Genomic DNA, 69096 nt, shown 5'->3' on the forward strand with positions numbered 1-69096 from the left:
GCCATTTCCCAGGCCAAATAGAACATTTCCACTACTACACAGGAAGTGGCTGCCAGAGACAGGTTTGTGATGAATGACCCAACATTAGCCTTTATCTTTTGTTTTGGCATGCAGCGCAAAGAGAAATTAGGAATGCTGATACACTCATATCTGTGGTTCACACGTTTATGACAAGCCTCAACTTGTTCACACAGCCGTTCTCCTATGGCCGAGAGGGGGAGAGTGAGAACGTTGCTGCAGAACAGAGGAAGAGTGGCAGAGAAGGAGACCAAATGAAAAGAGGATTTGGGACTAAGAGAACAGAGGTAGAAAGGGATTTGGGAGCTGAGGAAGGAGAGAAAGAGGGGGATTGTGGACAGACTAGAGGGAACGAGAGACAGGGGGCTTTCCCACACCAAATGAGGAGTGATAGGCCTAATTGAGGTCTTTGTGCCTCTGGAGGGAGGTTTAGGATGAGATGCTGGAATTTCCTAAATGCCTCCTTTGAAAAAGCACAGTTCAAAGTTTGTGTTTATTTTACCACACCAAAAGATTAAAAAGTGTCTATACATCATCTATGATCTTCATGAAGAAAGAGTTCAAAGTTGGGCTGCATTAAAGAAAATTGCAGCTTTTACTTACTTCCAGCATACAATAAAGGGGAATACCAAATATACAGGTATATGCATGTAGCCTATACATATCCTTGATAATAAATAATAGTTTTAAAATAAAATAATCCAAACTGCATAAACTACATAAAATATTGTCATACCCATCTTTCCCTTTGTGATCTTAATATAATCTTCAAAACATAGCTATTAAACGTATCTTTTCCTGGTTACAGCTCTAACACTACAACATTTACCAGTGGAATTTCTGAGGTCACTTCAGTAAAGGTTAATGCAACCATTGTGATTTATGCTATTGTTTATCTAACCAATTTAAAATGATTTGCGTGTTATTCTGTGCACAGTCTGATCTTTGATGGTATTTCAATAGGCTATAAGACCTTTATATGTACACTGATAATGGGAAATATATGCAGCAGCCAAGTCACATTGGGCAAATGTGACATGTTAACACGTTTGATCTTATCAATAGGAGGAAACCTACTGCTTTCATCTTCAGACATTTAACTAGGTAATTACAAAGGCACGATACCAGTGACCTTATTACATCACCATGAGAATTTGCCTAATACACAATGTCATAAATGCAAAATGTTAATGTAAGTGTAATGCCTGTATGATAATGGCCCACATCCACTCACTATAACCACGTGGCAGCTTGGCTGACTGCATAGAAAGGATTCTGCAAGTTCAGTATGAGTGCATGTGTGTGAGTAAGAGGGAGCAAAAGCAACCATGTGAGAAACCATCCTTTCATACTTTCCAAACTTTTTCTGATCAAAGTGTATCCATGATGCCAGCTGAGCTTCAATCATAAATGCTGTTTTCTTATTTTAATGTGATGCATTAATTGTGTTTCCTTTTCAGTATGCATTTCATAACCCTATCATCTTACATTGTGTTTGTCACCCCTGTCTATTGTAGAGGCTATGGAGGCCCTGGCTAGCCTGAAAGGCAAAACAACCCAGCAGTTCTACTTCAACCTCACTTCTATCCCTGATGAGGAGCTCATCACCTCTGCAGAGCTACGTATCTACAGGGATCAGGTCATGGGAGCTGCAGCTCTTAACACCAACTCCAAAAACAGCAGCACTAGTGATAGTGGTCCTGCTGGGGGTTTCCATCGTATCAACATTTTTGAGATATTCGGAGCTCCTGCCACTCATGGTGGAGAACCCCTGGTACGTCTGCTGGACACTCGGCTAGTGCAGGACTCTTTAAGCCGCTGGGAAAGCTTTGACGTTAGCCCTGCTGTATCTCAGTGGACTTCTGGCAAAGGCCACAATCATGGTTTCATGGTGGAGGTACTTCACCCAGAGGAAGGGGAGAAGAATGGGGAACATGCCCAGAGACGCAGTAGGCATGTCAGGGTGAGCCGGTCCCTGCACCAGGACCAGGACTCATGGCCTCAGGCCCGGCCCTTGCTGGTGACATACGGTCACGATGGCCGTGGGGACTCAGTACTGCACACGCGAGAAAAACGTCAGGCAGCACTCCGCAAACAGCGCAGAAAGCAACAACACAAGGCAAGCTGCAAGAGGCATGCCCTGTATGTGGACTTCAGTGATGTGGGGTGGAACGAGTGGATAGTGGCACCCCCAGGTTACCATGCCTTTTATTGCCATGGGGAATGTCCGTTCCCCCTTGCAGACCACCTCAATTCAACCAATCACGCCATTGTGCAGACGCTGGTCAATTCAGTCAACTCAAACATCCCAAGAGCCTGTTGTGTGCCCACTGACCTCAGCCCCATCTCCCTGCTCTACTTGGATGAATATGAGAAGGTCATCCTGAAAAACTACCAGGACATGGTGGTGGAAGGATGCGGCTGCCGGTGAACAGCTGACAGTAGTACGGCTAGAGGGAGAAAGACTGAAAGAGACATCGGAGTTATTATGGACACCCGGTTTCCCAATGAAGACGTTTATTTATATGAAAGAAAGACAAAGAGCTATTGCGGAAGAAGAAAAAAAAAAACTATATATGAATATATTTATGTCTACGTAAAGTTGGGAAAAATAAATATTTTAATCAGAGGAATATTCCTTTACTGGTTTTGAAAATGTATTTCTGATGTACATTTCGAAATGGGTGCAATACCACATGAAGTATAATGCTCAGATTTTTATTTTGTATTTATTTCTATTATAACCACTTTATTTGTAAATAAATAATGTGTATTTATCGTGAAAAAACATGGTCACTCCAATTTTCCGCTACAGTGAACCAGCCATCATGCGTGACTAACAGGAATAACAAAGTCTCAAATTCTGACAGAAATTAGCTGTAAAAATATCACACACGACAAAAAGCTCACACTACACTGATTGCAAACCAAGCATTGGACTCTTTTGGTAAATGTAACTGGAAACCAAAAACAATAGAAATGTGGAGAGGAAAGTGACAGGGCCAGGTCAGGGTGCCGCTTGTGTAATGAACCGTTGTAGGCTGTAGGGTCACAGGACGGGAGGGAGAAGTTACAAGCCCACAAATGTGATAGACTCCCATGGGAGGATTAGGAAAACACAAGGGCAATGTTTTCATGCAGTACATGTCACTTCAGAGCTCCATGAGAAGGCACTTCTGAAAGCTGCCTTGTTTTTTCTGTTCCTTACAAATATTACAGAAGGAAAAAGTGAATCTGCAGCACCTCTGTAGAGGGTCTGACAGGGCACAAGGTTTATTTATCATTTGGCGCTGAAAGATTACAAAGTATTGCAGACACGCAAGAGACTCTCAGCAAGAACAGAGACTACTGGCACTTTAATTATTAAAGACAAACAATCACACAGCTGCACCTGTCCACATACTGCACACGCTCAGACATATTCTGCCCTGGTTCGAGCTTGGCTACCATCCTTTGTCATCTCTGATTCATAAGGCTCTAGAATGTTTCAGCACTGAAGTAAAAAATCTAGGAGTGTTTTACAAAACGAGTTAGCAGCAACAGGCAACAAAACAATGCCATACACCAACACCAAAAACAGCTTAAGAGTAATTTTTTTATTCCCTAAGGCAGTCGGTATGGCTGGCTGGCAAAACAAAACATATCATATGTTACACTAAGACAGCTTGAAGTATGCACACCTGAGTCAATATCCTTAGTCTCTGATGTTTTCCGTGGAAACAATGTAATACGTAGACTAAACTGAATTGACTAAATCTGCTCCAGAAAGGCACAGAATGAAAATTTATAGTGTAGCCACAATAGCAGAACAGATAATGAGAGGGAAAAGAGAGACAGAGAGACAGAGTTCTGCAGAGTTTGACTGACTGCATTTTCTGCTGTGTTTGCATTAGAAAGGGCTTGGAGGGATCACAAGGCAGCTCAAAATGCTCTAAATAGAATGTTTTTTATGTGAGCGCACATTGGGACCATGGAATGTTGGTTTTCAATCTCAGACACATGCATACGCTTGCATGGAAAACCAACGTGCTTGTTTTTTCAATCATCTATTCAAGGGTTTCCTGGTGGGCTTTTTCTCTTCAAAAACAAATGTGCATCGAACAAAGATATGCTTGTTACTTATATAGGAAATGTAAATCAAAACATTCAGAAGGAGCCATGAAACTTTATTCATGGGCAGTAAAAACATTGAAATGTCAAATTTTTTTCATGGGCCTCAGATCATGTCTGTTTACCCATTCTTATCCTTCGAGGGTATACAGCACCCGTTTAATCAAGATGATGCAACTATACAATCTTTCATACCCTCCCAATATGCACACACAAGCACATGCACCTCCTCCTCTCCCACCGCAGTTCAGTTTCAATCTTTCTGCATGTGTTATTTTATTCTACCTTGTATCTGCACCCCTGTTGGTCCCATCTGGTGTCCATTTCTCCTCTGTGGATCCCACCATACCACAACCTTGCACATGGGTTGCACATACCTCTGTCAGTAGCAGCACCATTTTAATGGACCTCAGAAGGAAGTCACTTCACTGGCTGACTTAATGAACATTTGATAAAAATCAACAATAAAAAAAACACAACACCAAAACTCTCGGCCAAGACTGGACTGCGGATATGTCAGGAGTGGAATGGGGGAACATTTTGTGTTAAATAAGTGTGAGATTTAGTGGTTTTCCTTTATAGTTCCAGTCCATAAAACTTTCAATGGGTTGGGTGGAAATACTGCTCCCAGAGAGGGTGACACATGGGTAGCACTTCTGAAACTCCCCTTCTGTACCCCATCCCAGCTGAACTGGGTTCCATTTTTACTGTGAGTTGGCTGCTGCTCCTCAGTCTATTGGGTCTTCTTACTTTAGAGCCACATTATTATCAGATAGCTCCCCAGGGACCACTCCTAAACTTCTCACTAAGAACAGAGGTCAGGGGTCAAAGTAATAAGGGCCTATTATCTGCACCATTACTGACTGACTTCAGGGCTCATCATGTCATCACAGACCAGTAGCTTCAAGAGTGGTCAGCCACTGGTTGGAACTGAAAACGTGTTTGCATTTCAGAACCTATTGCACTGACCGAAAAAATTCTTTATTTCATTAGATGAAAGAGTTGACGAACTAAAAATTTAGTCTGTGTGTAGGACTGTGTACTCATGATTTAGTTATAAAAGCACAACTGTGAGATATGTGTTCTTGGCAAGAATTTCTTCACCTGCTACACAGACCTCTGCAAAGTCACTCTCTGAAAACAGATTTCCCCCTTCTTTCTCCATGAACATCTGTTAAATCAGTTAAAGGTGTCCTTTGCTGTCTTTGTTTATGGACAAACACACAATAGAGCAGCCACACAACTGATGAACATACACTGGAAGCCGGATCCTACTGGCGTGGCAAGGCACATTCATTTTTGTTTGGTGTGCAGCAAACCACACCAGATCTATGTGCAGCTCTAAACAACCCAAATCATAAGGGTTATAAAATCAGATTTCCAGATTTCTGGCTGGCCCAGGATTGGAAACTATGTGGCATGCCGTGTATCTTTGATGAAACTGAGGACTCAGTCGCTATGGGAGATCGTAACTGGCTCTGTGCCAAGGTGGGACACGAAAATGTAGAAAAGTGAACAAAGACAGCAGCCACTTTAGAGTCTTTTCTAACTTCGTATATTTTCTCCTTCATGTGCTGCACACACTAATTTTAGAGGTGGTGCACATGGTGTTTTTTCTGTATTCCGAGAACAGTCAGTGAGATGACGTCCAGCATTGCTAAGACTGTGGCATCTGTGCTGTAGCCCTGAACACATCAAACAGACGGGCGTCCACATTTTCAGGAGCAGAGCAAATACGGAAATTACTTTTCCAGAATAACTGCAAAGGTGATAGCATTCTTAGATAGAAGATATAGCTTTACTTTCTCCCACGTGCATATATCTACAGGTGCAATGTGCACAAATGCACTCCATTTGACATTTTGAATGATGATACAGTCTTATTACACAAGGCATGTAGGGAATGACAGCAACATCACTAAAACTATCACTATCTTACTTCTGAAATATGCTCTGCTACTACCATTGCTGTAAGAGGTAATCACCCGTGCAATCACAGTAAAGTTGGCTTGGAGTGACATGCTGAAATCATTACTTCTGGTTGGGAATCAGTGGAAGAGACCATTATATAGTCTTATATTTGTGGCAGAATAGTCTTGCTGTTAATCTGTAGAACAGAGTTAAAAGGTTGTCTGCCATTACAATGCTCTCCAGAATAAGGCGATGAAACCTAAGAGTATGGACATGAACTTAAGCAAAACACTTTTTATCGATGGCAGTGGGGGGCAGCAGCAGGGAAACGGCCTCATAACATCAGGACTGTTCATGTCTCACAGAGGGAATCAAACTTTCCTGGTGATATCGAGACACTGTGCAGTTCTCTCTATTTGGTTCTTTTTCTTTGATCACTGAGAATAATAATAAATAGAGCAAGAGAAAATTCAAGAGAATTTGGGTCAATTTTAGCTTAGATCATTAATTTTCAGTTTCTTTTAATTTTTAGTTGTTATTATGTGATCAACTAGGAATGGAGTTCAGGATGTGTACCTTGCACTTGGTAGAATAACATATTTCCACAGAGGATACAGGAAGGAGTTCCATGTGGACCGCATATGGGCTTCTAAAACAGGCTTGAGGATGGATTTGCCTCTAGACACTGATCTAAGGTCAGTGTCATGTTTACTCCTCTGATGGTTACAGTTAGGTTTTGGGGGAGGGGTGAGCCGGACTGATCCTGGAACCTTGCCTAAGGGCGTCTCCTACACCCTGAGCTTGAAAGGGGCTGTGTGGTTACAGAAGTGGCCTCCATCTTTGTAGCAGGAAGTAAAGAGATCAATCAAAGGGAGGTACATGACATCCCCCAGCATGCCTGTAAAATAAATGTCAATCTCTTAAACAGTAAATCTTATGCATTACCATGCATACAACTTCAAATCAGCATTCTCATTCATTGCTGGAATCATATGACATGAAGAAACGCTTTCTCTCTGGCAAAGATGAGCACACAGGATGATATAGAACTGGATCAATTATACTGATTACCTTGATTTGAAATCATAACTGCATATTTGAATGTAAAAGTTATAAGCTTGGCATACTTTTTTTTTTTATACATTATTACATTTGTTTTTCTACAAGTATAAAGATACTCATACTCATATGACCTTTTAGCCAGTAGATGGCAACAACTTATCTCCTACGCACTCTGAGTGACACTACAAAGTCCCCCAATACTGCTTGGCAGCAATGGAGATAACAAAAGTAAAGTCAATCTGACTCTTTCTGGTCATAGTATTTGTTTCCATGCTGTAAGATCACAGACTCATCACAATAATGTCATTGTTACACTTTGCAAAGTGTCAACTTGTCACCTTGAGATCTTCAAGGCCTGGAGTTCACTCCACCAAGCACTAGTTGATCCATAGATATAAAAGGAGACTTGTTATGGAGTTGGGGCCCTCACTTTGTGGTCTATGAGAACAAGCTGGTGTTGAACTTTTTATACTTGGAGCAGATTACCAGGCAGCTGCCTCCAGCTGCAATGCACAAGGGGGAACAGGGTCTCCTTCTCTGGGTGCTATGGGACAAATCCATTCCCCACACTTTTCTCATTAGCGTAATAAGCTTTGTATAAACCACTGGACTGCCAGTGTCAAAAAAATACACACCGGCTACTCCATCCATCTATACAGTACATCTGTCACACATTTCTGTGCTGGAGAAATTCAGCCTGGAAAATGTTGAAATGGACAACTATTTGAAAGTTGGCCAATCCATTAGAATACTCTCTTCGCCCAATGAAAGTGCTTTGTTGCTTTTTTTGGTGATTTGTATAATGTGCTGTGTCTGCATTAAGAAAGAATACAGAAAATGTATAAAAAAAAAAATAGGCAAATGAGCAATATTCTCAATTCTCAAATAAAACAATCTAATCACCTGCAGCATGCACAAATGTAATCTTTACAAGTAGTATTATAATGTTTTATAATATTATGTAGTGTCTTTGTGAGACTGATGGTATAATGGCATGTTAAAAAAACAAAAAAAACAATGCTGTACTTATTTTCAAAAGAGTCTTCAATGGCCTGATTGCAGAGGGAGATGTCAGAAGCTTGTTTATGTAAAGAGAAGGTCCACAACCTGAGGGCCCCAGCCAGTCCTGCTACGAAGTGTAACTCACACTCCTTCACCCCACTCTCCCACAGCCTGTCAGTGGCATGGCAAACTCTGCCTCACCAGGCTTCCTGTGACTCACTTCCTGTCCCAGCCCTGCACCTGCACTCCCCTGGGTGATGTCATGGCAGGTTTTCCTTTTAGAGTCGCACGACTGAGCACACTCCCCATCTGGCATAATGCATATATATGAATGCTAGTGTTTATGTGTGTACATCCATCAGCACAGCTGGCTCAGACATCAGTCAGTGGACCTACAGTGAATGCGGCCCTTTATAGCTTTAGTGATGACCTCTTCTGTGAGGCAAAGGCTATGTGGAGCAGAAAGGCACATCAAACAAACAGGAGAGAAAGACACTGGTGATAGATAGAACATGGATTCCTTCCCAATTCTAGCTCACTGGAATTCTTTCTTCTTTGCGTCCTCTTTTGTAAGACGCAAATATGTCCTTTTTTGGCCTCTTCGTCTCTGTGCATTCAATTACATGTAAGAATCCTTCTGTGAATCCTCATAGAGCTTCACGTAATGAAAAGTTGACCTCCATGAGAAAGTAGTAGTTCTGTTTTCCAGTCAGGAGAAACAACCTCTAGATGTCCTCAATATCTGTAAGAATAATTACAGTAGGCCTTTCTACCATTGGTGACCGCAGTGAAAATGATAGATTGAGGGGAACACACTACTTGGACAGGCCCATGAGTAAATGGAAATATTGTACAAGAATGAGTGCATACTTTTTTCCTTTATCCTGGGCCCTAAGAAGTGATGGTTTTTTTTTTTTTTAACCAAACCAAGCTTTTTCTTCTCTTTTCTCCCTCAGATTGAATGAGTATGCCCGTGAACCGGCAGGAAATGCCTTACAGGTCCAGTCACTAGAGGAGAAACCTGTTAAAGGTCAAGGGTTGCAAGCAGAAAGCAGCAGCCATATATCAATATTCATTTCCTTTTCTGGTACATTCGCACACATCTTACTAGTTTCACTCCTTTACAGAGTGTGTTATAAATCATTTGTCCTTGCTAGCTGCCTGTTGACAACATTAGCTGCTAATGGTTGTCTGTGGGGAAAATCAGAGCTATGTCCTCCTATTTGGTGTGTGTGCCACATCCATTTGGCACTGATACTAATAGGTACAAGAAGTCAGTGCAAGAGAAAAGGAAGACTCATCCCCAATCTGATTTTCTTTGTAGAAATTTCCTCATGGACTCATCTTAACTATACCTGTTGGCTACTTCGGACAAAGCAATCTTGGTGATGACACACTGTTAAATATCCACATTTCTGACTGTGAAATTGATAAAGTACACTCAGAAATGTATTTTCCTCATTATAATGGGCGGCATTTACAGAGCCACAGTTTACCAACATTCAGGGGTTGATATTGGACTGAATCTCTGTACTGTCACTGTGCAAACAGCGGGCGTTCTGTTGACTGGGACATAAAATAGTGCTGTTGGGTTTTGGGTTTCCAGAGTGGGATCAGGGCTGCAGTATATTGAGTCCATGTGGGGAGTGCGTTTTTAATCTGAGCCTTACCCACAGTCCTTCCTGTTTCTAATTTGGCGCTGCAGCGGTTTTGTCCCGAGGCCAAGAGCCTCTCTTCCATAGAGTGTCTATTTCCTCTGAAGTGAATAGTAGCAGGTGTGCTGGCCCAAGATTCCTTGGAGAAGTCTGCTTATGAATGGCCCACATCTCATTCTTTCTCACCTGTCCTTGTTTTCTTTTTTCTTCCTTTCATTCTTCTTTTTCATTCTCTCACATTCTTTCTCTCGTTTTCAAATACTTTCTTTCTTCATTTGCTGTTATGTCTTTCCCATTCTGCGGTTACTCCTTTGTCTCCCTCATCTGTTCTGCTTTTCTTTCATTCATTCCAATTGCTCCATTTGCTTCCAAGATCAAGGTGTTGTACTTGGAAGTCATAAAACAGCTTCTTATGTTGATGAAAACAATAAAACAACAGCAAGACCAAGGGCAGCGCCATCACATATCAACCCAACCAGACATTGAACACAACAAATCATATAAAACAGTGAAACTGTCAAAACATCCCAATTAGGTTTAGAACTTGGTTTATTGGAACTGCCTCTGTTCTGGCAGACTAATACCACAAATCCCTATTCAGTAAGATCCATCACTATTCTTTGTCAGCCTATGTACACTCACAGAGCAAATCACCGAAATAATGAACACAATATATATAGATATGCACACACAGGAAGAAGAGGAGCAAAAATGCCTGTTTTGAGTGAAGGACTTAATCTTCCACATGCTGTCATCAGGCCACTCTGATAGCTGAGAACTCATCCAATCTGTGACCAGAGGAGACATGCTGTCACGCTGTTTCAAGGAGGCACTGCGATTGGAATTAACCTATAGTGACCTCCTCTCCTCCCCCCTTCAAGACAAACTCACTCCCTAATGAGTTGGGCCTGAAGGGGTGCAGCTTTTGCTGTAAGGCAAATAAATCCTATGAGGGAAAAGTCATATTCTCACTTATCACTCAGTAAAACAAGGCAAACGATATCATGTTGGCTAATGATATGTGACTTAGCACAGGAGTGAAATGCTGCTGCAAAGCCATTAAGGAAATGAGAATCTAACAAAAGACTTGTTTCACTGGAACACATGAACTCTTAATGATGTTTGTGTTTTATTCAATTTAGCTTCAACATCACTTGCCAAAGTAGAATTTGGTGAAAAGGTTATGAGCAAAGCTTGCAGATTCTGTTCCCAGACATTGTGAGCTATTAAGCCTTACACTTCTTGGTGCTCTGGATGTATTTTATGTGACAAAATTACTAATTACTAATTACTAATTCAAGTTCAGCTGTACTTTGTTGGCTGTACTTATCTGTAAATTATAAAAATTACAGAAATTCTTTTAATTCATCTTACAATGTCATCCATAATCAACTGCACCAGATTTACAGTTCTCATTTGTCCACTGGATAAGTAGCCATTGACCCTCCAGTAACAATGAAAGTTCTCCATGCTCTGTTCAGGCCTCATTCCCCCTTCTGTTCTTCTGATTCTTTGCCAAAGTCAACCATGGGCATTTACATTTCCAGTCATGGCGTTTCCGGCATCTGCACACGCTTGTGTTTACACAGGATGTTCAAACTTGATGCAGATTAAACAAATCCAATTTAGAGGCTGAGTTCAATCACCTCCTTCATTTCAACATTAAGTAGATGAAACTGGGTCCAGATCACAACTACCATTTCCAAGAGGAATGGGTGGGGGGAACGATCTGTAAACCAATAAGACCAGAAAGTATTTTGAGAATATTTATATGCGGATAGATGTCATCCGCTAGTTCCCACAGGCTTGCATGTGGTTGGATTTGCTCAGTGTGGTGTAGGGTACTTTTTCAAAAATCTCCAGCGCTCCCTGGCAGACTGTTGTGGGCCTTCTTAGGGCCCATGGGTAGTTTGGCCATGGTTCTGTTCCCACACTTATGGTGTAAACGGAGGCTTGGCTTTGTGCTCACATGCCGAGACCAGGCACACATAGCACAATTCAATGTTATGAATGTTTCGTTTTGCCAGGCCTTTTTTCATCTTGCATCAGATAATCACTGATTACTTAAACTCAGGAAACACAGTATAGGTCAGACGCCAATCGTGCCAAGTTCACTTTCTCATATGGGGGAGTAGACAGCTTCCAAGTTTGGCTGAGGGAGGTTACAGGCTTGCTGGTCCAGTCCTCAGTTTGAGCCAGGCTTCAGCTCCAAGGGTTCAGGATTGGGATGAGAAATGCTACAGAACATTGGATGTTCTCTGACCTTTTCACAAGTACAAAAGGACCTTCTTGTGTCCAGAACAGCAGTCATTAGTTCAACAGGATTTTAATTGCTGCTCACTCCAGATAAAGGCCTGGGCTTGGCTGGTGCTTGTGTCCTCACCTGGGTCCTCTTTCATATTTGTGAGGGTTTTTGACCTTCCTTGGCACCTGTTTGGCTAGCGTCCGGCAGTCCATCTGCTCCTAGTTAATGCAGCCATCCTTTTATGGAGCAACTCTTTCAGGATAGCTAGCTGTCCACCTAATTGTATCACATTCTACAGGCTTTGTCATGGCATTCCCTTGCCAGCTAAAGGTTGCCGAAATCTCATCCGCCACATCAGAGAGGCCCTATTAACCCCTGACCCCTGGTTGGTGTGTATGGACAAGGTCGCTCCTCACACCCAACGTCGGGCCCATTAACACATTGCCCCACAGCAGAAAAACTATTTTGACGGGCTGTAATTGGTGCTAAGTGATGGTGGACAAAGGCCCCCTCTGTGCTGCCTGCTGGACTGAGCTGTACTGACCACTCTCAGAGCTTCACGCTTGACATTTCCTTTCTGAGTCCAATGTGAGAAGAGAGGAATTGGTGAAGGCCCTTCCTGCACCACCACCACCTCCATTTCTCCATCCCTTCGGCCTCTTCTGCTATTTGCCATTGCGCTCCTTTGAAAACGTGAGATAATGAGGTTCTAGTGGGGAGAGCTGGCTGGGGTAGAATTGCATGGTCCAGATCTGTGAAGGCTGATTAATCCAATGGCAGGCCATTCCTTTCAGAGCCAGCCTAATTAGTTTATGTTAGCTGCACAAGGTCAGGGGGCGTGTTTGACTCAGGCCTTTTCTTTAAGTGCCACAATGGTGGGATGATTGTTTGATGCAGGTGCAGCAATCAGCTACTTTTATGTTGGTTAGCTTTGGGTGTTGGTTCTGTACTTGCAAAATGGCAAAGACAATTAAATCTTCTGAATTTCATCATGTGGCATTTTCAAACCAACCTCCAGCCATCTAGTTAACTTTCCAAATTCATTAGTCATGAACTCAAATCTTATAATGCTCTTTAAATAACCAGGGAAAAACCCTTGGTATTGTATGTGGGATTGTGGTTAAAAACTGAAAAGATGGCAAGCCAGGACTTCCAAACTATTTAAGACTATAAAGAACAATTCAACTGGTAGTCTTGGCACTGCATTATTGTTTTGCTGACCCAGAGTCCACCCAGTGAATTAAAACCACTTAGAATGAGTCATTATGTTACTATATGGAAGTCACTCCTGCTTCAATCTTATCACCATTTACCTGTACTGAATTTATATTTATGGCAGATGTAAATCCTTTTAATGATTGACTGTGATCCCAAATTCCCCCCTTGCTATGTACAACTTGTTTCCTCAGCAACACTCCAAGGGAACCCAGCCAGGCTTCTCTCACACAAAGCTGTATACTTAAGACAGGTCTAACTCCCTTCCCCATAGGCTATGCCATGCTCTCATCCCCGTATTTAACAGCCTTACGTCAGACAGGAGCAGAGGAGGCAGCAGAGGAGACTTTAATACTAAATCTCTCCCCCTGTCATTACCGGTCTGTGTGACCGCCTATCAGAGGCCCTTGAGTGATGTGGGAAACCCTAGGCCCTGTCCTCCCAACCCCTGTAGGCCAGGCCGTCTGTTCTGTCCAAACCAAACTTAAAACTACAGGATAGGCACAGCTAGGGTTGACATCAATGAGGCGCCGGGCTCTTTATGCCCACTCTGTGGTCAGGAGGAGAGAAGCCTGGATATTAATCTCACTCGTCTTTACTCGCATGCTTTCTTCCTCTTTCCCCTTCTCACCACGCAAGCCGTATTTCTGGGCTTTCTATCCCATTAAGACTAAATCAAACAAAGGCAGAGACTATTCTTTTTGATAGCCGTTACAACTGCCGTTGTAGTTAAAGGAAGCATCCACTCAAACTCCAACACTATGTATGTTAGAAAATTATGTAAATAATATGGCCATGGGCCAATCCAGAGTGAAGGATTATACCAACAGCTCATGTTGAAGTCAAGGGTTTTTTGTTTTTTTTTAATCGCCCCCAGGTTGAATGAGCCAACCACACTTTCACTGACCGCCAAGACTACTAATGTAAATTACTTCTTTATTTACTGGTAACGACTTTATTTATTGGAGATATGCAGAAAAAAGTAAAAAAAAAATATTTTTAATATATTGTTAATCAATAATAATTCAACTGTTCTTACATAGCGAGCATACAATGCTTCATTATTGGAGTTAAAAAAAAAAAAACAACCCAAACCATGCCAGTTCACCAGCCCATGTGATGTGAGTCTTTATGAGCGAACACCTGCAGCACCCAGTGTCCCCAGTTGACTTTGTAAAAGCCTCTTAACCGGGTAGGGGGCAGAGGGGAGAGCTACAGGGCCAGAACCAGGTTTGGCCCTGAGGGCCTTAACTATCACTCCAGGCCATGGGTTGCCTTTGGCCTTGCTAACTGTTCCATGAAATGGGCCCCAGGAACAGTGCAACAGGCCACTCACTGTTAGCCAACAGTGCTCCCTTTGTGTGAAAATTGCCAAAGCTGGCCCTTTTCTTCGCTGGTCCTGTCTTTCTTTTGAGCCTCAGCTGTGAGCAAACAAAGCTGGCTTAAAGGTTTGCATGATGGTTAGCTCGCTAGCTGGCTAGCCACATTACTGTTTGTGTTTTCTGTGTTCTGCAGGTGGAGCTTCAATGGCTAATGAGAGAAGACCGAGTCAATGTTACAATAATAAGGCCATCGTAAAGTCCAATAACCCTATTTTTGCGAGTTGTGGAGAGTGCAGCTTAACGTGCAGTACTTTAAATTAGAATTAACTGAAATTTTTATGTTATTTCATTCATTTTCTCATATTCATCCGTTATGCAGTACTGTATTTACATTTGGCATAATTACCAAATATTAGAACACTGACTGTAGTTATATTTCATCAATATAATTAATATATTGTAGTAAATAATGTATATTATATTGTAGCAATTTACCTGCAACTTTGCAAGATTTTTCCAATATGGTATCAGGATTATATTACAACCACTAATTGAGATATATGCTAGGGACTCATCCTGGCTTTGATTTTAGATTATTTTTCTAGCTCAATCTATTGATCTCGTCCTAAGGTTGCAGAGATAGTTGACATTTGGCCATCGCATGAGGTGATAGATCAAACTTGAACACTGTTCATCAAGACAAGTACAACATTAACACAGCCATGTTTGAGGTAATGTATTATAGTAATGGGAGTTTAGATTATCTACTAATATGATGCACAATATGCATAAACATGCATAAAACATAACGTTTTATGATTTATTTGTCAGTTGCATAGATGCCCTGTGATAGTCCTCATTTATTGCTCGACAATAACTCAGAGAAGAAAATAAATAGTTTTAACAGATGGAAAAATCTTCCTTAGTTATAGGATAAGATGTGATTGTAGCAAATCTGTCTGATATTCATTGCATAATTGTGTTGGATGCTCTCAGGAAATGGGAAAAACATTCATTATTGGAGTTTTGCCTGTTTTTGACAATGTCCATCAAGTCACCAGGCCACATGTTACACCAAGAAGCTATACATCATGACAAAAATCAACTATCATCACAATGGCTGTGGAAAAAAGTAAATGCTAAAACATATTTACGAAAGGAGATAAACTTTAGTGAAGCACCTTTTTCCTTTTTTTCCTCTTCTGGATGGAAAGGCAAACCAGTAGCACTCGGTTTAACCGCGTTCACTTTGCATAATTGTTCCCAAGGTTGCTGTTTTTTATTTCTAGGATTTCTGTGCCAATATAATTCAATTTCTATGGCCAAGCCAAATATTTGCAGCATGGCTTGCGCTTCTAAACTGAGCTGTAGTTCGGGCAAAGGCAGTTTGTCTTGCCAGTCACATTGCACAGACAAGGGAATAAACAGATTCCCTGTTCATCAGCAGAAACTCTGCCTCCAAACATACTGTCATTCCCATTACTGGCTCTGTTGTGCTATACATTCTTGAGCAAGTGAAGAAATAAACATAGAATCATCTTTGGTATTAAAGTCTTACTCTGCCTCAGTCCACACCTTGCATCATACTGGGCAACGTGCAGCACGATTTGATGGTAAACCAGCTGTTTACTACTTCTTAGGAACAGATGACACAAACTGAAGGGAGTAAGAGTCATTTACAGTTAGTTAAATTCCCTGCTGAGAGGCTCAGCTAAATGCTTCTTCCACAGACCTTGCTGGGAAATATTTGCAATGGTTTCCATCCAGATCTGGGTCACTCAGTTCTACATTCACTGCACAGGTGAGCTGGAGCAGGTTTGTTTGGCATTGGTCACTGGCTGTCTTTTCCTTTCAACAGAGCTGGGAAAGGAGCACCACAAACAGCTTGCGACAACAAGAGATGTTTTTGTCCATAGCTTACCAAGGCCAAATGACACTGCTAGGCTGCCTGTTGGCAATGTTGTCCAGGTCTCCCAGGACAGTCCCCGGGGCCTGAAAGACCTGCTGCAAGCCAGTCAAATGGAGGCAGAAGGAGAGTGAGAGCTCTCAGGAGAATAGGTAACTCTGTCAGCCAGCCGTGCTGCTGCAGCATTCACATGAAAACAACCTCTTTCACATGGAGTGTGTTTTGGCTTCCAAGGCTGTAATCAGGGATGATTAGCCTAAGAACTCAATCCTGAGCAGGGACTATTCCTTATTCCTGTCACAGTGTCAGAAATTATATTTGCCTACCGCTTTTTATAACTGTCCCAAGATATAAAGGGAGACTTGGTTGATCAATGGAAAAGAGGCACCAGAGAGATATTGATTTAAATACTAAAAGGTAAAGTACACGTCATTTAGGGATGTGTTATGTCCAGGTAAAAATGGATAATCTCATGATAGTTGGTATAGGATTTGTTTAAAATGTAAAAAAGAAATATTTTAGAGCTGTATTGTAACTGCATTTATCAATACCATCACACAATTGTGTGCTTTTTTTTTAATTAGGTTTTTATACAGTTTCAAATGCTTGTTTCAGTTAATTCAGAAAGGTTTAGAAAGTAAAATACAAATAAAAAAAATTACATTCTTGATTCTTAGTCACATGAAGGTAGTTTATTGTGGCTTACGATGTTGCTGCTTTTTTTGATCAGATTAATTATCATTTTTGAGCACTTCAAGCACTCCCCATGAACAATGTTTGTTTCCTAAAATGGCAAACTACATGAAAGTAAACTGGAAACATATTCCGACATATATACAGAGAACCACTACTGGTTTGTAGTTAATGACTCAAGCAACGCGTCACTTTATAAGGACTGATGTCATTTGTGGTCTGATCATCACCCCACAACAGGTGCAGCCACCTCTCTTCCCTCCCCTCATCCTTCTTTTACTACAGTTTGTTTTCTTTCTACATGTGGAAAACATCTGCATAGGTGGTCCCATTTGCCCACGCCCTCTTTCCTCATTTACTACCACCCCTGTATCCACTGTATTATTCTCTCTATGTCTTTCTGTTATTATTCCGGAAAAGGGAAGCGCTGATTGTAAATATGTAGAGGTGTCAGTGCCAGAAGAAATGAACCGCATATTTCTGGATCCAAGCTACGAGGTTTACCGAAGCATATTTTTACCATGAAAAGCCAACATGGAATGGGACGGCCATGCGCAGCTGCTGGTCTAATTTGCTCTAAGCATGTACAAATAGGACGGCCCACACAGACCATAAAAGTGGAGTGGAGGTTTTGCTCAACGCGGCACTTTTGACTAACCAGAGGCACAAGGATGCCTTCCAAAGAACAAACCAATCACAAAAGAAAAGAGACGGGAAAACACACAGGCATACTCGATAGAATGATAGAATGAAACACAGTACTATAACGCAGAGGCGTACAGACTACTGCTGCTCTAGTGTTGTTCCACAAATAAACAGGATTTCAAGCACTGTGTACTAACACCAATTCCATTTCACATTGAATGTCTAAAATGATGTATTATAAAATCATTGTTGACTTTTCCAATTTTCCTCCTGGAAAAATATCACAATGTGCAATGTACTTTGTTTGACATTTGGCATAAAACAAAGTATTTGTCTTTTTTTATTTACAAAGTCAATGTCAGTAGCTCTGTGTGTTAGATATATAAAACCCTTGTGTATATATTTTCTCAGCAAATTCTCAAAGTTGTGTCCCACCTTCAAAGGAGCACCAATGTCCCTCCTGTTAGTTCTTCATACATTTTATTGCACCATGGAAAGTTTTATTTGCTCTGGAAACCCCCTGTAGACCTTGTGAGCACTGTACGTTTGTACTACATACATGTCTGTGCACAGATAAACAGTTACAGAGACTTTCACACGCACGTACACACACACTCTAGCATGCCTGAATGGGGTTCCCCTTAAGACACCGGATAAATAACTTCAAACAGTAAACTAGGTGCTAATGAACTGGATCCTGACAGGGTTTGCTTTCCGCAAGCAGAGACCCACCCCACAATGGATCCATTCACAGGATCTCAGCCATGGAAAGTGTTGGTAAAGTAATCCTGCTAGAGTTTATGCAACCTTTTCTAACTCTCAGTACGTCTTTCTCCCCTCAGGCCTTTAAGGCCCAGCCAAAAACAACACTGACCTGCATCAGCTGATACAGGCAGAGGCTACCCACATTTGCATGTTTTAAAATGGCACCCATTCACCACTAGTTGGCAAATTGATGTAGGGAGGAAAGGAACACAACGCCCTGCTTCCTCTTTCGCTGTACCTGTGAGATCAGTCACGGCAACTTCAAGGCCACTGTCAAGGGTTGTTTCTTCCATGTTGCTGTGGAGCATAGGACGTGGATGGAATCTAAACATTTTCATCCAAATGTGGCCAAATCATCCAACAACCTCCAGATGCAGGACCTGCAACAAAAGATGTCATTTTATCTTTAAGAGAATATGAGCAGTGTTCTCACTGTAAAGTGCTCTTAAATCAGCTATATCATTGCACACGGTTTTCAATATATTTCATATTCCCATAGAGCAAAAATGTCAGCTGCGCCAAACTATTGTGTACCTGCTAGAACTGAAAAAGAAAGAGACAGCTAAATGAGCGACAGCAGTAGTATCCTATATCCTATATTTTTCCCAACAAAAAGGTCAGTGAACTAATTGGTCTTGATATCTGAAAATAAATAAACAAATAAAAATTATCCGCATTTCTTTCATTGAATTTTGGATTGGAGTATATTCCTGAGGTAAAAGATCACAAACCATCCATATGGCTGTGTTCCTCTACATCTTTTATGGTTCTAGGCAGGAAAGGAATGAAATACTGCCTGTGACAGGTAAAGGGATACTCTGTAATGGAAGTTGTTTTACAGTAGCCACTTTTCAGAAAGAAGTGCAATATTCAACATGTGATATCCTGTTCCAAACCACAGCCCAGAGCCGCCTCTCCTCTTCATGTGAGGGGTCACACTGCACTGACAACCTGTATTTATTGGCTATCTGAACTGACAGCATGAAAAGTTTTATTTCTATCAGATGTTTCCATGCAAGAAGTGAACAGAAAGAATGAATATCAGTCTTGGCAGTGTTTTATGGAAAATTCAAATGTTATTGAAAATGCATGAACTTTTGGCAAGTTGTGGCTTCTTTTACACATAACAAACTTTTAGCATTTATAATTTTTATAGTGTTTGCAGTGGTTTGGTAACAGTTAATGAGCTTCAATGGAAACATCCACAAGCAAAGACGTAAGACACCATTTACTGAAGCACCTATGGCTCCACCCATATAAATAAACAATTCATTTTCAATATAAAAGAACCTTTATACTGGGCATTCATTGCAGTTCAAGGATTACACAGTCTATCTAAGGAGAGGTCAGTAATATTCAGGCAAATACAGACACTTCTATCAACACAGAGTCTATATTTAGTCAATCTCTCTGCTTTTACACATAGATACTCCCTTGACCATCACACCTGGGTCATCAAGACAGACTTTTACCTCATAGTGACATTTGCAAAACAAATAGTGTGCCAGGTGCAGGTCTTTTTTTTTTCGTGATTTTTTTCTTTTCTATTTAAATGAGTAGTGGTAAGGACAGGACAGCTAATGAGGTCAGTGGTTTTAAAATATAAAATTTACATCAAAAGAAGATTTCACATTTTGATAGCCTCAATGAGAGAAAATGAATAAGACCTGTAACACTGTGCAGGCCATGGGACTGTGTAGCCTTTATTTCAGAGCCCTATGCTGTCAAGAGAATCTCTTCCAGTGCTAGTTCTCAGGCCTTCTGACCCCTGCAGCCCTAGTCCCACAGGATAAGGGCCGTGGTTGTGTTGGGTTGAAGAAGTGGGAACGTCCAAGGGGATATAGGGGCTGAGGTGAGGGGGATGCGGAACACCAAGTCGAGCAGTGGTTGGGAAGCTTATGAAAACAACACCCTTGAACAGTGTTTACCTCTGAACCATGTATGAGGTCTCCAACAACACGTCAAAGGGGGTGGTGAGGTAACTTAGTTTCTTGTTGCATTCATTACTCCCTCCAGTCTATCCTTCCTCCCCAATACATCCCTAGAAGAAAAACCACCTCACCCCACCCCATCCCATCTCACCCCAAAAGCATGGGGCTCAGCAGCATGAATAGGGCATTGTGATGCGTCTCCGTCACGGCAGTGAATGTTTTCACTTCCATTTGATCCGTCGGCAAGGCTGCTAATTGGGTAAGCGTGTTCCCAGGTCACCGGGAGGTTTCTCTTTCCATAAATACAGAAAGCCGGCAAAGGCTTCTACAGATGTTATTTCCCACCCGCTTCCAAGTAGGTTCAGACCAGCTTCAGGCAGTAGATGTAATTTATTGTGCCTAAAACCACAGTCCAAAATTTCTCCTTCTCTCTCTCTCCTCATCACTCTAAAGATGACATTTTATCATATCCCAGGAACTGTAGGAAACTGATATTTGTCCTTTACTTCAGCCTGGCCTGAGTGTACTATGTTGCTATTTGCACCACAGGTGTCAGGATGGCATGAACATGTTGTTACTTCGCCTGTCCTCCATCCAGACCTAACCGATCCAAATGATGTTATTTTTCCATGTGTCTGTCCACCAGTGACAGTTTGTGAACCTCTGGGTTTATTTGTTTGTTTTTGTCATGGAACTTACATTTCCTCTCTTACACAAGGACTTAAGACAACCCTGTGTGCCAACACTAAACACTCAGCTGGAACAGAGAGCTTAGACAGTCTCACAACCATGCTTGCTACACTCAATCTGTTGGGTGTGGTCAGAATGGCCAAGTGGTCAACGAAACTGTCCTTCAACTGGAGTGCCCTTGCTTTAGGCCTTGTGCTTGTGAGCACCCACAATGCTGAAGTGCTCTTGTACACAATACTTAAAATTTTGGGGGTTGTTCTGCAGCAGATTCTGATATCTAACCCCCACCCCCCCACCGAAAAAAAATCTTTTAAATCACTTAACTAATAAAGTATTACACAATTCCATCAAAACGTTTCATGTTCTCTAGGATGGTTTGTGATGGCTTTACTTAAATAATAGAAAATACAAAGGAGCCAGCCAGTAGAACTCTTAAAATATTCCAACTGAACATAATTCAGGGATATTTTGTACCATGTTAGGAGTTATTCAACATAAAATGGACATTTAATATTGAGAAATGCAGAAAGAAACTAGCTGGACTCAGATCCAACAATACCCAATACCTTTGCAATCTTTCTTAGCTCTTTGTGCTTTTCCTCCTGCTTAGGCATAATCCAATGGCGCCACTATGTGGCAGCAAGTGGGGTCTTATAGTGTGTTTGGTGGGGCAGCCTTGGGTGAATTATTGACTAATTCTACACTTCCAACCAATGAATACATTCCTGTATAAGGAGTCATAAAATACTGTTAAAGGTTTTGTGAATATTAATGGGACACTAGAGAATGAACATCATTTAAGGTAGGAAAAAAAATCTGTGAGGAAGAGGTAGCAGCCAAACATCAGAATTTAATACAGCACAATTGTCAATTCATATTGTTGTTTTTTTTTCTCTCTCTCTTTTTAATTTATTTAGGTGTTAAATTGAATAATGTGTAAGGTATACTTCAATGATGTAGGAAGATGAAGTTGGTAAAAATAATGTTATTTTGTAATCTAGATATCAGTTTACTGCTCAAGCGTTTGATGCATGTTACAGATTACCCTGCCTGGTCTTCTTATGCATGCATCTGAGGACTAGACAAAAAGTTACTGTATGATATTACAACCAGACACCAGGGGGTGGCAGGCTTCACACATGGGCTAACCTCATGAACAATCCATTGGCTGAGAAGCTCATGTCACACATTATTTGATCAAGTAGCACACCTACATATTTAACGTTACAAAACTGGCCCTAACTCAGTTGTGGCTGGCTGGTTACCAGTTGAACACCATCTGTCCATTTAAAAACGAATGCTTGCTATCACTTTTATTGATGCATTATTGTTGTTTCATAAGATGGTAAAATCATTATGTGGATAAGACACACACTGGTGATTCATCTTGATTTACTCATTGGGCAGGATGTGGGCTTTCAGGAAGGTGGGATGATTCATCTGAGGTCAACCATTATTCACCATTTTGTGGGCCTGGCTTTTAAAATCCAGTTAAACTGGAGCAACCCTTCATACATATTTTTACATAACCTGAACATACTTTGACAATATGCAAACCCAACCACTTCATTATTTAAAGTCTGAATAAACAGGTCAGCATCTTGTGAAAATTTGACACATTCCAGTACTATAATTTAATTTTGAGAGCAACTTTATTTGTTGTAGGCAAGGTATTCGCTTTTTGTTTGCTACTTTCTTAAAGGTGTATTCTAACAAACGATCACTGCACAAAATTGCCTTGTACAAGTCGGACTGAGTAGCACTCCATGTCTAGTGCATATATCTTCAAGTACCACCAGTTTAGATGCTTACAAACAAACCTAAACTGTGCATTAATAGTCCAGACTGCTTTCAGTGCATTACTCTGTGGTAAGTCAATGAAAGGCCTGAACACAGTGAATACATCTCTCCAATAAAAGCTTATTTGCATTTCCCAGTTTCCATTGAAAGGTTACTTTTGCTCCTTTGCTAACCAACACCTACACCTGAGTCACCAAACACATAATTCGGGTGTAAAGAAAAGCTCTGGTACTAATTTAAGCTAATTTAAGCTAATTATTGCAATTATATTGTTGTCCCTCTGTTTATACTTTGCTTACTTTATGACATTTGTGTTTGTTTGTTTGTTTTCTCAGTTAAAATGAGCCTGCACCGTGGTCGTGTTATTGTGTTAGCTCATTTTAGCGCTGCTAGCTACAGGCACCACGCTGTGCAGGTCAAACTAGCGAGTCATGTTTATTCCTAAATCAAAATAACAATAATAATAAAACAGCGTGGGGAAAAACAAACTTGTCCCTGTTTGGGGTGTATTTACTTTGCTTCCACTTCACACTTTAATGCTAAAGTTTTCTGTGTATGAGTAATTGTTTTATTGTCTGCTCGAAAGGGGTCTCTGTTGAGAAAGTCACCCCGTGTCTGAGTGAGACTAGCACCGTAACCAAAAGGTTAAATAAATATAAAATTAAACTTTGTGAGCCCGGACAGACATCGGGCATGGTGTTGGTGCTGTGTTGAGCAGCAGCTCACCTGTGGCGTCCTACCGGCTCATTTCCTCCGCCAGCCCCTGTCTCCCTGTCTACCTGTCTACCTGCCTGGGCCGGACGGGGCGGGGCTTCGGCTCCCGGAGGTAAAGCTCATTACCGGGTCAGTTCACTTTGGAAGAAACTCCTGGAGTGGAAAAAAAAACCTGACTGGAAAACTTTGATTCGAGGTAAGCGGTCTCATTTTTTTCATTCCCAAGTGACTGATCGTTTTAATGGCTACAGCAGGACTCCCTATGCAGAGTTAAAATCACAGCTAATGACTGGGAATGACCCAGTTGGGGGAAAAGCTATGTGCGTGGATTACACCTATAAAGAAGGAGGCTTGTGGTAAATGGTCTACTCAGCTGCAATGCCACTATTATACTAAGGACACACTCATAATCTGTGACTAAAACAGCAGCCACACTATTGTTTATGGCTCCAAAGAAAGGCCACATACTTAAAAGACATGTCTCAAGGCCACTGTCATCATTTTCTTTATACACAAATGATTTTTTTCAGTAAGAAATATTACATTCTGCTTTTTAGCATAATCGCCATTGTGGTGCAGCTATATTGTGGAGGAGGAGTGTTTTTTTTCTAACGCTGAATTCCTTTGCTTGTTTCACTGTTCAGTCCACTTTATCAACGTGGTCTAGGTTGTAAATGAGACATTAAAGGACTTACCTGCAAAGAAAGGAAATAATTGATTAACAAAGACTACAAGCTATCATTCAACCACTGAATTCTTTGTATGCAACACTTGTTTGCTTTTATTTTGTTTGTTTGTTTGTTTGTATTTTTTTTGGGTGGGGGGCATGTTTGGGTCCATATTGTAGTATAGTGTAGTATTTTGGGAGTTAGTTCTTCCCGCTTCAACACATCTCAACAAGTATTCCTTCAGCAGACATGCAAGCTCCAAATGTTAACTGTAGCCTACAGCTGCACAGGGAGGGAGTGGAGGGAGTTCATTAAAACTAGCCTCCCAGCAACATTGTTTTGCACAGCACAGACGCAGTAAGCAACTCAGGAGTAAAGAAACAGATATATTTGGTAATATCCTCCAGACTAGACAAGCATGTGTGTGTGTGCATATCAGTTTACATTTCCTAATTCACCAAATATTAATTGTTCAGATGTGAAATGGACTGATATTGGTGCAGTGTGTGGAGATTGTGAGATGGTCTCTTCTGCTCCAGATTCATGTCCATGCTCGTCACACATTCCACAGCGGTACCCTCCCAGCTCCTCCTCCACTACCCTTAATATTCCGGGCTGTACACTTTGTGCGGTGTTTTCTGTATATACTATGTGTTTTGCTGTCTCATATCTTTTTTTCTACTGGCACCAGTCAGTACATCTGCCACTCTGTCCTCACTGCTGTCTTATTTATAAATGTGTCGGCTGAGAAGAGCACTTCAGGGACTGCAGTATCATTGCAGAGTTACCGCAGAATTTAAACTCCGTTCAACTTGTGACCACTAGAACAGAAAAACTGAGGTCACATAAGGGCCAAGCTAATTTGAGTGTTCATACAAAATGTTGAAACGCTTGGTGTGCTGACTCACGTTTTTTTTCCCAATATTCCTTGTTATATGGCTCTGCAATAGTGCATCCTGTCTACTCACCTAACACACCTTTCTTTGTCTTTTCAGAGCAGGGCGATGATCACAGCCGCAGAGTATGGAGAAACATCATGGGAGCTATCCGTGCAGGTGGATCAAAAAGAAGGAGATGAGTCCATGAAATTTAAGCTGAGGGTGAAGGGAGATTTGCACATCGGAGGCCTCATGCTTAAGTTGGTGGAGAAGATCAGTAAGTTTGGGAAGCATTCTGTGTTGTATTTCAGCAAATAAGCTCTCATTTAACTACCTTTGAAAAAGCCGCATTGCCTTTTTTTGTATTTTAAAAATCATAACTCCATCCTATGTTGTAAGCACAAAGCTTTGACTCCCCTTCCTCCTCTGCTGCCACAGCAGGTCTGTTATTCAAGCCACACCCTTGTTTGCCTTGCAATTTTACTTCTCTCCGGTTCTTTGGCGACAGTCCATTGGCTTGTGTAGCAGTAGGTGCTAAAGTACAGCCACGGTTTGAGTTGATATCTCTACAATCTCTACAATATAGTGTGAATCCATTTTTGTTTTAAGAGCTTGAGACATAGTAGATGACTAAGTAAACTGTCATCGGCAGACAGATTGCAGCCCAGCACCATAGCATGATGTCAGGTAGACTCATAAAACCACACTTTAATCACAGTGAGCCGCCGACACAACAAAGGGTTCGGGAAGTGTTGATACCAACAATAATGGCGGTTGAAATATTTTGGCTACATAAAACAGGGCTCCAAATCAACCCCTTTAAAACTTGACATAAATCTGTGCAATAACTTTTTGTGTGAACCACCCTTCCAGATATTAATATGGTGCTATTAACACAGTAACAGTAATTATCTGAATCTGTCTTTTGGCAGAGGCTCCTCAGGACTGGTCAGATCATGCCTTATGGTGGGAACAGAGGAAATGTTGGCTGCTCAGAACACACTGGACTTTGGACAAGTATGGAGTTCAGGTAACACCCAGATGACAAAATGATACAATTTCATAGTTTTAATTCAATAATCTAATCACAAATATCTTTCTTCATACCAAATGACTACTGAAAACCTAAATTTTATCATGTCCCACCATTTACCTTTTGTGTGGTCTATAAATCAAACTCATACTCTACAGTCTAGTGTAGACCTACCCACTAGCTGTAGTTCAACTCCACAACGGCCCTCAGGCAGTGCAGACTAGACTGAAACTTTCATTTCTTTCTTAATGTCACGTCTTTCTATCAATAATCTACTGGGCATTGGTAAAAATTTAAAGTTAAACAAAATCAACGTGAGGCACATTTATATGTCAAAGAAAACATAAAACAAAGGGGAATGTACTTTTTATCCATCCAAGGTTACAAAATCTCTAAATCCGTCAGTCAGTAAAAAAAGAAAAGACATAAATGCATACATTTTTTACACAGGCTGATGCTGACCTACGTTACACACCGCAGCACAAACCCCTGTTACTACAGCTCCCCAACATGAAAACCATCAAAATGACTGTTAGTTTCTCCAGTGTGGTCTTCAGGGCAGTGGCAGAGATCTGTCGAATACTCAGTAAGTTTCTTAGTCTTTCCTACTCCTCTCTCTTTGCTACTCTTCAGCAATTTAGTGTGTCTTGCATAGAAATAAATGTCCTCTTTTTCACCACATTTTAGATATCAGGAGATCAGAGGAACTGTCTCTGCTGAAGCCGCCAGATGATCCATCCAAAAAGAAAAAGAAGAAAGACAAGAACTCACTACAGGATGACCTCTGGGACATCGATTTACTTAGTGGGGGACCAGGCGGTACAGGTACAGTGAAACACAGTGTTAGGCTCAAAAAGTTTCATCTGATTCAATTCATCTTTGAGCTTGTCATTAATTACAGCATAACTATTTAAAGATGGTTGTCATAGCATATCATAATTATTAATATTTTAATTATTTGGGCCTTTAGGGCAGTTAGACTTAATTTAGTTGGAGGTTCATGCTGTCTGAAATTCAAAAGGATTGTTTTTTAGCCAGGGAGGGGATAATTTTGTTTTTAAAAGTTGCTTTGTCTTGAGGAACAGAAAGAAATAAATAGCATATTCATATATGCCATGTTCTTCAGGATTTCCACCCCTTTCACCCTGACAGTAAAATAAAGCCACTTTGGTCTCCGTGTCCTTAATTTTCAACATAAAACTAAATGATGAATCGTAATTTCATCATAGTTAACTTTGTTTTCTCACCCTTCCCGTCAAACCTTTGTGTCTTCTTCAAGCATGTTTTTCTCCCACTATCGCTTTGAACTTAAAGTAGTTTCTGAAAATTCATTGGAAATTTGAAGTCATGTTGAAGCATGTCTTGGCAGACCGATGCGTAATTATTAATCCTTTTTTTTTTCCTTTATCTTTCTTAAGGCCCCATGTACAGTAAGACAATGACGGCAACCTATGACCCAGAGAATGGGATGCCGGTGTCTGCCACAAGCCTTTGGTTTGGAGAAAACCCACTTGCTGAAGCTCAGCCAAACTTGCCTCCTGCTGAACTGGCCAAGATGTACCAGTCACTGTCTCTAGTCGACAAAGCAGTCAACAATGCAGGGTAGAAAGTCGTACTTACAGTCATACTGATGATCTGTTTGGTAATGAGGATGCTATTTCCTTCCCCAGCTCACATGGTTGCTAATTGCTGTGATTGACAGGTGGTTGGATTCATCTCGGTCCCTCATGGAGCAAGATATTCAAGATGAAGACAAGTTATTGCTTCGCTTCAAATACAATGTCTTCTTTGACCTTAATCCAAAAGTGAGACCCTTAAAATTTATTAAAACTTCATCTAACATCATGGCAGTCTTGGTTCCAACTCGATTGTGTGTGTTTGTGTGTGATTTTCTATTTTAGTATGACGCTGTCAGGATAACCCAGCTTTATGAACAGGCTCGCTGGTCCATCTTGTTGGAGGAAATAGATTGCACTGAAGAGGAAATGCTGATGTTTGCTTCATTACAGGTGAATATTATCCATCACAGTCAGTTGCTGTACATACATTTAATGTTCAAAGTCACTAGATTTAAGACAGCCTGTGAAAGTATTCATTGAAGCTACCATATTTAAAGGAATTATTACAGGTAAGTCTCCATTCCCGCTTCTTCTTATTTGGAGTACATTAATTGGCAAAGTCTTTGCGACACTGGGAAGAAGGCTCAGAATACTGTTTATGTGGAAGAGTAGCTCTGGCATCTAAATCCCAGTGAAAAACTCCCACCAGAGAAGGAGGATTAGAGGACAAGGAAACCAAAGAGGGATAGAAAAAAAACAGAGTTCCAGGAAGAGTAGTATGATAATAATTAGAACTTCAGACAACTTTAAATGTTTTGGTGTGGCGTCCGCCCTGTCTGCATTTCAGGCCTATCTGATCAGTGTGGGGACAGTGATTCAGAAATCACAGTGATTCAAATGGAGATCAGCATTACATTCACCTACACGCTGATGCAGTGGCTGGCACACAGGGCTGTGCTCAAACCTCCCTCCGACTCATGCCACCCTTGCACAACCTTTCAAATCATATTTGAGAACTTCACAACAACTTGTACTTGTTGGCTTTTCACATCAAGAGTAAATGTTGGCTTTTCATTTCAGTATCACATTTGTAAACTGACCATGTCAAGTGAACCACTGGACCACTCCAAAGAACCAGAAATAGATGAAGTTGAAGCTGCTCTTTCCAACTTGGAGGTGACACTTGAAGGGGGACACACAGACAGAATTCTGGTAAACACATCTTTTGGATGGTACTTCATTGAAGTGAATGTTAACTGTAATTTTTGGGCTGTTACATTAGAACACCTGTTTTGAAGCTGAAGTTGATGGGTAGGCCTCCAATGATTGCATGTCCTAACCTGGTGATGTAATGATGTAATTGACTGTTGTTTTTCCCACCCCTAGGAAGACATTACAGACATTCCAGAGCTGGCAGATTCCCTCCGGCTATTTAGGTAAACCCACCTTTATACATATATTACTGTATCACATTAAGATGTCATTGGTAATCCCTTTGATGTTGATTTTTTTTCTGTCTTTTAAACCTTTACCTGTCCTGCGCCTTTAAATCTACCAAATTTTGTGGTTTCCAAGATAAAAAGAACTTTTAATTTAAGGGATTAGCGAAAATATTCTCTGCCAACTTGGCCATTTGATTATTTGTTGAACAAGTTGATTTCTATCAAGCCCCTGTCTTTAGTCTTTTACTCAGATAATTCCATTGCAGCAAATCTTTTTTTTTTTTTTATGAATTAGGCCGAAAAGACTGACGCTGCGGCCATACAAAGAGTACTGGTTTGTATTCAAGGACACCAATATTTCCTACTACAAGAATAAGGAGGCTGCCAATGGGGAACCAATAGAACAGTTTCACCTCCGAGGTTAGTGTAAAAAGAATGATTTGGAAACACTGCTGTTTTCTGTTGTTGAGGATAAAAACCCCTCAGTTTAAATATTTCTATAATATGTGGTTTTGTCTTCTAGCATCACTTGCGAGCTCATGCAATTCCCTACGGAGACCAGAAAGCAACACTATACTCATTATCTTATAATAAATATAAAGTTATGTGTAGTTAGATGTGTAGGTGCATATTAGTGGATGTTACATCATAAGAAATGGATTAACTCCATCCTTCTGTTTTGGTATTGGTCAAAATACTAGATTTTAGTTCCTGTTGTCTAAAACAGTCTCTAAAATTAAAATATTCTCCACAGTAGCCGCAGTTTTATTATTGTATGAGCGGATTTCTTTTATTTTGCTGTTCTGCTTCTATACCTAAAGTCCATACAACATTTTACTCCTGATTCAACAGGTTGTGAGGTAGTCCCTGATGTCAACGTCACAGACAAGAAGTTTGGCATCAAGCTCCTACTCCCAGTCGCTGATGGGATGAATGAGGTGTACATTCGATGTGACAACGTAAGGCCCGTTCTCATCCACAAACCCGAGTATTTCTCTTTGATAACTGGCATTCCTGTCTCTTTAAAATCGCTTCAAATCTGTATTCCTGCACAAATGTAGGACTCATTTTGTTTTTATGTCTCCTCTCCTGCAGGAAACACAGTACGCCAAGTGGAAAGCTGCATGCATCCTTGCCTCTAAGGGCAAGACAATGGCTTACAGCTCCTACAAGTCGGAAGTGAGGAACATCCAGTCCTTTTTGCAAATGAAGAGCCTGGCACCCCCTCCTGGTCAGGTAGCTCCAGACATTGACACCATGGAGATGAATGCTGAATGTTTTGTGTCTCCACGCTACGCCAAGAAGCACAAAACTAAACAGGTTTGTTTAAGGGGTACTTCATGCAAGATACTTGACTTTGCCAATGGCCATCAGCAGTCAACAGCAGTGTTGTATCACGGCTATAATTAAACATTTGTTAAATCTGCCGCTCATGATTGTTTCAAGCTGACAGCACGTATCCTGGAGGCTCATCAGAACATAGCACGGCTGTCCCTGATGGAAGCCAAGATGCGCTTTATCCAGGCCTGGCAGTCACTTCCAGAGTTTGGGATCAACTATTACATTGTCAGGTACAGTGTGCATAAATATATAGAGTACATCTGTATCTCAAAAATGTATGGATAACAATTTGAGAGGCCATCCCTTTATTTGTGTTTTAGATTTAAAGGCGGTAAGAAGGATGAGATTCTGGGGATCTCGTACAACCGTCTAATTCGTATGGACATGTCCTCTGGACTTCCTGTCACCACATGGAGGTTTGCCAACATGAAGCAGTGGAACGTCAACTGGGAGATAAGACAGGTGGGGTTTGCTGGAGCATATTTTACAATCTCTTAATTTGGGAAATCAGTTTTTGTTTGGTACTGAATACAGACTGCTATATATCAGCGACACGTTTTTAATTTATTATATTTAATTCCAGGTAACTATAGAGTTTGACCAGAATGTCACAATAGCCTTCTGCTGTTTGAGCTGTGACTGCAAGGTGGTCCATGAGTTCATTGGTGGCTACATCTTCCTGTCAACACGAGCAAAAGACCAGAATGAGACGCTGGATGAAGAATTGTTCCATAAACTTACCGGAGGCCAAGAATGAGATATAATATAGGATTGTAGCTGTTTCTTCAGGTACATCTGCTCTTTTTTAACATGCATACTACAATGTGAAAGTTGAACGTTACAGTGGTAAGCTTAAACATTATTTAAATCACTGTAATACTGTGTCACAGAGAAATGATCACAGAGCGACAACATTGTTTTTGTGATTACATCCTGTTGGAGGCCATTATAGCAATGTACCCGAGGCTAGAAAAATAATGGTGTTGATGTAAATATGTAGTGAAGATTTGTCCTTCTCCCAAAACGTATATTTGTATATTAAGCTTTTGTTTTAGTTTGAAACAGACACAATGCGTGTAAAAAAGTATTAAAGCTTGTTTTATATTTCACTGCTTTTTTTTTTCACATTTTTTAAACAAAATTTTCAAATTGAAGGCTAAGTTAGAAATTTTATTTTGTATTGAAGAAAACTGAATTCATGGTAGTCACAGAATTCAATCAATTAGTTAAAATAAATGAAAATGATTTGACATTCAATAAAATTTGATAATGAAAAATGTGTGCGTAACCTGTGTTTTTGCTGTACATCCTTAGTGGCACAGTCCTTGCAGTGAGAAACATGGCTCTATATCAACAGAGTTAGAATGCTCCCTTGGACTCAACATCCACTTGTCATCCATTTCTATTGTAAGAATGGGAGCCTTTATCCAGCAGGATACATCATTTATCTGAATTTAATCAAATTATATTACTTTTTGTGCTGTATAGGTTGCTGTTTCTGCCACCTCGCCACTACGCTGCAGTGTGCACCTGGTGGGTTGGCCCATTGGCCCACCATTCAAAAGCAGTTAGAAACTCTAAATTGCTGATCCATGGTGGGAAATAAAATGCATCCATGAAGGTCAGGTGATGACATGACCATAAACTGCCAGACTGCATTTTAACAAAAAATGTTGGTGCTATCCTGAAATGGAATCAATGGGAATGAATGCCAAGTTTCACAGATGGTATATTTTTCCATTCCAGCATAAATTCAGTGTAATTTAGTGTAGCGCAGGAAGTTATTATGCAGTCAAACAGAATACATATTTAAACTCCATACAAGAAGAAATCTGGTCAGGTAAATGCAACATAGGTAGTAGCAAAACTGTGTTAATTTCATCATTAATCCTAAACCATAGTAGCTCTTGGCTGAACGCTGAACCTGAGCAGTCCCTTTCTTATCGATGATTCTGAAATCGACATTTCCACCTGGAGCCATCACACTTTGCTACCATTGGCTGCTGAGATAAACGGTGTACGACATTTAACCAATCACAGAGGACGACGACGTAGTGTAGCGTTTCCTTCGGCCTGTGTTCGATTAGCCTCCCTGAGATGCTAAGGAAGCGAAAGCTAACACGTGGAAACGGTAATCTGTCGTTTTGTGCCTCCTCTCCCGGTGCCTTTGCCAGCGGCAGCTCCGTATCAGCGGCTGAAGGCGACATTTTTTAAGCTCGCAGCTTTGCGTTGAGCTGGTTTCTCGGCGTTATCATGGCGGACCACGAAGACGACGATTACCAGTGCAGAATCAAAGAGGGGGACTACGTTGTGTTGAAACGAGGAGATATCTTTAAAGCTATGCAAATTCAACCTAGGAAGTGAGTCTGTTGAAAAAAAAAAAAAACAGTCGAATATAAGCATTTTACCATCCACCACCTTGGTATTAGCTAAACCAGAAGTGACATCCTAAGCGATGGATGATGATCTAACTCCCTCTAAAGTCAACAGTCGTTGAGGAGGGGATGCAGCATTGAGGTTGTTTTGTTTCTTTTCCTCTGGGTTCCTCGCAGGAAGGTGATATTTGAGAAACAGTGGTTTTTCCTGGATAATGCGGTGGGCCATCTGTACGGTGCCACATTTGAAATAGTGTCTGGAGGGACCCTGCAGCCAGAGAAGCCCAAGGACACAGTGAGCTCTGATGGTGTGTCACCTGCTCACAACACACAGCAGTCACATTCACCTTCAGTTTGAACAGCTCATTTGTGTGGGCGCACATGTGCTTTCAAGTGTGCCATTTCCATCCTTTATGGATGTTTGAGTAAAAAAAGAAAAGGCCACCTCCTGCCTGTTGTCCTCACACTTTCAATTTGAGCACAATTATTTTATTTTTTTTCTTCTTCTTCTCCTTCTTCCTAGGTTCGAAGGAGGCAGGCACAGACAATAGAAACATTGTAGATGATGGAAAATCACAGAAACTCACCAGGGATGACATAGAGACGCTTAAAGAGCAAGGTCTGAAGGGTCAGGTACATCAGAAACCTTAAAATTATATACAGAAATGGAGAAAAATGTGGTATGGCCAGGTGTTGGGTCTGTTATTCAAGGAATATTTATGGATGTGTTCCCTGTTCATTTACTATAGTCAAATCCATGAGAAGCCAAAAAATGAAAGAAAGAAAGAAACAATCAAGAGATCCCACCATACAAGTATTTCCTAACCCAGTCTAGAGTAAACACGAGAAAGAATTAAACTATATCCAGTTAACAATATAGCCACCACACAGGAAGTCCATAGGAAATTAAACTATTGTGGTGAGCCAACAGAATGTTGGTTTTGTCTTATCATTTGGAACATTTTCTTTGAAATTACTGGATAAAATGATACTTAACAGAAGAGAGACAAGAGATTGGTTGTTTTTGTGCCCCACAGCAAATCATTGACCAGCTTATAAAGAACAGCTCTACATTCAGAGATAAGACCGAGTATGCCCAGGATAAGTACATCAAAAAGAAAAAGAAGAAGTGAGTAGCTTTTAATTATGCAACCACAGTGTGTTATACACTAATAAGATAACGTAGAGTACTGTAATTAGTGGTATAAGTTTTCCCATCCTGTGCTTCCTCAGGTATGAAAATACCGTGACGATTCTAAAACCGTCGTGTCGCATCCTGGCTCTGATGTACCACGGCCGGGAACCGGGGAAGATCTGGTGAGTCAGCACTGGGATTACTGGAATGTGTGAAAGCTGTTTTTTAATGAGCAGATAGAGATAATTGAAGCCATTGTATCTCTCTGTGTTTTGCAGCCACATGCGATATGACACTCTTGCGCAGATGTTGACTCTGGCAAACATCCACGCTGGCAGCAAAGTTTTGGTGTTTGAGACATGCGCTGGTCTTGTGCTGGGCTCTGTCATGGAAAGAATGGGGGGTGTGTTCATCCTGTGAACTTTCCTGCTGTTTTTATCTATTTGGACTAAATGAATGTAGCTATTTCTGGAGATAGAACCTACAAAATCGATCCAAACAAAGTTTTTTATTTTTTCTATTTGCATGCTGCATAATTACAATCTCTTTCCCCCTCATTCAGGCTATGGCTCAGTGATTCAAATGTACCCAGGAGGGGGGCCTGTTCGGGCGGGTGTGGAGAGCTTTGGCTTCCCTGCACATTTTCATGATATGCTGCATGAGTTTCCCATCTGCCATGTCAACTCTCTGTTGGCAGGCACTCTGGACACCACAGCCAAAGACACAAATACTGGTAGGACCTGTCTTTGACTAAGAACTCTCTAGGATGTTTAGAACCTTGTTTGTGCATGAATCAGAGGGGCTGTGAGGCGCTGAAATGTCAGAACAACCTCATGAGATCCATCAGTCACTTCAGAAAATCAACTGTAACTAAGTGTATATGTGTCTCTATGTGACGTTTAACTGACTCTAACCACATTCAAAATAATAGATGAAACAAAGTCTAACATGGCTGCAGAGGAGGAGCAAAACCAGCCTGAAGCAGATGAGCAGGGCAGTATGGAGCAACAGAACATGGAGATCAACACTGGGGATGAAACTGGCCAGGACCAGGAGAAAACACGCAAGGAAGCCAAAGTATATCCAGTATTTAGCAACTTCATTTTCATAAATCTTTTTTTTTCCTTTTTTTTTTTTTAATTTTGCAATTCAACTGTCAGTTCTTTGTTCATAACTGTTAAATTGTATTATATATTTACTTGTGTACTTCTATTCTGTCTAAAATGTCTGATGCTGCTGTAATGTACAAATTCCCCCAATGAGGGACTAATAATTATTTTGTTTTGTTTTACTTCTAATCACCAGAAACTAGCTACTATGTGTCATCTGTTTCTTTTGTTACTAGGCTCAGGAGAAAAAGGCGAGGCTAGAGGAGAAACGAAAGAAGCTGGCAGCTGCTGCAGCCCTGCTGGAAGGCAGAAATGCAGACGGGTTGGTTCTTTTCTCTTATTTCTTATTTCTTTTTTGTTGTTGTTGTTGTTGGTGGTTTTTATTCCCTGCTTTTTTTTTTTTTTTTTTTTTTTTTCAGCATCAGTTGATTTCTCTTTCTTTCCCTTCTCACGATCTGTAGGGAAGAAAAACTGATTACTCATAATTGAAGCAATATTAAGTATGACCATGGAAACTATGACAAACCATTTGCCTTTCTCTGAGCTCATGCGCAGTGATTAACACATTATCCTCAGAGGGTGAACAGGGTGACTTTGCTTTATAGCCTTTTTATAATTGATGGATGAAGGTTTGTGGGGCTGACATCCAAGTCAGAAGAACAAGTATTGATCTTGCTGGCCTATTCACATAGCTTTCCTCTACATCATGGCAGACATATCATGAACATGACAACAGAGCCCCATTTTCAATTCTGTCCTAAATCAGCCACTTTTACTGACTCATCCAGCTTAATCAAAAATAAAACAACAATAGGAAGGCGCTAAATCCTCAAGTCCACTAAATACTGATTTGCTAAATGATAGCATTGCCTACCTACACATTTCCAATAACAAAATATGCAGCTGGTTTGCTTGATGGTCTTGTTTGTTTCTAATTGCAGGCTCGTTATAGCCAGTCGTTTTCACCCATGTCCCGTCCTGATGGGCCTGCTCAAATTCCTCTCCCCCTCCAGGCCTTTTGTAGTTTACTCTCAATACAAAGAGGTAAGCTCATGAGAGGCATGTAGGTGAAGTGCACAACATTGTTTATTAGTGATGATAGTTTATCTCGGAAGGATTTCTCATTAGCTTCTTCTGTGTACATTTTTATTGATTAGCGTTACGGCTGGAAATGTCTGTTTCATTGCTGCAGCAGACATCCCTGTCAGTGCCAAGAAGTTACAAATCCCATTCTTGCACTTATTAAATGTTTTGTGTTTATGCTGCTAAAAAGATTGTGCTATATGTGTGTGCGCGCGTGTGTTATATGTTGGCTGTGCAGTCATCCTCCTCCTTGTTTCCTTTTTCGTCTCTCTCCCCTCCCTGCAGCCTCTTATCGAGTGCTACACTAAGCTCAGGGAACATGGTGGTACAGTCAACCTCAGACTCACAGACACCTGGCTCAGACATTATCAGGTAAACTCTCCATATATGTCCTGTTCCAGTCAAGAATCCACAGTGCTGACCCCTTCTTTAAAAAGAAAATCATTAACATCCTTTTTGTATTAACTTAGCTGTGTTACACTTCAGACCACATCTGGCTCAGGCGTCCTGTGACAGAAATTCAGCAAATTTGAAATTACGTACTTGTCAGCAGATAAAAATACCAGGAACAGCATATTATTTTGGGTCAAAATCTTGTAGTTTTCTATAAGATTTGGCTTATTTTATACTGTTTTGTATAAAATTTTGACTGCACTGGGGAAAAAAAAATCCCAATTATGTTTGAACACTCAGGAGTTCACCCCCTCGCCCAGATTAGTTCCGTTTGAAATGCATTCCTTCTACAGGAAGGGTTCTGTGGAAGTACTGTATCCTGACTGCCTTTCTGTATTTTACCAAGGTGCTGCCTAATAGGACCCATCCCGTGCTGCTGATGAGTGGGGGTGGGGGCTACCTCCTCTCAGGGACAACGGTTGCCATGGACCGCTCCAAACCTGCAGGCTCCCAGCAAGCTGAGGAACCAGCTCCAAAGAGACAGAAGCTGACAGACACTGAGGGATAAACAAAGGATGAAGCATCCCATCTCTTCTAGCAGCCAATGGGTATTTTCCTCAAGCATTGTCTTCCCTTTTTCCTGAACTGATTTGACATATCTGGAATACGGGTGACAGAGTGTCTGCTTTGCATTCTTCAGACCACTCCTTCCCGTCTTGTGTAGTCAAATCAGTGCAGACTGAGGCGCAATGCTACTTTATGCTCTTGGAGCTCAGTAAATGTGTGTGAGGAACGGCTGACATAATCTTTTGTATGTAGAGAGTAAGTGACAGTTTTTTTGTTTCTTAAGACCAGGTGAAAAAAAAAAAACTTTTTTTCCAGTTAATGCTCTCTAGCTTTTTTTTTTTTTTTTGTTATCCCTAAAGAAAGTGCCATTTGTTATATGATCCAGTTGCTGTGAATTTTATCTGTGGGCTATATCTGTATCAGTGCAGAATAAAAAAAAAAAAACTGTACAAAAGAGCCTGATATGTGATTGTGTGGTCCCAGAATAACTCATTTTATTGAGTGCAGACTGAACAATCTTCAGAACATATCTCTTTTAGCAATCTCTTAGATTGATATTATTTTAACATTTTCTTTTCATTTATATAAACATTAAAATCATTCCCATGCTAGTTAATTTCATAACATCAAAATATCACAATAACAATGATAAACAAGTTGATATTCATTTTGGCAAGGCTCCAGGGGTTTATACGTCTTGTCGTTTTTTGTTTTTTTTTTGTTTTGTTTTCTAACACTGAAAGCACACTAAATTGGCAGCCACGAGAGAGATGAACCAGCAGATTTTATCAGGTGATGGCTGATATAATCTTGAAATGCTCTCCACCCATCTTTACGCGCTCTTGTCATGCAACTTGGCAGCGATTTTCTGCAACTCCAAGTCCATCGCTGCGAGGTTTTCCAGCTCCTTCTCCTGTAAAAACGCACAAGATTCACCATCAAGTTTTGTGACACCGCAGTAGCCCGTGTCCTCAACCATGTTTGAAATAGAAATGTGAGTTATTATGATCCAGTTTTTCTCCTGCTTTGTAACCTAGGCGGAGTCCTTATTTAAAAAAAATAAAAACTTCCAAAACAATTCCGGCATTGCGATGTGGTTTAATTTGCTGAATGTGTGATTTTAAACACCACAAACTTCCCCTTTGTCGGAGGAAGGGTGGAGATGAAGCTGATGAGTTTGTCTTAAAGAAGAAAAGTGAAACAGAAGAGCAGTTGGTCTTTCTGGTGAGTAATTTCATTTGCGTTTCACCTACGCTGCTTTACTTGTTGGCACGGGAATTGGGTGAGGAAAAAAGTTTGGTGAATGGAACTGGAATTCTTAGCGCTTCACATTTTCATAAAGTCTGGTCTGTTTGTGATGAAGTAACGTCTGCAGTTGTTTTGCTTATTAGAAAGAAATCTGACGGTCGGTGCGGGCATGCCCTCCGGCATCTGCTGGCGTGCAAAACAAGCGTGGCAGACGAGCGCTAGTGCCGAAGTCTCCAATAATCCGTTAAAACCCACCTTTGGACGAAACGCTATCTATATGAATGATTCGCTTTTTCATTGAATGTCGGCTTTGTACACGCATCACACTTCAGTCAGGCCAGTCTCCTTAGGAGGTTTAATTAGTGTTTACACTGGCAAAGCCTGGATCAGTCCGGAAAAATGTTGCATTCGTTTACTTTTTTTTTATTTCTCTTTGCTAAGCAAGATCTTTTCCCTTCACAGTTTAACTGGAGAGCCAATATAAGAAATAAGTCATCATTGTTTCTCAATTTTTCTGCTTCAAAATATTTTGGAAGTGAAATAACAAAGGACTGAATCTTTCCGTTGTCAGTTGCTGTCCCTGTCGGAGCCTGTAATTACACGTTTCTTAGTCAGATTGCTGTCCCTGTCGGAGCCTGTAATTACACGTTTCTTAGTCAGATTGCTGCACTTGAGAAAATGATGCAAATGAAAGCAGTGCGATGATTGGTTGTAAATAAGCCAGATTTGTGAAACCAGTCACTGCCCATGATTTTTTTCCCCCTTTTATTCAGTACGTACTGACGAGGGACAGTTTTTGATGTAAATTTGCACGTGCTCCTGAAGGCCAAATCCTGACGTCTCTATGTACAACAGGCATTTCCATAATGAGCGCGGATGTTGTTTCACCCTGTTAAACAGTTTGTGCATCACGGATTTACTAGGCCAGCTTTATGCATGCTGAAATGCCTGCAGAGTGAATTATTATACATCATGAGTCCCACTCCGAGTTAGGTAAAGAATATATAAATATATCCTTCAGGCTACTACACTGTGGTGTTTAAGATTTGTTGGTGGGTTTTTTTTTATTACCATTTTGTCCATAGCCCTACTGCTATAGAGTGCAATTCATCAGACACATAACATTCTGTGTAAATTACAATACAGCTAATTACAGCTTGCATTGTAGATCACAACATAGTCTTACCTGTATTCATTTCAGTGACCTTGTTAGTGAACCCAACAGGAGAGGCATCCTCACATATTTCATAAAAGTAATTTCTTTTGCAGTTAGCATGAGTGTAGTGTTTACCTCCTGCCGGCTGAATGCCCTCTGGTGTGTGTTCCTCTTTGCCTCATCTTGAATAGAATGGTTGGCTAGCTGGTTTATCCTGTAGTTCAGCACCTTGCCCAGCTCATCCATCTGAACACATGAAAGGCAGAACTAAAACATGTCTCAACTGTACATTGGAACCATGCAAAGAATTACTTCCAATTGTTTCTTCTTCTTTTTTTTTTTTTTTTTTTTGTATATACAGATGATAATTGAATTGATCTCCTCATGCAAACCTTGTCTGAGGTTGCAGCATTTCCATCTGAATCCCTTTTAAACCAGGCAGGATGGTAGTAGCCTCTGAAAATCCAGGGATTGCGCTTCTCTGCGAGGTTCCTGAAAAACAGCTGCAATCAGGCGCAGTGCTAGTATTTTTCCTGTCATCGTGTGAACATTGCCTGAGGGATTTGTTAATTTTGTTGTGCAAAATGTTGTTTTGATCCCTTTGATTTGCCTGGTGCTCTGTAGCGTTTGGTCCTCTGGGGCCAAATAATAAATGTATAATGTAATGGTAGAGGTTATTGAATGTGTGGAAAGTATGAAGTACCTAAGAGCTTCATCCTTGTCTGTTGCAGCCTCCTCATATTCCTCTGAATCCCCCCTCTGTTCTTCCTCCTCTTCTTCTGAGGAGTCTCCGCTACGCTTGTGATATTTTTTTTTATGGTGGTATCGATGTCTTGGTTTCCATATACGTTTTTCTATTTTTCCCTCTTCTTCTTGTCCATGTCTTTTGTCGAAACCCCAGTACTCCTGACTTCGTTCCCCATCTGCCTCTTCTCGTTTTGCTTCTGGGAGCTCAACACGTTTGTGTCTCCTCTGGTGATACCTACCAGGCCTCCAGTCCTTCTTTTCTCTTCCAGTGTCAAAATCCCAGGACTCCTGGCTCCGCTCTTCATCAGGTTCTTCTCTACCTTCTTCTGAGAGTTCCTCATCACGTTTGTGTCTCCTCTGGTGGTACCTGCCAGCCCTCCACTCTCTCTTATCTCTTCCGGTGTCAAAATCCCAGGACTCCTGGCTCCGCTCTTCATCGGGTTCTTCTCTACCTTCTTCTGATAGCTCCTCATCACGTTTGTGTCTCCTCTGGTGGTACCTGCCAGCCCTCCACTCTCTCTTATCTCTTCCGGTGTCAAAATCCCAATACTCCTGGCTTCGTTCTTCGTCTGGCTCATCCCTGACCTCTGAGATTTCCTCATCGCGCTTATGTCTTCTCTGGTGGTACCTGCCAGGCCTCCAGTCCCTCTTGTCTCTTCCGGTGTCAAAATCCCAATACTCCTGGCTTCGTTCTTCATCTGGCTCATCCCTTACCTCTTCTGAGAGTTCCTCATCGCGCTTATGTCTCCTCTGGTGATAACGGCCAGGCCTCCAGTCCCTCTTATCTCTTTCACTGTCAAGACCCCAAGATTCTTGGCTGCGTTCCCCATCTTCCTCCTCCTCAGATGGTTCATCACTGCGTTTGTGGAGCTTTTTCTTATGGTGGTAGCGATGTGTGGGTTTCCATATGCGCTTGTATCTGTCCTCCTGATCATCAATCCCATGCCTTTTGTCTACATCCCAGGACTCTTGGCTACGATCTTCTTCTGGCTCTTCTGCCTCCTCTCCTTCCTCATCTCGTTTGTGTTTTCTTTGGTGGTATCTTCCAGGCCTCCAGTTTCTCTTCTCTTTATCTTCACCGTATTTTTCTTCTTCTTCATCCGATCTCTTTTCTTCTATTCCCCAACTCTCCTGACTGCGTTCGTTATCCTCTTCTTCACCCCGCTTATGTTTCTTCTGGTGGTATCTTCCAGGCCTCCAGCTGCTCCTCTTCTCCCGCTCTTCTTCTTCCTCTTGGTTCCCATATCTCTTCTCTTTGTCACCCAGACTCCAGGATTCTTGGCTGCGTTCATCCTCTGGGTTTTCCCTCTTCTCCTCCACTGATTTTAGTAGTGCCTCAATGTCTTCCACATCTGTTGCTTTTGCCTCAGAATCAGCTGGATGAATGTTGACCACCTCATCATGAGTTACGATCCCCTCTCCATTCTTTTTGTCCAATGGGGCATGTTTAACCCCTGTGGCAGATCAATAGGAAGATCAAAGAGGTATAAAGATTTACAGAGTACAGCTCTTGGCGATAGATTATGTTTATTTCATTTCAGTCTGCTTCAAATTAGTTATGAGTTGGTCAAAAACTTTTTCTATTTGAGTAAAAACAATCCAGCATTTCTATTAATGAAGGGAGACCAGGTATGAAACCTGAAATGAAAATCTTCTAATTTAATTTAATTTCACCAGCTGGTTGGCTGATATACAGTTTAACTGCATTTGAGTCCATCAGCACCCGAGTGTCTCAATAACCCTACCAGTTAAAGATCTGTAATCTCCTTAAATATGCCTGCTTACAGTCTACTCTGCGCACATATAAGACGGTTTTAATGATTTACACTGAATGAGCATGAAAAGTAACAGAAACCCATGCGCTACAAACCTGACTGGAGGATGTCTTTGCATTCCTGATCCAGCTGGGAGTCCGGTTTGGAAAGAGCTTTGGACAGAACTTCAACCAAACATCGTGTTATCTGCAAAAATCAAATGAACTAATTATATAGCTCCTCGCTCTGCTCCAGACTTTATTTTATTCATTCATTCATTTATTTTGTACCGATAGCTGTAGTTGTTACTGTAATTATCATATTGTCTTAGAAAAAGACATACCATGTCTTCTCTCTGCCCTTCTTTTCCCACTGGAAGTGCTAGATACTCTACATCGGGGAGCGGAAAACAGATTTCAGCCTGTATGTGTCAAGCGGAAATGTCTCGGCATGCGTTAATGTGTCGGTGTCTCTGTCCGTGGTGCTGAACGGACCCCGGACAGCTCCGTCACCTACCTGCCAGCAGAGCCGCAGCCACGACAAACACCAGCCGCATGTTGGCGCGAACCGGGTCAATCCTGTCCCGTACGTCCCGTCCCGTCCCTCCGCGGTGCTGCTCTGAGGGCTGGAGCAGAGGAGCGCCCTCAAATAAGGAGAGGAGTGGGCTGGGGGAGCGTGGGAGGACCGCTCTGGGCGCTGTTAGTGTCATGACTCATTAGACCTGCAAAGGAGACTGACCAGACTGAAGTCTGAAGCGTGCACAAAGTCGACATTTTGTAGAAAGCGAATTAGCAATCTGGTTAGTCCCACTGTTCGTTCAGGTGAGAGTTTAAACGGATTTGGGGGAGACGATGGCATCATGGCGTGTTTGTTTTTAATGTCACGAGATGCCGGAGGGCAGACCCGCGCTGGGCTGGACACAACATCACGAAGAGTCCCGCATTCTTATGCAATCTAACACACAGAGCCCTGCAACATGACAATGGGATGATTGATAATGTTGTTTGTTCATGCCAGAATCTTATTTAACTGCTGCCGTTGTATATCGCGTTGGAAGTCGTCAGTTTCTTGACTGCAAGTGTGCTGTTGTTTTCTTGCATTAGATTGCAGACATGGTGTTTTCAGAGCAGACACACTTTTTTATTTTTTCCCGAAGTAAAATATTTGGGAACTAATTCTCATTTCCAAACATGACACGGCAAAGGGGCCCTAGTAGGAAAATATACATAAATACAGCTACGTAAAGACATAAAAACATGGCAGGAGTGCGGAGAAGGATAAGTGAGTGAGCAATAACAGGAAAGAGGGGGAAATTCATATGTATGAGTGAGAATATACATGAAGAAATAGTATGCAGTAAAGGAGAGAATGTGTGTGCTATAGGAAGTACATGTACGTCATAGTACTTTCTGCTACTTACAAGTAGTACTTTGTAGTATTACTTACGTAAGTACTACTTACGCCGTCCTTACTACTGTCCTGCACAAATTATATAAGCCTTGCTTATTCTCTGCTGCCATGTTGGTCCCTTTTAGTGTTAGTTTGAAATAATTGATTGTGGACTAATGTATCATATATTAAACAAACAAACAAAAAGAGAGACATACATGCTTAACGATTCTGACCAACCCTGAGTCACAATTTTTACCCCAGGTCACTCAGTAATTCATTCAGCCTTCAGCACATCCCTTCCAGTTTCCCATGGGAGCCAGTGTGCTTCAGCACCAGCAGAGGAAAACTAGTTAATAGAGACTTGGATCGATAGCTGTTGTAGTTTACACCTGTAGGACATGCATGTATTAATACAGCATCTTTCTGCTGTGTTGGGGTGTTACAGTGCTGCTCTGATCAGGAGATTCTTGGCCCGGCTGTTCAATAAGTGAGCACGTTTATAGAGAAACATTCAAAATGTATGTGTTTGTATGTAGGAAGGACTGTGATCTCATCTGTTACCCGAAATGTCTTTAGATTCCTGACTTTCCATAGACAGTATCTGAATCAGAGAATGCTGCTGGCTGCATAACAAACCCTGGACTGAGATGAACTGCTATGTGCAGTGACAGAGATCAAATGTAGTAGGCTCAGCTCTGCGTGGCTCAGAACATTCAAACTGACAACTACTGGCATCTTCTTTTTGGCACGTTGCGTGATTTTTTTTTTTCTGTTCCCTTGTACAGCAATTTGCTCTTCTTCATTGCATACACTCCTTCATTCAAACTCGATAAAATAAAATGTGTCTACTACTACTATAGACTACTATAGACATGAAATGATGATAAATAATAATGAATGAGATATGTTGTAGTGGCTCCCAATTGCCTAGTAGTGGGCAAGTGGAGATCTGGCAGTAGTCTTCAAATCAGATGCAGAGTTCTTCAAATGTTTCTTCAGAGTCTTATGAGGTTGTAGTTTCATTCAAAATACAGCAAGTATCTGAGCATGTAAGCCGATGATTCAACGACGGTCCCCGGTCACTGGTGGGTCAGATTAGCGTTTTTTTGGTTTCTTTTCTTGCTTGGCTTTGACGCCTCACTCCCCTTTAACAGTCATAGGGCGAGGCCCTTGTTCTGGCTCTCCACATCTTCTGTTTTTGCTAATTGGTTACTTGGTAGTGGCGTCCTTTGTTTGTCTTTTATCCGTCAGTGCATGGTACCTGCTTTGAATATGCTTTTACATTAGTTTTTTTTTTTTTTCCCAGTTGTTTTGCATCATATTCCATGACATGCTACATTTTACATGTTTTCCAGTGACATAGTGATTAAACCTGTTACTTAATGTTCTAGGTACACATTTTAAATGTTTTTGTGTTATATAATGCTCACGAATTTCCTTCAACAACGTCTATGTATTTGATCCTCTGTGAATGCTTGAAAATGCATGTTTACATGAGATGTTTTCACAACAAGCACTGACCTTAATTTATGGCAAATAGCATTCAAATTCAATCATGTCTTGGAAACTATGGGTGCAGAAAATACCAACAGCTGCGAGCAAAATGGGAAATATCCTGCTTCATGTATTTTCTCTCTTGTCTGTTGCCCCTTGTGCATTCATGACTGGTTACATCTATCTTTGTTACTGCAGACAGCTTCCACTGTGGTAACTGAAATAATTTCTGGTAGGGACATAAAGCAATGTCAGACAGAGGACTGTACATCCAGCCAATATGCACTGACCCAAAGCAGCCAGTAAACCGTGTCTTTTGGGCAAATTATAATGAGACAACTTTCAGTTTTCACGCAATGTCCCAAGTGAGAAGAGTGCCATCATCATCAGCAGCAGCAGCAGCAGGATAGTAGTGCTTTGCAGTTTCCGTTACATTCCCCGAGGAGGAAGTCATCTCTGGCTGAGGCTCACCACTCCATCTAGCCACTGAATATCAAAGGCACTGAACCACTAAATTATACAAGTCCCTTGAATAGATTTTTTTGTTGTCATTGTACATTGTACAATGAAATTGAAACTGTGAACAAGGTGTGTGTGTGTGTGTGTGTGTGTGTGTGCGTGCGCGCGTGTGTGCATGTATGTTTTTGTGGCCTTTACTCTTATTGCTCCAGGCTTGATAAATATTTTAGAGTCGTGAGGACATAGGAGCTCACAGGCAGCAAGGGGAGTATTAGAGAGGGGAAGCTCAGTGCGTGCAGGCAGGCTCTGAGAATAAGACTCAGATCAGTGTGAGTGTGCAACAACACCACCATTTACATGCAAGAACAAAGAGCCACACGATGAGCTTGATGCAGTACTCAGCATGAAAGCCTCGGCGGGGCTTTGATCTGGGGTTGGGACAGGCTGTATGTTTTTACTCAGAACTGGTAAGAGGCTTCAATGATATTCCAAAAACAGAGGGCATCTGCAGTCATATGCACATATTTACGAATGTCTCTCTGGTTAATTCATCATTATTGTGATGAATAAACTCTGAAGCATGATGTAAATGAGTCCTCCAACAATTCTGGCAGCACATTTGCAACAAGACATTGAATTGAATCCAACCCCGGCACATTTAACACGTCTTACTCTCTCTCAATGCCTTTCCTGTCTCACAGCAGTCAGCAAAAAGTAGGTGACACTTAACTTCAAGGTCTTTGGCCGTGTAGCAGTTACCCTCTGTTGCTTGCAGGCCACCAACTAAAGTGATGAGGAGAAAAAATTGAGGGTTGGGTCCAAAGACTGTGCTCTAAGGGTCGCTGTAGACGTATGATGTCAGTGTCATTATAAAGCTGCTTGGTTTATGCAGTCATCAGTATGACAGAGAGCTTGTATTTGTACCTCTTACATAATCTGCCTGCATCCAAAACTGCAATGCTATTAGCATCACAATTGTAGTAGCATGCTCAATACAACATTTATTAGGAAGCAAAAGGTCCATAATGAGGATGCAGCTCTGCTTTACTGTGTCATAGAGGATTCAAATTGTCCTGACTCACAAATGAAGGCTAATTAGTTCCTTAACAAATCCTGTAGTTTGTATCTGATTTAAAACAGGATTCAACTCCAAAAATAAGATATTACATCAGAAACATCCACAGTCCTTACTGCACTGCACGTTTCAGTTATTCTCTCATCAACCTGTTCTGATTTCTGGCTTTGCTTTAGTGAAATTGTTTCATTTCAGTATTTTAAGGAAATGTGAAGATCCTAATGAGGACTACAGGGAGAAAAGGATGATGAGTACAACCGAGGAGGGATGAATGTGAATAAATTGTGAAAGGGGCCAAGCAGGCTCATCTTTATGACTCTTGTGGCAACCATAAAAATATATTGTTCTCATACAAACAATGATTAATGATCCGGTTATGCTATCTGCAAAGGAGTGTGTTTGCTTCAATAGGCTTGGTAATGGTGAAATGCAAATGAATGTTGTGATATGGGCATTAAAACGTGAAAATGCTTGTTTTGGTAAGAGTCAGGGCTCTGGATTATGATTGAAACAGAGGAAACACATCAGCATTGATAGAAGAAAACAAGAACAATCTCAGGCCTCTCTTCAGCACTGTAGCCAGGCTGACAGAGTCAGAGCTCAGAGGAACCATTGGTTCCTGTAGCTCTCAGCAGTGATGGTTTTATGGGCTTTTTTACTAATAAAATTGCAACAGTCAGTGAAAGCTTCATAGCCAGGATAGCATCAAATCCCAGATGAAATCATACCACTGCCTGACGATTTGGCAACCCATTGTGAGCCCTGTAGGATATCAAAAGTCACACATCCAACCAGAGCACCTATGGCATGCCTCATATAACACCAGAAGCTCTTCCCGTACAGCAGGACCAGCTGTTTATTCAGGGGATTGACAGGTCAATAGAAAATCCTAATAATGGCACTTGGTAATGAGTCAACTGCCCTGTGCAGGAAAATGCTATTTTCTGGAACTGATTCTCCAACTCCAACTGAGAGGTGAAAACAGTTTTCACTTCCGCTTAGTTTATTATTCATAGAGGTGCACTGCTGTTGTAATATCTTTTTTTTTTTCGAAGCAACTGTTAAATAATATATACTGTATTAAGTGGACTGAGACACAATGAAGTCCCTTTAACATAGCGCTGTAATCATTCATTTATAATTTAGAAATATAAGAAAATAATGTCTCATATTTAACAATAATAGACAGAGATAGATTGAAAGAAATCGCACACCACACTCTTTCTGTGACTGTATTTTCCATATTGCAGATTTGCCTTCTGCACAGTTTTTCTTATGAAGTCGTATTAGTTCTGGAGTGCAGCTGTGTGTTTCTCTCCATTTTTAGCTCCCACCCTCTGTTAAATCCTCTGGAAACAGAAAAACACTTCTCTTTAGGCCTCTGTTATTTACCAACCCAAAATCTTTTTGGACGAGTGTCCTTTCTCTGTTACCCACCACACAAGATGTTGGGTTGAGGACACTTGTTGAGCTTTATCTTGTAGAGCAGGACAGCCACAAACACTCATTAGTGGAGTAGTGGAGGTCAAATCAAGTTTGAGGGAAACAGACCGTGTAACCTCTAGCTGTTTGTTTAAGCTATTGTTATTTTCTTATTTTATATTGTTATATATCTCATCTTCTATCTGGTGCAGTGTTAGAGTGAGAGAGAAAGAAAGTAACACTACACATTGGAACAGGCAATTGAAATAGATTTTAAGGTTTATCTGCACCTTATGAAAATGAGAAATTCTGCATTGCTTCAACAAAATGAATCATGTTTATTAAAGAGTCTCCAGCATAAATGAGCTCTAATTATTTAAAATTAACATGGGTGCAGGACACAGAGAGGAAGATGGTGAGGATGAGGAATGAATGGTGCAGGTCATGTAGGCTCTCTGATGTGTGTTCCGATATCTCACCTTCCTGGAAGCATACTACCTTTTCCTTTCATGTGTTTTCACCATGAAGTCGCTGCACTTAGTGCAACTTGCTCATTCTCTTTGAGCCTCATGGGATGGAGGCTCCCGGTGTCCTTTTGAAGTCATCCAGTCGAGGCGCAATAGACTCACCATATTTAGCTGTTTGCAACTAAGACACCTTTAAAATATGACTGGACTTGCTGTGAAAGTCATTATTAAGTCCACTGATCCTCCAGCACTGTACATGTTTAATGTCCGTGTTCAATACAAACAGAAGATTAGAATTGTTGGGTGTGATTAGTGTAGGGATCTTTGTTTATAGCTGTGATTTAGATCAGACCACAATCAATGACCATCGAATCCAGAAAACCAGGAGAATCCAAAGGCTTCACATCCTTTTTTTTTTTTTTTTTAAACTGTGCCTGGACCTTGTTTTTCCTAAACCGAACTCATCTAATTTGAAAGCAGTGATAAAGATCAGTTCAAAAACGAAAAGAAAAAACCTTAAAACTAAATCTCCTTCTGGCAATAATACATTTTAGCTGCAGTGCTGCTCTTATTCAAAATAATGATGCTGTTTCAGCTCATCGTTCATATTTAATCACCCTAAACATAACATAAGATTGGCCACACATCTGAGGATGTTTAGAGACCTTTTATTCTGAACCTCTGCAACAAATGAAAATTGAATTTCCCAGTGTTGCTGCATACGCTCTTCCTTCCTGGGTTTTGATCATGATTATTGATTTTGATGTGTTAATGCAAACTAGCTCTATTACACAACTCAATTACCTGAGCAGATGCACAATTGTGAATAGATCAATATCTACTTTCTACAGGGGCCATCAAACAGTATTTTACTGTGTGAGGCGAAGTTGAAAAAGGGGAATTGTTAAAGTGTAATCATTTTCTGTGGAACCGGGTGGTGCGGCCTATCTGATCGTGCTTCTTGCACAAATTGAACTGCAGATTGCCTGTAGATTTATTCACATTTGTGGTCTCCAACCACAACGTTAAGGACGTATCCTCCATAGAGTGCTCACATCTCTACTAAAAGATCTGTCAGAAGAAGGATTCAAGTCTCTCTGTCACTCCTCCCTTGCTTCCTTTCCTCTCTCCTTCAGTCAGGCTGAGTTACTGCATGATATGACTTTAAAACACCCTTTTTTTTAAACGCTTCTGGACTACACTGACTGTGAATGTCTATTTTAGTTTTAGATACTCTTTTTAAAGGGTTCTCTTAAATCACAAGCTACATCAGGCTTTCTATGGCATTGATTTTCCCCACTAACTGCTGCTGAGCAAATGCAGCCAAGACATAGTCTGCTTAAGAACTGCAATTTCCAGGTAATCGTTTCATTGGTCAGGGTTTGTTTACACACTAGGGAATATATAGTGTTGCATAATTAGGGCTGCAATTCATTTAGAAAAATATCGACAGGAATAATTATATCTTCTCAGTCTGCCAAGGAGGCTTGTAAACATTGCAATATATCCCACAAGAGATGTTTTTTTTTGTTTGTTTTTTTTTTTATTACAAGTCCTTTTTGGAATAAAACATGAACATATATTTGGTTCAGAAAGAGGAAAGACATAGTTTTATCACTGGCCTCTGAGGATGGAATGGACAGAGTGATGTAATATCCTAATAATCATAGTCTCATGCTGACACGACATTAAAGATTATTGATGCTGTGACCTTCAGCACTCTCATCAAATTGACACTGATTTTAAACGCTTTTCACAAGGGTGAGAGCATCAAGTGGTATGGAGTTGGGACAGAGACAGCAGCAGGAGAGAATTTAATTATTCCGTCTAAATTTTGCCTCAGGGTCAAGGGTTTAAAGATCTTCACTAAGTGTAAAGTTGTTTTTGTTTTACAATGACCTCAGCTCAAACCTTAAGGCTGGCATTATATGAATGTTACTTAAAATAACCTTATAAACTTTTAAAATTAAAGTTTAGTTGTGCTACTTTTTCCGATGAAGAGCTACAGAGTGAATGTCTTGTTTAAATCAATAGTGCAGCCTCGCTGCAAGGACAACTGAGTCCAGTGTCAAAATCATTGGCAGTTGGGGAACAAAATGTGTTTTTTTTTTTTCATTCCCTGACTCACTCTTGAATGGATTTATGCTGGCAGGTGTTTCCGTTGAAAAGGTCTGGGCCCTGTTGGACCCAATACCAACCATTCAGCCTCTAATCTCATTTTATCCATCTCGAGGAGTTTGTGTTTGCAACACATGCATGTTTGAAATAAAACTTTTAGACTCTTTAGCTGGTACATCTGAAATGGCCTGATGTCGATGATTAGATAACACAATATGATAAATGCACCTGCATGCTGGTTACAGGCCTGTTTCTAATTAATCTTCTCCAAATATATTTTCAGCAAGTCATGAAACATGCATCGTTAAATGTGCCAAACCTGAATGAAATGAATGAAAGGTTACACTTTTTGGTGCAGCTATACTGCCAAATGTTGCCTTGAAGAGCTTCCAACAAGATCTGCAGTCTTCTACTAGATGTTCTCTCAGGCATCGCTGAGACAGAATAAATTGTTATCGCACAAAAAGATACTTTGGATACAGGTTCAGTTACATCTGCTATCCAAATGTTCTCTGCCACTTTTATCCTGTGCTTACATTTCTGTCGTACCATTTCCCGTCAGGGTCAGAATCAGCCTGTGCTATTTTGTAAAAGTTTTTTTTTTTTTTTTTCACATTTGCAACATGAGTCTTTGTCGGACTACTGTGAACTGAAGGGCGAATGTGAAGTGGCTGCATCACCTCAGTTTTCATACGTCAAATGATTAAACATCACTTGGTAGGCAGGATAACGCATGCTTGTTTGGCGCAGAGCTGTTGATTCGTGATGGCTCCTGAGGGGGAAGTCACTGTGAAGAAACAGGGACAGTAAGTTTAAGTAAGTACAGTTTCCTTCACTGCATTTTATATTTTCACTTGGACGAGCTTGCATGAGATAAACTAAAAACTCATGACAGAATGCTACTTTTTGCTCATGAATTTGATGAATGGCATCTTTAATTTTAAACCACAAACAATTGGTAACTTTTGGTAATCCATCAAAAAAAAGTAAAAGGGACATCTATAAAGAAGTAAAGAAGGGAGTTAATGATGTGGTAGATCATTCTCTGACATTAAAGTTTGTTGCTCTGAAACAAACTTTAGGAAATAAATGAGCTGCTAATCCACTGAACCCACTTCCAAATAAAGCAGCACATAGTAATGCTGGTAATGCTACAAAAACAGAGATAAGTGATAACTGTCCCTAAGTTGCCGTTGTAATCAGTCCCTCTCTGCTGTAGAGGAAATAAGCAGTGTGTCACTTTGACTTGGCTTTATCCTGTTATACGGAGTCATTCATTCATCTCAGTCAGGACACAGGAGTTATTGTGCACATCCTTTTGATGGATTTTGCAATGAGGAGAAACAAGACAGCTAACCACATTGCTGTCCTCTCAATGTCAGGATTTACTGTTAGAGACTGGAGACTGGAGTGCTTTTTCACAATCATTTCCCTAGATGCTATGCTGCACCTGCCTCGACACGTTTGTCAGCATCCCGCAGTGTGATCATATCAGGGTTTTGAGATTTTCTTCTGCCTGGAAGTGAAGGCCTAAATCTCTTTATCTGAATATCTTCCCAATCTCGTCTCATCAGCCGACTAAGACAGTTTGAGATAAACACTCACCATCTAACTGAAGATGTCAGCATTCTATATACGCATTTAATTAAGTCCAGTTTTGTCCCTCACCATGCATTGTGTGAGTAAGCTTTGTGTTTCACTGATGTATAAACTCTCTCTTGAACTCTTGAACTGTGTTGAATTAATCATTTCCACTATGATAACTTATCAGTATTCACAATTCACAGATTCAGGAGATCATATGAATATATTATAAGATTTTATCTTAGTTAAGTTTTGTTTCCCTCTCAAGAATCATTTCCACTTGTTATTTATAACAATGTAATAAATAACAAGTTGGTTAATGATCAAGCTGATTGAATTCCTCCAATGATGGGCACCTAGTATCAGCTGTGAATGCTACAGCATGAACTGAAATGCCAAAGATAATCTCACCTTAATTTTCAGTTCACCTCTTTTCAGCAGAACCCAGTTGAAGGAGTCCAGCACCAAAGTTTTTATTTTCTACCCAGGTCGAGATGGCTTCAGAGAGGGAAAGCAGAGAACTTGACACTATTGCATGTGATGTAAGTACAAGATACAAGTCCAATGGCTTATCCATGTGCAGGCATCTTTAGGTACTCTCCCTGGGTGCTGCCAGAATCCTTAGGCACCTGTGAGCATTTGGAAAAGTACACAGTTTTAAATTCACAAAGGCTGCATTACTCTAAATTCGGATTGATTCTGGTTCACAGTGGGCAGGGGGTTGCACGAGGTGGAGAAATTAGAGTCCAAAGTATGTGAAAGTTGTGCAACTCACACACTTCTGCACAGCGTGGAAACAAAAAAATATGCTATTCTTTCATGTTTACTCTTCAGTCTTTCCTACATTTGCAGCACTAAGAGAAATGCAATGTCAAACATGGCTGCTATCAAATGTGTTAATCTACCTTAAATGCCCCCTTGTTTCAAAATCCAAGTTGTTCGTAAGTATTCAGTGACAGGTGGATGAGCAGTATTTGAGTTTTTGCCCTTAAAATGAATCTGAGAACCGTGGACATGTTGGCACGTCTCTGATTGAGCCTCTGTTATCTTTGTATTTATGTCTGCGTTTTGATTGGCTCGGCAGATGGGTCAACAAGTCAATGATCAACCTGGGAAAGAGGCAGCTAGGACAGAGGGGAGGAGCGCTGCTGCAGAGGAGGACACAAATAAACCATTATATGGTGTGACAGACGTTCCCCCCTGGTACCTTTGTATTATCCTGGCCTTCCAGGTTGGTGTAAACCTAACTGGGCTGAATTCAAATGTCTTTGGAACTTGCAATGCTACAACTGATTGATTTCTCAAAATCAAACAATATAAAGTTACATGTTAAAAATGAGAATTAAACAAAAAAACATTATTGAAGCATGTTGACATAATCTAAATCCAGTCCCTCATTCAGAGAGGGGGTGGGCAGCACCAGAAAAATATGCTTTATACTAACTGTCTGGTATGTTAATGGGTGCATCAGTTCATCACTGTCGTCTGTCCTCTGCAGCATTACCTGACAGCCTTTGGTGCGATCGTTGCCATCCCTCTCATTCTCTCAGAGGGGCTGTGTCTGCAGCATGACCGCCTGACCCAGGGCAGCCTCATTAACTCCATTTTCTTCGTCTCTGGCCTGTGCACGCTGCTGCAGGTCACCTTTGGTATCAGGTCAGAGCAATGCTGCTGATTCATATCAACATTAACTGTCCTTTGGAGATGCATTGACGCGTTTGCACCGTCTCTACATCATTATTAGAAACAACCTAGCATTTTTGTCTTCAGCGAATGCCTGCATTTAATGTGCATTGGTTTCAATTAGCTTATTATTTTAGTTAATTTTTTGGGGGGATGTTTTTATATTTAGTTCGGTTTAAATCGCCTCAGCAAGTACAGACGACTATGTGGCTAATTACTAATTGACTGAGAAATTCCAAATAGCAGATGGAGAGCCAGATTTTTTTCCTTACAGGAAGAGACCAAAACAGAGCTGCGGGCAGATGCATTCATCATGTCCATCGGATAAACAAAACCATGTGTCCAAGTTAACTCTGAGCTTCCTGCATGTCTGTGTAAATAGGCAGACACTTGCTGACATGTTAGACATGTTAATCTTTCTTTGGACACTGTAATTCTGCATTATCCAAGATATTTATTTAACAAGAGCTGACTAAACCAGTACTAATATTCCCACAAGGTGCATCTGTATTTGTCATTTATTTGTAATTCATTTGTAATCAGCAAATGTATTCATCATTATTATATCTGGTAAAAGTCAGCATATCAGCTTTGGCATGGTGACATTAGCCTTTTGTATTTACATGTACTAGCATTAAGTTTCAGTGTAGATGTGGAATGGTCTTGTTTCTTTGAACAAGACCATTTGAACAAAGACTCACATATTGTTGTGCATATTGTTGGCCATGTAGCTTTGGCTGATTACAAAAAGAAACGCAAGACAAATGAAAGCAAAAAAAAGATCCATCCAAATGTTTACTGTTTTTGTCCCACCCTATAGGCTTCCCATCCTACAGGGAGGTACTTTTGCAGTGGTGACACCTACCGTGGCCATACTGTCCACACCAGAATGGAAATGTCCAGCTTGGACTCAGAACGCCAGCCTGGTCAACACGTCCTCACCTGAGTTCAAAGATGTGTGGACGACGCGCCTAACAGCAGTGAGCTGAAACAAACATTGTCTTCACAGCTTCAGATAGTGCTCATGATTAATTTTATGTTCTGCTCTAAAAGGGAACCGTGTACATGCTCATAGTACCCATCTTTATGTTCTGTCCACAGCTGCAGGGCTCTATCATGGTAGCCTCTGTCTTCCAGATCCTGCTCGGTTTCTCTGGCCTTATTGGCTTCCTCATGCGCTTCATTGGCCCATTAACCATTGCACCCACAATCGCTCTCATAGGCCTGTCACTGTACGATGCAGCCGGAGCCAAGGCTGGCACCCACTGGGGCATCGCCACTATGTATGTAACCACTCACAGTTGCAAAGACAGTTTGGAAAGGAAATGCTTTTATAATGTCAACACTTCATGTGTGGCTGCAGATCTTCTTTCTTTGGAGGTCAGCCATAACAAGCTAAGGTTTACGTGATGATGCAGAAGAAGTTTATTTATTTATTTATTTATTTTTTATCAAATCAAATCAGATTTATTTGTATAGCGCCAAATCATAACAAAGTTACATCAAGGCACTTTAGAAATTTAGGGAATGATACCTAGATTTTTTTGGCAGTGGAGCTATTGCTCCTACAACTTGTACATTATCACAACTGTTTTTTTTTTCACACATGCAGGACCAGTGTGCTGATCATCCTGTTCTCCCAGTACCTCAAACGCATAGCAGTCCCGATCCCTGCATACAGCAGCACCAAGAAACTGCACACATCAAAGTTGTATATCTTCCAGATGATGCCTGTACGTCCTTTGGAAAGTCATACATTGTGATATATACAGTATATGTGTGTATATAGGTTATAGGTTGTATTTTATGGTTACGTGGAAACACTCACATGGCATTTTCTACATTGATAAGATCCTGCTGGGCATTTTGGTCTCGTGGTTTATCTGCTACATCCTCACCATCTCTGATGTCCTACCGTCTAATCCATCTCAATATGGCTACCTCGCCCGTACTGATGTGAGCAATGCAATACGCGATGCCTCCTGGTTCACAGTGCCTTATCCTGGTAAGATCACATGAGGGCACAACACGGCTGAAAGATGTTTTACGGAGTGTTCAATTATCAGTGGTTTGTCTTCCCATTAAGGTCAGTGGGGTGTGCCTACTGTGAACCTGGCAGCTGTGCTTGGTCTTACAGCTGGAATCATGTGCTCCATCTTAGAGTCTGTGGGAGACTACTATGCATGTGCCAGGCTGTCAGGGGCACCCCCCCCACCGAGCCACGCCATCAGCCGAGGTATCGGGGTTGAAGGGCTGGGCTCTTTGATTGCGGGGGCTTTTGGCACAGGCAATGGAACCACCTCATTTAGTGAGAACGTGGCAGCTCTGGGTATCACCAAGGTGAGGTACATAACTCGGCCCAGAGTTTACCCTTCAAGACAAGCAAATATATTATTACTGACTTTTATTTGCATTTCAAAGGAGCTGGAAAAAATATAACATGGCTTTTGTGTGACAACAGGTGGCCAGTCGAGCTGTGATTCTCTTAAGTGGGGTTTTCATGGTATTAATGGGGATGCTGGGTAAATTTGGAGCCATTTTCACAACCATCCCAGCCCCTGTGATTGGAGGGATGTTCCTGGTGATGTTTGGAGTAATAGGCGCTGCTGGGATTTCTAATCTACAGGTAAACAACAGTGTGGAAAAATGGATCATGGAAAAAACGATCATTTGAATAATGTGTTGCTAATGTTGCTAATGTTGTGTTGCTGACCTATCTCACTGTTCAGGCCACAGACATGCATTCCTCCAGAAATATTTTCGTTTTTGGTTTCTCCATGTTTTCGGCACTCGTCATTCCAAATTGGATCCAGAAGAATCCACAATTCTTGAATACTGGTAAAATGGACAATAAAGTGTTGTTGCTATTTGACAGCTTTCACCTCAACAGATAACAGAACTTCTCAGTAAATTGACTAAAACTTGTGATGCACATCAGTCTGCTGATGTTTGAGTATCTCTTCCTGCTCTCATCCTCGGTGTGTGACTCAGGTGTGAAGGAGGTGGACCAAGTGTTGCATGTATTGCTGACAACCAATATGTTTATTGGAGGATTCTTTGGCTTCCTCCTTGATAACACAGCTCCTGGTAAGTGAAACGCTGTCAGTGAATTAAGTTGCATCCAGTGCAGGTTCAGTACTTCCTACACAAAGTCAACATTCAATCATTGTCCAGATCACAAACCCTAATATCTTTGAATAGAAACTATATTTATATAACATGTTCTGGACAATTATTCTGATCTCATTAAGGGACTAAACGTGAGCGTGGCCTTTTTGCCTGGAGCAAGGTGGATCCTGAAGACTCTAACACTTTGGAATCAGAAGAGGTGTATGATCTCCCCTTTGGCATAACTGCTTTCCTCTCATCCTACTCTTGGGTTCGCTACATCCCCTTCTGTCCATGGAGGGGCCACAGCTCTCAGCACAAGTCTGAGGACAGCATTTTATAAAGCCAGGGGAGTGACCACAGTCCAAGGATCAATGATGGATTTGTTCCATCAGGGCTGAACCAGGGGTAGTTCACAAAGGGCTGAGATGGTGAACGTGTTACTTGCAATCAATAAAAAGGCTGCAATTAATGCCTTTGTTTTTTAATCACATTTATCGCATTCTGCTGTTTTGTCCCGTTGCTGCACTGATACTGCAAACATCACGGACGTGAATGACAAGGATTAATTTCTGATGATTTGTTGTGCTGAAAGCAAAAAACAAAAACAAAAACAAAAAAAACAGACAAACAAAAACTCATTATATAAGTCAAGAGTAATTTGCAGCTTGTACAAAGCAGAATTTAAATATTTTAAATGTCATTATTAAAGGAGAGCCTTCTGAAGAAGATTTTGTGCTTCCTTGGGTCTATTACGCTTCTTTTCATTTGAAATAAATCTAAAAAGCAAGTTCATGAAGTCATTCTCTCTCTCATTGATGATGTTGCCCAAAAACTGATGTGAAGTTTCATCAATTCATCCTAAATTTACTAAAAAAGAGAGGCTCTTCACTTGTATTCATCGTGAATAAAAAATAAATGTTAAAGCATAAATGTCTGTCCCCTGTCATCTTTCTGTACCAAAAATCTCTACAGAAAATGTGAATTGTTCTGGTCATATTTAAGAATGATGATTAATCCACAGCTAACCTGTAATGAATCAGATAAAAAAATTTGAATTGATTGACAGTACCAATAAAACATAACATAACATATATTGCTGTCTCTTATATATCAAGAGAGGCCACACAAATATCGTAAAGGATTTCATTGCTCAGATCTTTATATCAACTATCATTACTTGCTTTTTACCCTCTTTACTGAAGAATTTTCTTTTGTGGTACTTTTTATGAGATAAATTTCAGCTCAAGTTGAGTAGCAAAAACTTCTCCTCCTTTCTATGAGAGTATAATAGTACTGTCCTGTTTCTCTATTGAATTGTCCTCGAGCAGATGTGGCAAACAACTTTTATTATGTTAAACATATATGTGACATCCATATTTTTGCAGTGTAAGGCTGTCTGCAATGAAAGAGAAATAAAGACATCTGAACTATGGCATTCTGACAACACCAATTAAATTAAAAAATTAAAATTAAAATTTTTATGATCAAAGTACCCTTCCAATCACTCACGGCCGATCACACACTAGAGACAAACAACCAGAATGGTCTGCTCTTCAGTATCCTTTCTCCAGGGAAAGGAAATTTGGCCTGAGGGTAAACGTATTATCACACAGTCCTATCTCCACACGCATCCAGACAGCTGTCTAAAAACCCACAGCAGCAGCCCTGCAGCCGTTCCTGTGTTTCCTTTTGTAAGAACAGATAAGAGATAACACATCAGCCAATCCCTCTCTTTGCCTTCATCTCCTTCTCTCTGTGTTAATTTCCTCTGTCTGTCCGACACCGTTGACAGGCAGCTGGGATGCGGTGCTTTAATGATTAGATCAGTGTTCCCTTGAAGTCCATCTTGATCATAAGCGCACTCACACACTGGTTGCATACTCTGTTGTTATTTTGGGATGATACAAATGAATAGGGTGCTGTGTTTACGTTTTATTATAAAAATCTCACTGGTTCTGTCCTTTTTTTACCCTGTGTCACTGATAACACATTACAGAATATAAAATCCTATATGGTGGCGGAGAGGGATTCTGCAACTGACATTAACTGACAGTAACTGACATTATACACCCTGTAAAAAATGTCCATAGAAATTACTGTGTATGTTATAAAAAGTTCACGTTACAGTATCACTCTGTCTGAATTACAGATTTATGTTTAAATTTACGGTACACAACCATTAAATCATACCATCATTTCTACAGAAAGTAGAATATTAAAAAGTATGGTATATTTCAGCAATAGATCAGGACAGGCCGGGGTATGTGCTCATTATATCACAGTTAAGGGGCATTGTTTGGGCCAACGCGCAGCACTTAATGCAATAGAAAACTACAGATGTTGTATTATTGTCAAAACACAGTGAATGAAGATAAGATTAACTTTATTGTCCCAAGTGTGAAATCTGTCTTGGGCTCTTCACCCATGCTGCAGCCAATAAAAAGATCAGATTCACATTGAGCATTCAACAGGAAATCATAGGCCTACAACAATCATTAGTTTTATTGCAACACAGTTAACAAATCCTTTTTGAATAATAGTATATTTTTAGGCTTTTTTTGGTACAGTAAAAAGACAATTTCTATTTTTACTGTATTATTGTACATGTGCACTTTTTATCGTATATAAAACATGACAATGAAAACGTATGTTTCGCATGTCAATAAAGCTTTGTTGAATTGAGGAGAGAGAGAGAGAGAGATGACTGTGGCGTTAACGGAAGCTGGACATTTTGAATTTCAGTTCGCCGCCATTTCTCCGCGCCCACAAGAGCAGTCTCTTCTTCACGTAAGGACATTCTCAGCTCACTGACACTCCGATTGAACACAGTTAAAGTCAGCTAGCCGCAGAGCCACATTAGCTCGTATTTATTTACTTTAGAGCAGAGGAGTTCAGTCTTAAAAGTTGCTAGATGTGTCGCTGTCTGCTTTTTGAAGAGTGGAAGAGTCACTGTAGGGCTCTGAGAAGTCGCTACAGCTAACGTTGCTAAGTTAGCAATGCTAAAAAAAAATCTGTCGAATATTCTTATTCGCAGCGTTTTGGTTATGTGTTATGCAAGTTATGTGACAGTGCTTATTGTTCTTTCAGTTAGGTTAAACCTTTTGAGGGGAAGACAGACTGATTATATCATTTTGAAAATGGCAAACTGATGTACTTGAACATTTTATCTTGTGGGAACCCTGTACATTACATGCAGAGTTTGACTATTTTGGCTCTGTTTGCTATTGCCAGAAGCAGCATTCATTTGAAGAAAAAAATCTGTTACAGTAGCAGGTAGTGTGCACAACTTCATACATTCAGGTTAATAATACACTTGAGCTTGTGTTTCAGTGCATTTGTGACACTACGTAGGTTGACGGCTGGTGACATTTGATATTTAAGATTCTCCTTTACGGTAGGAAAACTGAAGACGTCCAATACATCTTTTAACATGGTAAGAGCAAATTGTCTGAATTATCTTAATTATCTGTGCAAATTGTCTTAATTATCTGCTCTTGTATAAATTAGCTTGTCTCTATAACAAGTATGAATATTTCAATATCATGCTACTGTCACCTTTCAGGCATTGCATCCAAAGTTCTGTGACTGGTTATGGACTTGGAGGGAACAACTTAATGGCTTTGTGTCAGCCAGGAAAATGGTGAGTCCGTGTAAATGCCAAAAACAAGCTGTTTTGGTTTTAAATTTTAAAGCAAAAATTTGTGATCAGATACCAGTCTTGTCAAGGATAAATAGTGATAAGTGATTGCACAGTTGGCCATGCGTTGATTTAACAAAAGGCGGCTTTATGTTCATCTCTTTTTGTAAGCACTGGTTGCCACCCAGAAGGAGACTGGCCACACACTAAAACAATGAGAAAATTAAAAATACAGGGCTGAGTCTCAGGAGAAAAACAGACCACCGCACTCTTCTAGTGGGTCATGAGGGATGATTGAGAGGATTTATGTTTGTACAAGTCCATATGTTGTTTATTTAAAAATTCTGCATACTCTACCTGTACGCGCAACATAAATCTAGGCCCTTCATAATGTAATTGTGATGGAAATAATGGAGAAACTGGTTTACTCTTAATAAAAGATGATGCAAGGAGACTTGGATGCACAACGAAGGAAACATTTATTGACACTTGATCTAGGTGAATTCAAACATAACAAGTGAGAATGATCCCTTTTAACACGTTAGCCATACAATTTTTTTTTTGACAATTAATTTCACCTTCTCCACAGCATGGTGCAGTTGGATAATGCAAGGCAGTCAACTTTGGAAGAATGCGGTATGGGCAGTACTCTGATTCGTCATCAATATGCCAATATATTCTCACAGTATAATCATTGATATGGCAAGAAAACACAGCTATAATTTTTCTACAATCTTTAATGACTTGAAGCTTGTATCACTGATTCAATGTCAAATCCAACTGATTGTGTGTTTTCAGCTGTTGCCTCCACAGTTTCTCTCTGTTTCTTTCTTTTTGAGTTAATGTTTTGTTTTTTGTTGTTGTTGCAGGAAGCACTTTGCAACAGTGTAAGCGCTATATAATAATAATTATCAATATTATCAATCTTTTTTTCTTTTTTTTTTTTTGGGGGGGGGGGGGGGGGGTCTGGTTGCAGAGAGATTCATGCCAGTCCACAGTAAACACCTTACTGAGAACTGCTGGTGAATTTTCAAGCAGGAATGATGACAACACCTGCCATTGCATTCCTGAACATTGTACCATGTCTGTAGGAGACTCTGTCCCACCTGTCTTCAGTCAAGTCTGGACCCAATGACTCAAGCACCAGTCTTGTCCAGGATAATTAGAGGTAAGCAATGTATATGTAAGTGTAGCAAATGAGTAGATGCAAGCACGACTCAAATTTCCCTCAATCGATCTCCCTCAAGTGCATGGTGACAAAAATACAGTAGAAAAAAATCAGTATTATGGACAGGATTCCCACAGCCATGGAAAAGTCACGGAATTTTAAAATGTAATTTTCCAGGTCTAGAAAAGTTTTGCAATTAGGTAAAATCATCAAGACTTTTTGGGAAACGTCATTGAATGTAATGTAGTTGTCAGTAGGCTATCTTCAATGTTCTTCCATGGATAATAATGTTTAACCATGACTAGCTCCAAACCCACAAAATCAGGAGGAAAATGATGACAATCCAAAACGATGGCATGAGAGTCTGTGGAGCTCAGCCGTGTAGTTATTGGTTCCTGGTTTTGTCGCCACAAAAATGGCAACATCTCGCAAAAATTCTAACCCTAACTAACTTTTTTTTAAATTCTGGCAACCACAACCAAATACTGTACCATATCTTACAGTTTTACCGTATGTTTTCACGGATGGACTGTAATTAGGATTACAGTATATCTGTTATTTTCTGGCCAGTATTTTAGTTTTAATTTGGTTTAGTTTAGTATTTCAGTAGTATTTTACTGTAAATTATACAAATTTTTATTTATTATTATTATTTTTTTACAGTGAGCTTATCTTGCTCTGATTTGCAGCTTTTATCATTTTGGTTCACTCACAGCATCATTTTCAACCACAACCAGCAGCTGTTTTTAGAGATACAGGTAGCAGGTAGTATCAAAATACTACCTGCTCAGTAGCAAACAAGAGGCACATTTAAACAACTAAAGAGCCAAATGGTTCACATAGTACTTAGATACAAAAAAAGAGCTAAAAGTGAGTCAGATTAGGGCCGTCAGGTCAGGTTGCTGTCTAAAAAGTTTTGTGTTGAAAAGACAACTGGCAATTGTTATACAAAAGAGGTTAAATAAATATTCTCTTTTTTTGTGTTATTCATTTAAAGTCTGACTGGCATTTGTTTGTACAGTTAAGTATCATTCTGATTAAATTACCATATTGATAAATTGGAGATCTTGAAATATATTTGAAATAATGTTCTAAAAAACTGCTAACAGCGAGAGAACAAATCGGTCGTACTGTTTTTTTTTTTGGACAAAATTTTAAATCCAGTAACATTGCAGGTAAAAGTTTCTGCTCTGTATCGCATGCTGCTGTGTCAAGAGTGATCATGACATGTTCCCTGTGGGAAGATATGAGTTTAATCAAAATGAGATACCCATAATAATCTGTTTACTGTCACAGAGGGGGAAGGTGGTCACATAAACTTTGGACAATCTTGACAATCTCAAACATATTGACTTGGATGCATACGCCATACATCCCTGCTGGAAGCATATGTACAGTATGTAAGTAGCAGTTTGTAATGGATTTCATCAAAGTGTTTACATTTTTTGTTTTATTAGTGCACATGTTTTATGTCATATGTACCATGTTGATCTTTATTCTACAGTTTAATTTTCATCAGAATCTTTATTCGGAATGTTACATCAAAGGCAAATGATGTCATAGAGCAGAATGACCAACTTCAAGGCACTTCAAGGCACAATAACAAGCTCCACAGTCAGTGTGTGCATCAGACAGTGACGACACATTTCAACAGCTAGCGTTTCATATTTTGATTTTGGATTGCCTTTCCATTTTCATCTTTCTACGTTGGACGTTTTTTTTGACAACACTCAGATTTTTCTCTAACATCAAATCCTGTGATTGGTAAGTGTTAAGTTTGCCAACTTATCTTAGAATTGGTACTTTTCTTCACAACAGTCGCTCAACGTATTATTAGATGCTTAAGTCAGTTTTTCTCTGATGGAAATGCTATTTCTTACGTTGTGACAAAATATTTGTGTCCACGTTCATCCTGTTTTCAGCTTATGATGGCATCAAAGATGTCCCCCACTCCATGCGTCCAGGAGGACAAGTTAGTTGAAGGGGGCTGGCTCAGCTCCAAATCCTGCCGATACCAGGTGCAGTCCATTTTGGGAGAGGGCACCTTTGGAAAAGTGGCAAAATGCACAAGGATGGATGACTCGAAGACGGTTGCCATCAAAATGGTCAAGAAAAGGAACGACCAAGCTGAGAAGGCAAATGCAGAGGTATGTAAGCTCTCTAAGATCAAAGTTAGACTTGTGCTGCACGGTAATCCTTTAGATTTTGGTTCATTTAGCTGTGTTCTTAGCTGCCAAGGTCATTTAGAATCTGCCTGACCAGTTGTACCTCCACAGGTGGTCATACTTGAGAAGTTGAAATCACTGAACGCGGACAAATGCAACATTGTCCAATGGTACCAGGTTTTCAATAACAATGGGTACATTTGCCTTGAGTTTGAACTCCTGGACAAAAGCCTCTTCGATTTTTTGAAAGAAAGGTTCTTTCGACCCCTTTTTCTGAGTGAGATCAGACCCATCATAAAGCAGGCAAGGACTAATGTGTTTTTAATCAGTATAAACATTGAAAAATGCTGATAAATAGTTGAAATAAATGTTTAATGTATGACATTCATGACTTTTCAGCTTGCCAACGCACTTCAACACTTGAAGAGTATTAGATTAATACACGCAGACCTCAAGTTGGAAAATGTGATGTTGGTCAACCATACACAGCAGCCATACAGAGTCAAAGTGATTGACTTTGGACTGGCACGCGAGGCTTCAAATGCTAAGGTGTGCTCATACATTCAGAGCCGTCCGTACCGGTGAGTAACTACAATCCTAGCTGATCTCTTAGCGTTGTCCCACTATCCATTAACACTAATTGTCAATGTCTTTATAAGGGTGTTAAGCCAGTAGAATTCATTGTGCTCCGAAATGAGAAATAGTCCGTCAAAATATTGGCAATAGCTTTCATAACTGTATGATTGTGGGTTCTTGTCCTCTCTCAGATCTCCAGAGATTATTTTGGGGCTCCCATTTACAGAGGCCATAGATATGTGGTCTCTGGGCTGCATCGCTGCGGCTCTGTACATCGGCACTCTGCTTTATCCTGGCAATTCCTCATATGATGTAGTAAGCACCACTTCAACTATTCTTAAAAATCCTTTTTTTCTTCTTCTTCTTCTTCTTTTATTTATATATATATATTGATAAGATTTAATGTGCATGACGATAGGATAGAAAAGTATTCATCAAAAGCTCCCAGCCCTTACTTAATGTGTTGTATTTACAGATGAGGTACATAGTGGAGACGCAGGGTCAGCCGCCGGATCACCTGCTCACACGCGGATACAACACCAGCCGCTTTTTCCAAAGAAGCCATCAATGTGCCTCTTCTCTTTGGAAACTTAAGGTACCTACTCAAATTGTGCTTCTAATTTTTATGCTGTGTTCGTGTTTGTCCAAGTCTGATGTGCTCAGAATATCATAACTAACAAATATACTTTTAGACACAAGAACAGGTATACAAAGACACAAAGATTCAGTCCCAGGATAGTAGAAGGTTAAAGCTGACCTCTCTGGATAGCATCCTGCATGTAGGTGTTCTTTTTCATCTTTTTCTATGTACACTTTGAGCTTGAACTTATTTCTTCAGCTCAGAGAAATTACCCTCGGTCCAGAGGAAAGCCTCAGACCATTGTTGTATGTTCATGTTTTAGCTCCGCCTCATCAAGACTGATAATTATGCAGATAAAGCTGCAGAAATGGCTGATGTGTTGATGTTTGTGGACATGCTGAAAGGCATGCTCCATCTCGACGCTGCTAAACGGATTACACCCCGACAGGTGTTAGATCATCCATTTCTAAGCATGCGTCATATCGACAGCATGTACCCTCTTAGCAACCAGTAAGTCCATACCAGGATCTGACGAAATATGTCAAATGTAACCCAAACCCTAACAACGGGCCATGTACACATTAAAACATGAAACGCTCATGATTTATTGTCTTGCAGTGTTAGGTCTTGCTTTAAAACGATGGAGGCCTTCCGCAACAAAACAGGTAAATCTCTGTGTCCATCACCACGGCAGCCCCACTGTAGCACCGCTGGCCTTGTCCGGCTCAAACACGTCAGCCAACACCCCTGCTCCGGTTACCAGACAACACATTCAGATAGGTCGGGGACAAAAAGAAAGGTTGATCATAAAGATGAGGATGTAAACAAAACATCTCATCAATCCAAAAAGATCAAGTCTGCCTTTGACAACAGTAAACACAGGTATGCTCATCTACATCAGTTAGTTTAGAGACATTTTAAGAATTTAGATGCTGTGAGATTTAATTTCTAGTTTCAGCCAGTTAACTCCTTGTTTTTCAAATGACCAAAGATGTGCAGACTCAACTAGGAGACGTCTCACCGAAAGCAACCAATCCGAGGGTTGGATCACCTCAAGCCATAAGAGAAGGATGGCTGATGATGAATGTAAAATATCCTGCTCCAGTAGCCACATGACATCTCCAGATAAGTCAGGGCCAAAAAGAAAGGTTGACGATGAAGATGAGGATGTAAACAAAACATCTCACCGGTCCAAAATTATCAAGTCTGCGTTTGACGACAGTAAGCACAGGTATGCTCATCTACATCAGTTAGTTTAGAGACATTTTAAGAATTTAGATGCTGTGAGATTTAATTTTTAGTTTCAGCCAGTTAACTTTGTGTTTTTCAAATGACCAAAGATGTGCAGACTCAACTAGGAGACGTCCCACCGAAAGCAACCAATCCGAGGGTTGGTCAAGTCGTAAGAGAAGGATGGCTGATGATGATTATAAAATATCCAAGACTCGCCGCTATGAAAGATCTGATTGTGAAAGAAAGAGGTTCAGAGAAGGCCTGCCACACTGTCGGACCCCAAGCTGCAGCAGCAAGACACGATACATCTCGCCAAGAGTTAAGAGGAAGTTGGCTGAAGATGAAGACTCTGAGAAGTCGCATAACAAAGAGAAGATGGCCCAAATACGGCATGAAAGCAGAATCACTCACAGCAGCAGCCATTATTCTGCTCCCTATGGAAGGCCACACAAACGGCAACGCCACATTACACCTCCGTCTTACAGCACCGAGACCAAGAGTCAAGCTCAGCCAGACTTGCGAAGAAAAACACCTGACGATGATTCGCAGTCTAGAAAAAGACATGTTTAGTGGAGGCCAAGAGAAGAAAATGTGAAGGCCCAAGTTAACATATTTAAATTGCACTGCTTGTATGTTTTATGGATATGAATTCATATGCATACATTATGAACCTGTTGCATTGCAAAAAATAAAGAGAGAAAAAAAGAAAAAGCTTCAGTGTTAGAGCCAAGTTTATTACAGGTTCAATAATGCCATAAAATGCCCTTACCCAGAATGCTTTGCTTTTTGTACCATTCCTCACATGGTGACGCTCCATTCATTCAGTTCGGTAATAACCACTCAACAGGGAGGCATCCCTACAAACCGCTTCACTGCCAGATTGAAATATAACTTTAGTAGCAGACAGTCCAATTTACTCTAAAGTCAAATATAATGCTGGTAAAGCTCAATCATCAAATACCTCTAACTACATAATAAATCTGTTACAATGGCAGAAATTTGAAAAGAGGAATATACACTATAGCAGGCTTGAACTGATTATAGCAGTGTGCAATGAGCACAGCCGGGTGCTGAGAACTAGCCTGAAATATTCATAATGCTGCAGTCCCTCCTCGCTCATGATTCCTCTGTTTCCTTTACCATGACATCCAGCCCTAACTCACCCTGCCTCCCTCTGTGGCTTTCCCTCACTGCCTTTCTGCACTCATCTACTGGAACAGAAACCAGGGTCCATAAGTGCCCTCCAGCAGTAAGTTTGTTCTGCAAACTATTCATTCTCACGACAATCCAACTAGCAACCATTTTAAGCATTTCCCCTTGTTAGATGGGTAATTCTCTCCCGTTCTGAGGACTGCCCCTACCTCGTCACAGTGGGGTCCCATTGGTGTTCATTAACAAAGCTAGACCAGAAATGGAAAACAAGCTCTCATCTTTTTCATTTCACTCCTTAGTTCTCTCTGCTGTCTTCCTCCATCGAGGTGGAATTCTCTGCTCCTGGATTTTAGGCCAGTTGCATGCAGAAAAAAAGAAACAGGAGCTTGTATTTGTAAAAAAGTTTTAGTGCTGGTGATATATTTTTTTGGGTTGTGTGATTTAAAAAAAAACAAACAAAAAAAAAAAAACCTTGTGTGTTCTATCTGAAATAGGGAGTTCCCATACTGTGAATACTTTCTCATGAGAAAACTAGTGACAGTTCCATATTCCTTTTTCAGAGTTAGAGAACAGCTCTGAGTCCAGCATGACACATGATGCCAAGTTTCCTCTTTCTGGTTATTTTACTCACGTGTTGTTAACCATGACACTTAATTTACATGTGCACAGGGTTTTTGCTTTAAGAAAGGCTTATAATTTTCTGCATCATCTGAGATTTAGCCCAGACAACAAACTCAGTGATCGTCTTCTTTACTGTGAAACTAAATAATTACTGTTGGTTTATCAGCAGTAACAGTTGCAACTTCATCTCAAGTTGAAATTGCTATGATGCAAACCTTGGTAGGGACACCGGCCAATTTTTTTCTTTGTGCTTCTTTTCAGCGCACAAGGATTTGTGAGGTGTCAGTTTTTTTTTTCTCTCAAGGATTTTATGCAGATACTTCTTTCTCTCTTTTTATCTTTGTTCCATTTTCACCAGATGCTCCCAATAACTCCTCAGTGTGCATCAGTCCATCAGTGTCAGGAACCTGACCTGCTCCAGCAGAGCCAAGCCCCCCGTCAGCCACTTCACCTGGTACAAGGAGAGCACAGATGGACCTATGAATGTATCTGAAGGGCACCTTTACAGTTTCAGGGCCGCATATGGAGAAGTTTATTACTACGTGGTCACCAATGATTTTGGTTATCAGAGCTCATCGAAGATCCATCTGTCTATTGACGATAAAGGCCTCCGCTGAAGTACGTGTCCCCTTTTTCATTTCCTTTTTCTCTGCTGTGACATACCTCACTGTTTTATGTGTTTTGTTAGTAACGAATATCTTAAGTATCACAAGTCCATATTACATTGTGTCCATTCACCTAGTGTTTTGCATTGTTCTTGTTTTTCTCTCAGGAGAACCTGTAAAATGGGGGCCAGATCTTGGTGGAATCACTGGAGTCGTTCTTATCTGATTTTCTACCTGCGTTTGGTAAATATCACAAATCAAAGCCAGTGACTTGGCTCAGTTGATGTCACTCACATCTAAAGGTCCACCTCTGTTCCCCCATCAGTGTGAACATTTGACTGGCACATTGAATATTTGATCTAAAACTCATTGTCTCTCAGGT

General features: G+C 40.7%; 5 protein-coding genes across 11 annotated transcripts in view; 4 read left to right on the forward strand and 1 right to left on the reverse strand.

Annotated features, from left to right (window-relative positions):
* Positions 1–2800, forward strand: part of bmp2b (bone morphogenetic protein 2b) — a 6182-nt gene extending 3382 nt beyond the window's left edge. Inside the window, exon 3 of the mRNA XM_029496390.1 lies at positions 1536–2800. Coding sequence (XP_029352250.1) covers positions 1536–2449 — 914 coding nt within the window. The 3' untranslated portion in view covers positions 2450–2800. The remainder of the gene's footprint in view (positions 1–1535) is intronic.
* Positions 2801–23756: 20956 nt separating this feature from the next.
* Positions 23757–31817, forward strand: fermt1 (FERM domain containing kindlin 1). 2 transcript variants are annotated; one of them, XM_029496389.1, is made up of 16 exons: positions 23757–23880; positions 25348–25507; positions 26163–26260; positions 26714–26849; positions 26951–27088; positions 27682–27865; positions 27966–28068; positions 28165–28272; positions 28903–29034; positions 29209–29258; positions 29560–29684; positions 30117–30223; positions 30360–30584; positions 30711–30835; positions 30926–31067; positions 31189–31816. In XM_029496389.1, the coding sequence occupies exons 2-16, from the start codon at positions 25357–25359 to the stop codon at positions 31360–31362; spliced, it is 1998 nt and encodes a 665-aa protein (XP_029352249.1). In that variant the 5' UTR covers positions 23757–23880; positions 25348–25356; the 3' UTR covers positions 31363–31816. The 2 variants fall into 2 exon arrangements, with proteins under 2 accessions (XP_029352249.1, XP_029352248.1); XM_029496388.1 differs by lacking the exon at positions 23757–23880 and adding an exon at positions 25034–25246 and having other exon boundaries at positions 31189–31817.
* Positions 31818–32709: 892 nt separating this feature from the next.
* On the forward strand, positions 32710–37604 carry trmt6 (tRNA methyltransferase 6 non-catalytic subunit). The gene is made up of 12 exons (XM_029495975.1): positions 32710–32965; positions 33158–33288; positions 33504–33613; positions 34018–34109; positions 34214–34297; positions 34394–34518; positions 34678–34848; positions 35047–35192; positions 35461–35546; positions 36166–36268; positions 36593–36679; positions 37107–37604. The coding sequence occupies exons 1-12, from the start codon at positions 32859–32861 to the stop codon at positions 37266–37268; spliced, it is 1404 nt and encodes a 467-aa protein (XP_029351835.1). The 5' UTR covers positions 32710–32858; the 3' UTR covers positions 37269–37604.
* Positions 37605–37737: 133 nt separating this feature from the next.
* On the forward strand, positions 37738–57895 carry LOC115037429 (solute carrier family 23 member 1-like). Of its 6 annotated transcripts, none has more exons than XM_029495971.1 (14): positions 37738–38261; positions 38423–38491; positions 52622–52725; positions 53268–53414; positions 53682–53839; positions 54687–54846; positions 54968–55149; positions 55479–55599; positions 55718–55871; positions 55953–56206; positions 56328–56492; positions 56596–56704; positions 56858–56953; positions 57118–57895. In XM_029495971.1, exons 3-14 carry the CDS (start codon positions 52678–52680, stop codon positions 57315–57317), a joined length of 1794 nt encoding a protein of 597 aa, XP_029351831.1. In that variant the 5' UTR covers positions 37738–38261; positions 38423–38491; positions 52622–52677; the 3' UTR covers positions 57318–57895. The 6 variants fall into 6 exon arrangements, with proteins under 6 accessions (XP_029351831.1, XP_029351833.1, XP_029351830.1 ...); XM_029495973.1 differs by having other exon boundaries at positions 52672–52725; XM_029495970.1 differs by having other exon boundaries at positions 37738–38491.
* On the reverse strand, positions 37947–42908 carry chgb (chromogranin B). Its single transcript, XM_029495968.1, has 7 exons — positions 42689–42908; positions 42516–42562; positions 42289–42379; positions 40375–41872; positions 40064–40163; positions 39807–39917; positions 37947–38180 (listed from the first exon to the last, which is right to left on the reverse strand). Exons 1-7 carry the CDS (start codon positions 42879–42881, stop codon positions 38100–38102), a joined length of 2121 nt encoding a protein of 706 aa, XP_029351828.1. The 5' UTR covers positions 42882–42908; the 3' UTR covers positions 37947–38099.
* Positions 57896–69096: the final 11201 nt, after the last annotated feature.

This window comes from Echeneis naucrates, chromosome 24 (genome assembly GCF_900963305.1).
Source record: "Echeneis naucrates chromosome 24, fEcheNa1.1, whole genome shotgun sequence".
Taxonomy (NCBI): domain Eukaryota; kingdom Metazoa; phylum Chordata; class Actinopteri; order Carangiformes; family Echeneidae; genus Echeneis; species Echeneis naucrates.

What these genes read in the sequence shown, in the direction of transcription:
- fermt1 (XM_029496388.1), top strand. An exon ending in TAAGTTGGTGGAGAAGATCA is followed by an intron (nt 25,508 to 26,162) that starts GTAAGTTTGGGA and finishes GTCTTTTGGCAG; the next exon opens with AGGCTCCTCAGGACTGGTCA. An exon ending in TCAACTGGGAGATAAGACAG is followed by an intron (nt 31,068 to 31,188) that starts GTGGGGTTTGCT and finishes ATTTAATTCCAG; the next exon opens with GTAACTATAGAGTTTGACCA.
- chgb (XM_029495968.1), bottom strand. Translation starts at nt 42,881, where the DNA reads ATGACACTAACAGCGCCCAGAGCGGTCCTCCCACGCTCCCCCAGCCCA. An exon ending in AAGGGCAGAGAGAAGACATG is followed by an intron (nt 42,380 to 42,515) that starts GTATGTCTTTTT and finishes TGATTTTTGCAG; the next exon opens with ATAACACGATGTTTGGTTGA. An exon ending in GGGCATTCAGCCGGCAGGAG is followed by an intron (nt 38,181 to 39,806) that starts GTAAACACTACA and finishes GCGTTTTTACAG; the next exon opens with GAGAAGGAGCTGGAAAACCT.
- trmt6 (XM_029495975.1), top strand. Translation starts at nt 32,859, where the DNA reads ATGGCGGACCACGAAGACGACGATTACCAGTGCAGAATCAAAGAGGGG. An exon ending in GGACACAGTGAGCTCTGATG is followed by an intron (nt 33,289 to 33,503) that starts GTGTGTCACCTG and finishes CCTTCTTCCTAG; the next exon opens with GTTCGAAGGAGGCAGGCACA. An exon ending in AGCAAGGTCTGAAGGGTCAG is followed by an intron (nt 33,614 to 34,017) that starts GTACATCAGAAA and finishes TGTGCCCCACAG; the next exon opens with CAAATCATTGACCAGCTTAT.
- LOC115037429 (XM_029495969.1), top strand. Translation starts at nt 38,378, where the DNA reads ATGTGTGATTTTAAACACCACAAACTTCCCCTTTGTCGGAGGAAGGGT. An exon ending in GTATTATCCTGGCCTTCCAG is followed by an intron (nt 53,415 to 53,681) that starts GTTGGTGTAAAC and finishes TGTCCTCTGCAG; the next exon opens with CATTACCTGACAGCCTTTGG. An exon ending in CAGGTCACCTTTGGTATCAG is followed by an intron (nt 53,840 to 54,686) that starts GTCAGAGCAATG and finishes CCCACCCTATAG; the next exon opens with GCTTCCCATCCTACAGGGAG.